Genomic DNA, 72,089 nt, shown 5'->3' with positions numbered 1-72,089 from the left:
CAGAGCTAACGTGAAAAAAAGACAACTAAAAGAACTGACAAACATTACTTTAAAAACCTAAACTCAATAATTGTAATGCGAGGATCCCCTCAGCCTCGACTCGAGCGTCTCTCCCGCTCCCCACGCACTTCCTGCCCGCATCATTTCAAATAGCACGCGCTGCTTACACGGTAAAGGAGACGTTTCTTTTAAAAATTATTTAGAGACATATTTACATGGTCCAAACACTACAACAATACATTTCTATAGAATAAAACAAGTAATGCAACATCTTGTATAGAATAGAAATATTCAATTAGCGCTAACCTTTATAACGTTACTGCAGGCCGCGAAAATTCAAAAATTCGGTTAGTTACGATTTCGTTAGTATTCATGTTCACAAACAACGCTAATTAACTCTAAACCGCTAAAACACATGTTCAACCTTTGCATTTTCGAGTATATTAATTAAAACATTTCCAACCTACCTTATTTCATCCGAGTCCAGGGGAAAGAAAATGGCGGCCGAGCAGAAAACTCCAGAAAGTCTCGTGAGTCATGACGTCAGAAAAAAAAACCGTCTGTCACGGGGTCCTTAAAGAGAAATTATCCTTTGGCTGAAAGTGAGATATTTGAGCAGTTGAGTGTAGCCTACTATAATATTGAGAGCAATTCGCAGAAAGACGAAGTAATCAGACTCAAATAGTTATAGCAATCCAATTTACACCCATATTCACTAACAGTGTAGAGGGGCTTGGGGACAAAAAGGTTGAGAACCAGGTTATGTTTAGAAAATACACTGTAATTTAATGTTGTTTTTAATCCTTTCCCCAACTAAACTAAGAGAATAAGAGAGTTAGAGAACCTTTAAAGAACTATACAGAGGCTTAACAGGTTCTTTGTATGGCAGTGGTGCTATATAGCACCTTAACCACAGCAAGGAACCGCTGAAGAACCACTGAAGAACCGCTGAAGAACCATACAGGTGCTTTACTGGTTCTTTATAAGGTAGCGGTGCTATATAGCACCTTAACCACCCCAAAGAACCGCTGAAGAACCGCTGAAGAACCATTTTTTTTTAGAGTGCAGTAGTGTAGAGTCGGGGCCATACGCACGTAGGCCGTATACTTACTTTTTGCTCAGGGCTGTTTACGTATTGATTACGACTTCTAAAGGCTGATTTATACTTCTGCGTAGAGTGTACGCCGTAGCCTGATGTGCACTTCTTCAAAAATGTAACAACGCGTCAATAGCGGGTATGCATGTGACGTCACCGTCGACCGTTACAACTGCGGTCCAGTGTTGCCAGATTGGGCGGGTTCCCGCCCAATTGGGCTCCTTTTGGTCACGTCCGACCGGAAAAAAATGCATTGGGCGGGTCTTTAAAATTTGGGCTGGTTTTTGATGCAACAGGCGGGTTTTTATTTTTGACTATAAACAGTATTCTTTATTATTTTTTTTAATGAAAACTAACTATAAAATAAATTATATAATTTAGGATGACATTTAAATTAGGTATGGTTCAGGTTAGCCAATAAGGTTCAGGGGAATCCTGTCCAATCAGACTTCAAGCTTGATTGGCGGGTTGTTGTAGGCTAATTCGTTATATCGTCAAAACTGCATTATCATCATCAGTGATCATCATTCATCATCATCATCATGCCAAAGTGGGGTAAATATAAAAAGTCCTACAGAAAGGAATGGGAGAGCGGATGAGTCAACAATGCTGACTCATCTCTCATCTCCGCAGTAGTGGACGCGCCTATATACAAGTTTCATATGGATTACATAATCTGAGAATATTTATTTTCCATTTGAATTGGCTCGTTTAAAAGTAGACATTCCAAGCTATAGATATATTTCTTGTGTCTGTGAGGAAAGCAGCTTATACGATGAGTTTCGGTTCATGCTTGTTACAAGCTCAAGTTCACCGAGACCGAGATCAGAAAACGCATCCTGATTGCTTTCATTGTTTTACAAAAGCACAACGTTTTGCTGTTATTGTGAGTTTACAGAAATAAAAGTAGACCCTTTACATTTTGCATTACTCTTATCTATGACCAAAAATGACGGAGTATTTTAAGTTAAGTGCAGTGATCACACCGACGCCTCCATGTAATGCAGTAAACACGCTCTCCACACAAACACTTGGATATGCCAAATAATAGCGCACATTTATCTATAGGCAAACATTAAAGAGAATGGACTAAAGTTGCGACTTACATGTTTCAAGTGATAAGGCATATTTGAGGTCGATAAATGATAGGTGAATGTTTGGATTTCCTGCAGTTAATGATCTGTGCCTCTAGGACTGCGTGACCTCGCCACTTCCTGTGGAGATTTTTTTTTCTGCGACTAACCGATTAATAAAATCTTGGTCGACCAAGCCTCTTCAAGTTGACTAATGGTCGACTATTAGGGGGCAGCCCTACTAGTGACGATTCAGTGTATCATTCAGTCGTTATTTTATTTAAAATTAAAAGAAGGGAAAAAAACGAGAATTCATGTTGAATCGCCCAGTGGTCTATAAGTTAAATAATAATAATAATTTTAATAATGATAATATAAAAAAATTAATTAGTTGGTAATTAAGCACAAATTTGTAAGTAGCCTACTAATACAAAAAGAAAAGTATAATGAAATGATTTGAGAATAGGCCTATTAGAAAAGAACTGTAGTTCTGACAATAGTAGCACAAGAACAATAAAAAATGTTGTCCCCGAGGTTTCCGATGTAGACCTTGTGTTTTAATAAAATTATCATTTATATTAAAAAAAAAAAAAAAAGATGCACTGACTGGATATACTTGAGGCGAGCCTGGTGCTCTCCAATGTGCGATGTGTTAGTCTGGTTGTTTAATAATAATAAAAAAAAATTGTGTGTTTTATTCTATAACAGTTTTAATAACAGTATGTATTTTGGGCTGGTATTTTTTGAAATGGGCGGGTTTTAAGCTGTAGTTGGGCTGGAAATCTTTAGTCCAATCTGGCAACACTGCTGCGGTCACGGCCACCGAGTGGCAAAAGACTGAAGGGGCTCGCACACCGGACGCGAAGCTCAGCGCCTCGCCACGTCTTTAAAATTTGGACGCATTGTTTTAGAACTATGAGTGTACGCACACCGGCAGCGACATTCGGCGTCTGTCCACGGCGCCCAGCTACGACTCAGAAAAAAAAAACATAAAATAATGCGTTCGAATTTGAAAGATGTGCTGCGGCGCTGAGCTTCGCGTCCGGTGTGCGAGCCCCTTGATTGGCAGTATTGGTTTTCAGCGTGAATGTCGCGAAAAACACACAAAACACATCCAAAGCGGGAAAAAGCTTTGTGATTGACTGTACAAATAGCTTTGATACAAACCCTGAGGTATATATTTAAAAACTGCAGAAAGCACAGGGGAAAAAGCAAATGGATCACTGCAATTCACAGAAACAGCTGGACTCCAGGCAGAGAAACAAGGATTTGCAGTTATCGTTTTGTGTGAAATTGTTGGATTTTGAGGTAATAACCATACCGTACAGTGTTATATATTAGTTTGACAGCTCAACAATTAAATATTTTCCATTCTGCATAATTGGGTGTTTTTCAATAAACAACACTGACAAAAACTACACTATAAAGGGACCCCCGGCAATCCGGACGCGAAGCTTGACAACTCACAGGTATCGCACACCGGCCACGCACATATAGACCCCTTAATCGCATACGTCACTGTGACGTCACCGCTCTAGCTGGAGGCAAAACATAAATAAGAACTAATAGCGGGCGCGCTAAAAGTTTGAGTTTTTGACTTTAAAATGTCATCTTGTTGTGTTTTTGGCTGCCAGAATAGAAGGAACAGGACTTTTGGTTCAAAACTAAAGTTTCACCAGATCCCGGCAGACATTCCTTCACAGAAATCAAAAAGATAATTGTGGTTGAATGCAATACGGCGTACAGACTGGACGGAGACGATCATAAATAATACTCGTTTGCAGTGCACACTTCATATCAGGTAAAATAATCGATGCATACTGTATGTATTGGTGTGTTGAATTATATGCTTTATGTATTCAGAGCTTTTAAGCGCTATAGGTTCCCGTACGAACTGAAAAGACCAATTATCAGCGCAACTGAAGCAGCCCGATTTATTTAATGCATCAGTGGCGCGCGAATCGGCCTACTCTGAATCGGATCCGGTTGTTAAGTCTGACGTCACGCGGCATCTCATACCACACGAAAACAACAAATGGTGCTAATATACATACATGATGTGGTGTAATACTACAAAAAATATATAATTACAACCTTTATCTCCATATCAAAATTCCAGATGGCCAGACAATGATTCATCTTTTATAAATCATTAAAATAATATCTGTGACGCTGTGAGCACGGAGACTGTTGTGTAGACTGTAAGTATTTAAAATTTTAACTTTTTTAAATGATTGATATTTAATATGAATAAATAGCGCTCATAAACGGCCGTCGATGGCATTCACGTCACCTCGTATTTACCGGATTGTTGAAATGACAATACGTGACGTTATATTCGGAGCTGTTCACGTCCTCGGACTGGGAATTATGCGTTTCCTGACACCACTATCAACGCCTAAATGAATCTACAGCGGCCACGTGGTACATCTGGGAGCTTTCAGAAAACTCCCAGCTTACAAGCTGTAATTACGAGCTCTACGAGGACGTGAACGCTTTTTACAAGCTAGAATCTTGTAACTACAGGAATTACGAGGCCACGTGAACGCACCTTTAGACCCGGAAACGGCGTTCTTTACGTCACAACTTAACAACCTCCAAAAGTGTGATAAGATTTCCACAAGCCATTCCTATCGTGACACTAATGATAAAATGTGCAATCCATTTGAATTCTTTTAAGAGTTAAACACTATTTGAAACGCTATAGAGAAAGTCAAACATGATCTAGACTGATGAACAAAATGAACAAACGACTGATGAAAAGAGGAAAAAACATCTTGCATCAACTTTTATTAGAAAGCTTTTTAAAATATATTCATGACCCACCCATACTAGAATTTATCACGATTTATTTTGTGCTCATCTTGTAGAATTTATTATCTATTGAGGGAATATATTTTTTACTATAGATGTATATTAGCTATGTAGCTATTGTTTCTGTGTATACTACTGCTATTTTTCTTAACAAATGCTATGATAAAAAAGAAAAATGTTTGACTTCTTATGGCACAATTTCTGACAGTCACAGTTTAATATTTTTATCACCATTAAAATTAAGAAAGTCAGCAACAGTCTCAGGCAGACAGGCATTCAGCTTAGGTTAGTTAAAAAAATGAGGAAAGAATCACTTTTTTTTTTTAGGACTACACATATACACAAAATAAAAATACTTACATAATAGCTTCAATATCACAGCCGCCAGTTAAGCCCTGGATATCATAGCCTTTCAGAACTGTACAGCGTCTGGGGTGTTTAGTATAACTAAGGCAGCAGGTCGCTGTGAAACAAAAGGGAACGAGTTATTCATGCATTCACACATCTACAGGCTGTCGAATAACGGCATGCTGGCGGATTATTAACACATTCAGGAACAGCGTTTTAAAAGATCTGCATATTCTTTAAAAGCAGTCACTCACCTGCGACTGTCTCCACCTGAAAAAGGATGAGTGTAACCAATGCCAAAATACACATTTTTATTAACATCTTTGAACTTTGGAAGTTGTCCAGTATCTCATACGGTTTAAAGTATTGTTAAGAGAGCGGTAATCCACACAGAAAAAGAATAAGTTTATGTTGGACTTGACTGAGATCACTCTTTATAAACCCTTGATTTGGGTTTTCCCCCACCTTTGGAATTGGTTTACTCCTATTTGAAATTCCTCAGATTTGAGCCGTTTCTCAATATACGTTCTTGTCTGTAGGCTACTTGTGTTCTTGTGGATTTGTGAAACGTCATCAGTCTCTGCCCAAGTACTGTTCCAAGGCTGCGTTCCCGTTCGGTTTTAGACACGCACTCGCGAACTTCCCTAAACGCTTCCCCTCGCAGGAATTCCTGCCGCCATTTTGAGTGCGCTCCACTTCGTGAAGTGGACGAGGGAAGTTTTTATGGACAGACCCTCGCTCCCTCGATTTTGACCGATCTGAAAAATGGAAAATGCTGCCTTCTGAGGACACATTTCAAGGCGCGTCCGAATCCAATGTTAGCTTCACTTCCTGTCTCATGAGATACATTCCTCAGATCGATTTTTGAAGGAAGCATAGATGTATCCTTAGCTGCCTTTAATATCCCACAATCCTGTTTTTCCATTAGTGACACTTCCCTGCCAACACACCCATGTGGGGCCCATAAGGGTTGGATATGGGCTGGTGAGTGGGCCCCATCTGGGCTGCCCAGATGGGGCCCAGTTAGTTTTGTCCGGGGGTTCCATGGTGGCCCCATGTGGGCAAGCCCAGATGGGCTGAAGTTGGGCTTCACATGGGCCCTAGCTAAAACCCACACGGGCAACCCAGGTTTCTCCCATCTGGGGCCCACACTTACCTGGGCCCCATGTGGGCTGCACATGGGCCCCTGCTATTCTACCCATAAGGGTAATAACCATTATTATGGGCTAACAAATTCATCTTATTTTACAGTCAGCCCATACAGTTTTGTAACCCATGTTCATATTTTTTTTACACAGCTAATTTTACTGGGTCTGGTGGACCCACCATATTATTAGGCTTTTAAATCAATACAGCCATAACAATTCATGTAAAAAATACTTGACAGATGTTTACTTTAGCCATTTACCCCTGTGAGATCGCATTTATGATTGTTTGTTTTTTGTGAGAAACCAAGGAAATTCAATAAAAAAATAAAAAAAACATAGAAAAGATTATATCATTATTAGAGATTATTTCTTAGAACTTAATCAGAATAGGTGAAAATGCTTGAAATATAACAATTTTGTAACTTTGTGTGGGAATAGCAGGTGCAGAAAGACAACACTCCTGCACACAGACGGCCAATGAGTTTGTGTTAGAAAAAAATAATAAATAGCATATTTTTTCTTTTAGCAACCTTTAAAACGGGTCCTTAAGACCCAAACATCTTGGGTTAAATGAGCTACAATAATAACAAGACCAGTAATACAATTAATTACCTTTTTATTTAAGTAAAATTAACAAAAACATTAAGAAAACTCTCATTAAGAAAACTTTTGCTCAGTGTTCCCTCACTGTTAGAGACAGGATTAGCTACTTTCCACCTCAAATGAACCCGAAGCCTGAAGTCCTTGAGGGGTTGCCTGTCGGGCCTGTCTATTACCCCCCCCAGTCCCTAGCACCAATGAGCCACTTGGAGACTGCCTTCTCTACATCTTTACAGATGATTTGGCTGGTCATGGTGCTTTTCTTTAAGCCTCCTGCAAGAAACAAATATAACAGTCACTTACTTTATATGTGCCACCACAACTCTCAGCCAGGACTGTAAAGACAACTATGGCTACGTTCACACTGAAGGGCTTAATGCTCAATTCCGATTTTTTGAAAAAATTTGATTTTTTTGCAAGGCCGTTCACATTTTCAATTAAATGCGACTTTTTGTTATCTCCTGTGTGAACGTGAAATGACCCAAAAGTGACCCGCATGCGCAGAAGAGTACGCAACGGTCAACGACGTCACTCGTTGTTTGTGGAAGTAGACGGCCACCTTGTTTGTTCCAGGCTTTAACCCTCCTTTATTTGGCTCGGAGGCTTTTTATTTGTCGCTGGCATTGGAGCCAGGATCGTCTGTAACCACGCTCGGCCATTTTGCTGGAAATGTTTTCGTAAACCGCCCGGTTCCGATAAGAGCCCTCGAGTTTGGCCTGAATAGAGCTGTCACCCCAAATATTAATTAAATCTGTGACCTCGCTTCCTTCCATTGACTGGTCTCAGCAGCATCGTCCGCCATGGTTGTTGTTTATCTTCTCGTTCCCGCCTACTTCAACGCACAATTATGACATTTGTAGCATATCAATGACGTACGGGTCGGATACATGTGGTCTGGCCGTTCAGACGGAGGTCGCATTTCAAAAGATTGGATACGTATCGGATTCAGGACCACATACCCAAGTGGCCTGGGTCACATTTGAAAAGATCGGATCTGTGTCGTTCAGACTGTCATGAAAAGATCAGATACAGGTCGCATAGGGGCAAAAAAAAAAATCGGAATTGGGTCGTTTCAGCCTGCAGTGTGAACGTAGCCTATGTAAAGAAAAGTGCTATATAAATCAATAAGATTATTATTAGAACTACACACATACTCTTAAACACACAAGTTAGGCAACTTACTTGCAACTCCATACACAGTGGCTACGTTTACATGCACCAATTTTCACCAATCCGAATGAATTGAATCTGATTGCAGATCTGTTTACATGTACTCTAAACATTGTAATCTGATTCAACTATCCATTTATATGTGTTTTATATACATTATGATTAAAACGTTTGCGCACGCACTGTGCGTGCGTGACGTCATATCAGTCACACATGCGGTAACCCAGGTTGCGTCAACAGACGATTATCATGTATCGACGATAGCGGGAGATATTGTCAACAGCTTCAAATCTTGGCAATATTAAGAGGATTTAGTATTTCCAATTAATGTAGGCGTGTTACATTCTTCTAGTCTTATTAGAACTATTAGGTTCAGCTTCTTTTATTATTAAATTAATATTATATGTGCTGTGAGGATAATAAAAGATTAGGCTTTTAGCTATCTTTAAAAAATGATTTAATTTTTTTTTTTTAGGTCTATTATTACAATGAATTATAGCCTATAATTAAAATTATTTAGAGTGTAGGCTATAATACTATTTCCTAACACTGCAGTCATCAATGAAAATTAAGTGCAGCGTTACTTCAAGCACCGACTAAAAAAAAAAAACTGTTTAACACAAAATAATAATAGACAAATAAACTGGCGAATAAACAAAGAAGTTACCCAGAACTCAATGTGGCGTGACGTCAGATTCGTATTCTCTATTATTCTCACTTGTTCCACTTGCCTATATGTACAGCCACCAGATAAATAATGGAATAAATTATTTTTTTATATACCGTTACCAGCATATTATATTGAAATTCATCTCTGAGAGAATATGCTCCGTTAATGCAGCGTCAGACAGCTCCGTCACTTTTTACTTTCACTTTCTGTGACTTTTTCACCAGCAATAACTCTTGCGCAAAGTTTGCACGTTACTTCTTTTATGATATCCATTGGCTCCCCTTCTTGTTTTTAAACGGAAATATTTCCAATATTATGATGAAGGGATACAACTACGTCACTGCCTGTTGGCATCTTTTCAACTCAAAACGTGAACGTGACTTTGTGCACTGCGTAATGTGTGTCAACATTGCACTGCGCATGTGCCCCAGATCTTCTGAGAACGAATGAGATAGTAGTCGGATTCAAGCGTTTACATGGTCATTTTTTGCTGTTGGATTGGATTAGAAAAGGAATAAACCACCCCTTTCAATCCGATCTAAATTTCATTCGGATCAAGCTCAGTCGGATCGATTAAGGTGTTTACATGAACGTCTTTCAATTTGATTGAGCCGTCAATCCGATTACAAATGTATTATTTGGGTGCAAGTAAACATAGGCAGTAAATAATGTTTATAACTTTGGGGTCTTGTGACAGCTTTCTAGTATCAGTACAACTTAAAACATTATCTACATGCACACCTACCATTACTTCATACAGTTTTAAGGCCTTGAACTCTCTCTTCCCGTTTCGGCCCACAAAGTTGTACTGCCAGTTGGATGGAGGCCGTGGAGGTGTCAGCAGAGATCTGAGGGTGGATGGAGCCGGTGGATGGAGCCGGCACAGATCAGAGGGTGGATGCAGCCGGTGCGCTGTAAAAAAAAAAAAAAAAAAAAAGAATAATTTTGTTGTGTTGGTTCAGCAAAAATCCACACTGTAAAAATCTTGTACAACAAAAAAATCTTATATTATATATATATATATATATATATATTATATATATATATATATATAATTTAAATTCTTAAGTACTTCTGTATCCAATAGACATTAAATGTTGAATTGGCTCAACTACAAAAGATTTGGTACAGAATAGTTTTCTCCAGAAAACAAATAATGTCAAGTTGACTTACATTTTCTTTTTTTTATAGTGGAGGTGATGACCTGAGGGTGGATGGAGGTGTAGGCCTGATGGGGCTCATCCTCACTGGACAAAATCACTCGCCTAGAAATCTATAATATACAAGCACAATCAATGAGTTTAAGTGTTTTAAAAACAGTTGGTTAAAAAATATATACATCTCTGGTATCTACACTCTAGATACCAGAGAGACCCTCACATTGATCCTTAACATCTGTTCCAACACCCTATGCTCCCTTCAGGCATGCACACATCCATTTGTATACATCTCTTATCCCCCCAAAACATGTGATCGTTATTTTTATTAACTGACATTACATTACATTTAATATTATTTATTTCTTAATCATATATCTGTTGTCTACCTCCCTCGTTTTGACAGCTTTGAGCCAAATACACTTAACAAAACTCCCACAAAACATGTCCTTCCTGTATCATTGGGAAATTTTTCACCATCCATTTAGTAGTAGTAATTCAAATAGCCTCACCTCTTTCTGCGCTTCCCCTTCCCATATTCTCTGTAGAATCGGACTCGGTTCGTACATCTGTGTTCATATTCGACTAATTTTGTGCAGGCAATTTCATACGTTGCTGTGGGAGACATAGTGGCAATTAGTTTCATTCAGAGCAAATTTTACATTTCTAATGACACCCACAACCTACAAACAAAATATATTAAATTAATTATTATCAGTAAGTGTATAATATTTAAAACACATTGAAATAAATGAATAAACTTTTAATAGCAATAGAAGATAACTACTTCTCTTGTTAGAGAAGAGTCAACATTTTTTGAGTGCACACCCACAAAAGTGTCCGAATGCGCCATGTGCAAAATGGATTGGGTCTTCTGACCTTTTGATTTTGATTAATATGTGAAATATGAGAGAGTTAAGACAGTGCTTATTTTGAAGACAGAGAGAGGGGCGGGGGGAGGGGCTCTCTGCTCGTTCTCTCTGTCACTCAGTTAACATGCGCTCTATCACAAGCGCAGCAGTCATCTACATCAGTCATAGATCACAATAACTGATCAAAACCAGGCTTTGGCGGGACAAAAATTTGTTTTGTCGGCCGCTAAAAAAATAAACGCAGGAAAACCCTGTTAACGTTTGGTGATTTACGGTAGAAATCTAAAGGCACAAGTTGACAAAATATAATGAAATAACCACCTTATTATGTAATGTTGACATTTTTTTTTATTTTTGACATTAAAGCTTAAATGTTAAGGGAGCAAACTGGCCCAAAATCTAAAAATTGATCACTGCATGAAAAAACCGATGTTTTCACCTGCCGTGTCTCGAAGTGCAGCAGAGTGCTCGCGCGCTCCCGCGGCCAGGGGATGCAAATCATGGCGGGATATAGTGCCTTAATTGGCACGACACCCTGGCCGATAAAACTTTGCTGACATTCACATGGACTTTCATCAGTGTTTTTGCTTTAACTGTAAATGCAACAAGTACAAATATTAAAATTCCACGAGCTGGTAAAAGCGGCTGAAATTTACAGACTTTTTAACAGCTTGCCAATACTTGTTCGACTGCCTTGCTAAGAAGTTTACTGTAACCAAATAGTTCTAAACAATATATTTAAGTCAACCACTCAAAACACAACGTTACTGACAACTTAAAGTCGTCTGTTCAACGCTTTAACCAAGTTTAAGCTACATCTGCTAATGCACAAACATTTGCTAAAAGCTTTCCTCGAAACTAATACTTTACAAAAAGCTTTAGGTTAACATCATGTGGTAAAATCATCCCCAAGTTTATTATACTCTTACCTGCCTTTTGTCCACACGACGACACCGGTGAACTCGAGGATCCTTAACGGACAGCAGACTACTGAAAGGCGGCAAAGTTGTTGCTGGGCAGATTCTTTCGCTCGGCGATGGGGGTGGAGCTTTCCAGATGTGCGCTGCACAGAGTGCGCACTGCTTACGGTTTGAACATTTTGTGGGGAAACCGTACAAACTTGTCTTTTGAAACTCGTACAACGTTCTTAAGACAACTGTTTAGCTGCAGTCTCCAATTTGGCGCTCTAGCGATTAATAAACAGAATTATTCTTGCGGAAGAACACTGCAGCCGGAGATACGTCTATGACGAGTCACGCAGGGACTTTGCTCCTCCGCAGCGATTCCTACTTGACCGGCCTGAAATAGTCCCAATATAAACACTTATTATAAATGTATAATGATTCGGGGTAAGACAAAAACACGGTTAGGAAAATTGATTGTTAGATGGATGGTTTGAAAATGAATGTTGTACATTTTCATTATAAAATTTTTGTAAATCTTAAAACACACAAAAATGTTACAGACAGCAGCTAATCTAATAAAATTTGTATAAAAAGTGGACCTAGCCCAGAGTCTATATTGTTAAAAATAGCATCCATGTCTGACAGTCAATTTTGAATGGAGCCCTTTAGCCTATCTACTGCCCATGTGGGGCCCAACAACAACAGCCCACCCTGAGCCCATGCCCAGCCGAAGCCCAACTAGCCCAAGCGAGGCCCATGTGGGCCCCAACTGGACGTGTTTGCAGGGTTGAGCTAGAAAAATAAAGATGGCGTCCGAAAGTTGCGTTTGCTGCTCAGTTTGTGTGTAAATGTACGATTTTGACCAACATATTTCAATCTTGATATCATTTCTATCGAGAAATTACTACTGTAGTAATTAATTATTTGTTTAGTTCTCACCAAAGCCCGCGCTATATTGCGGTTAGCTGTAAAAACTGTCGCCTCTTGGGTTGTATACCCAAGAATATACACTAACAAGAAGCAACACTCAATAGAACGTTCTATTGCAACAATGGTTTTGCATTACCAACCCTGTTAAACTAAAGTGCTGCAGCAAACAGATATATTGAGTAATTTTTAAAACCATGTGTTTTAAGAAATATTTGAACTACTTAGACACACACAGACATCAAGAATCAGCATGTGAATCGCAACGGTGATAAAAAATGCTTCACACTGCAATGCATGCTGGGTATCACCATAGGACAAAACTCCCATCATGCACTGCAGTATGAATAATTATTGTCACCACTGTTGAGGATTGTATGCTATATTTTCATGTATAAGCCTGAGTGGTAATAGTTGATCATTTTTAATACTGAAGCATTACGGTGGCATTTGTTTAATGGAATTATTTTGTTGCAGATTTGTAGTATCTGAATCTCAGTGAAGAAACCAAAGAGAAAGAGACCTCTTTATGATCCTAATTTGAAATGGCTTTCAAGCCACAAATTCAAGCTGAGCTGCTCCTTTAGTCTTTTGATTCAACAATGTACAAGTGTTTGCTGTGAAACACTATTACAATTGTTCAAACACAAATTAATTTAAAAACATAAAAGGGTCAAGAGCCCAACTAAAACAAACCCTGACCTCCATTATGGTGGCATACTTAAAACACCAACATCTAAACATCCTGTTAATTCTCAATAAGAAATTCTTTAGACGTGTGACAATCTGGTTATAATAAGTAAATCAGATCTAGATTTAATGTCTTTTACCTTTAGTTGATTTCAATTAAATGGTTTTGGCTGAAGTCAGTTGTAGCTCTCTTTTCTTCAGTGATTCTTGTTAACAACAGGTGTTCATCATTAATGATCAAACATCACTTAAAGGATTAGTCCACTTTTAAATAAATTTTTCCTGATAATTTACTCACCCCATGTCATCCAAGATGTTCATGTCTTTGTTTTTTCAGTCGAAAAGAAATTAAAGTTTTTGATGAAAACATTCCAGGATTTTTCTCCATATAGTGGACTTCAATGGGCACCAAACAGTTGAAGGTCATAATTAGTTTCACTGCAGCTTCAAATTGTTCTACACGATCCCCCAAAAATTTTGCTAAGTGTATAACTGCCCTCCACAGGTCAAAGTATGTACTAATTTTTATATGCAATATGCTAGTTCAATAACAATTAGTTAAAACTAATTAGTCCCCCCTTACAGAAATGCAGAGTGAAATGAAGGACCTTTATTTAAAAAATACAGTACAAAAATAAAGGAATATATGAGTGAAATATACAATTGCATACAATGTTTATTTAATTTTATAGAGTTTATATAGTGGAAAAAAATTCCTACTTTGCATACTGGCATGACTTGAACAGAAGAGGGCAGCACTGAGTAACCATAGGCACCATTACACAAAATAAAGAATAAAATACAGGCTCAAGACCATTTGTGAATGGTTTACAGGTATCAAATACATCATTCTTTTAAATATATAATTTCTTTATAGAAAACATTTAAATGGTATTAGAATTAGTTAAAAAAACAAAACAATGAACTGAATTAGTGAGTTAGTTATCAGTACAAAAAGTATTTTGCAAAAAAAAGTTCTAAAATACATAGCAAATCTATTAAGTAGCTTGTAATTTGCCCTCTATAAATAATCTGTTGAAGAAAGTGCAATTAAGTAATGCCAATAAAGAATATAATTATATGTATATATAGAAAGATTTTCAGAAGTAATTTTTTTGCATTCTTAAGAGTAATTCGTAGAGCTGATTTTCTTCACATGTGCTGCTTTCATCCTACAGGGGAAAGAACATTTCCGTTAATTTTTAGCACACAGTATGTGGTAAGACAGCATTCTTTCATGTTAGTGATTGATAAGTCACTTTGTCATACTTTAAGCACTCGACTCTTTTTTGTGTCCAAGGTTGTGTGGGGTCAGCACAGATTAATCTTCCTTTTTCAGTGTGGAAGCTGCAATGACATAAAATACCATGAACCCTAGCATCAGAGACAATATTATCATTTGGCGTATCAAATCAAGGTCAACACAGTGTATTCATGTGGCACTGCAAATTCAACCCACAAAAATATACAAAGAAAGAATGGTTGATAAGTTTAAAAATCAATTAACAAAACTCACAATGCTTTATATGAAAACTATAATAATATTAAAGCTTGGGAATGTACAGTGAAATAATATATATATATATATATATATATATATATATATATATATATATATATATATATATATATATATATATAGTTACACTCTAAAAAATGCTGGGTTAAAAACAACCCAAGTTGGGTTGAAAATGGACAAACCCAGCGATTGGGTTGTTTTAACCCAGCGGTTGGGTTAAATGTTTGCCCAACCTGCTGGGTAGTTTTATTTAAACCAACTATTGTTTAAAAATTGCTATATGGCCATCTTAAAATGAACCCAAAATAGTTGGGAAATTAAAAACCAGATGCAATTAGAGACAACAATAATAGACAAAAGTTGAATGTTTATTAATAAGCTTTAATATTGTATTAATATAAATTTAATAGTTTAATAGTTTTTTAATATACATTTATTAATAAGCAATTTAATAAACAATTAATTGAATAGCATGAATTCAGGGTGATTGAGACACTTTTTAAGTGTCTTCATCGCCCTGAATTCATATATAAATAAAAGTTGTTGCCACATTTTTATAATTCCTAACTTAACATGCATCAAACATACACAAAATAAAAATACTTACATAATAGCTGCAAGATCACAGCCGCCAGTTATGCCCTGGATATCATAGCCTTTCAGAACTGCACAGCGTCTGGGGTGTTTAGTATAACTAAGGCAGCAGGTCGCTGTGAAACAAAAAGGGAAAGAGTTATTCATGTATTCACACATCTACAGTCTGTGTCAAACTTTCCACTAATGTCCAAAATGACAAAAACAATAGTAAACGGTATTGTATCTAGTGTCGCATTAAGGATTTTTACATGTGTTAGTTTAACAGACTGCTAATACAAGGGTTCCTAATATAAATTCAGCTAGGAGAGGCTGTACAGATAATGAGATCCATCTTTTTTTTTGTACTACAAATGTGCTCTTAATCAAGAAACAACTTTATTTTTAAACTGATAATAGTCCAGGCAATAAATGGGTTCTATAATAATAAAAAAATGTTTAAAGCAATTACTCAACATTTCAGCAGCATATTTTTGCATGCTGGCGGATTATCAACGTATTCGGTAGAACAGTGTTTTAAAAGATCTAATGCATATTCTTTAAAAGCAGTCACTCACCTGCGTCTGTCTCCACCTGAAAAAGGAGGAGTGTAACCAACGTCAAAATACACATTTTTATTACCATCTTTGAACTTTGGAAGTTGTCCAGTATCTCATAAGGGTTAAAGTATTGTTAAGAGAGCGGTAATCCACACAGAGAAAGAAGAGCTTATGTTAGACTGGACTGAGATCACTCTTTATAAGACCTTGATTTGGGAGTTCCCCCACCTTTGGAATTTGTTTACTCCCCATTGAAATTCCTCAGATGTGGAGTGGATGGGTTGTATGCCACTGAGCAGGTGTGAGACAGTTGAACAGTAATCTACTTCCTGCTTTCATAACCACATTCCTCTGATCAATGGAATGGTGAACTGTGCTCCAAATGTGCTTGAAAGTACACATTCTGCTCATTTAAAAGATAGTTTACAAATAAAGTGATTCATTTAACTTCTGTAAAAGAGTTCAGAATTTGTTTGTCCCAAGCCTTTTTAAATATGTCTAATATTTGGGATGCCTGTGATCATAAATAGCCTACAATCGAATCAACTGACTGATTCCATGAACAAAATAAATATTCACAGATTAAATAAAGATTCATTTTAAAATTCAAAGATTCATAAATAAAGAGAATTTTTATACCTGTAAAGTTCATGTGTATATGATTTAAGTTTTAGATGCCGTCTATGCAAATGTAAGTAAGTGTGCATGTGACATAACCATTTAATGACATGTTGCACCATTGCATGCAGAGAAAAACGCAGTGTTGGGGGTAACGCATTACAAGTAATGCGAGATTCATATTGCTTTCCCCAAATAACTGGTAAAGTAACATATTTCTTTTAAATTTACGACAAAATATGTGAGTTTACTTTTTCATTTACTTAAGATTAATTAAAACTTAAGATAAAAATTACATTTGTGTCCTATTCTTGGGTTGCGCCCTCTACTGTACCGGCACGATTTTGCATTTCCTTCAGCCTGAGGCTTATTCATGTCACTTTTGTTGTAAAAGGGCCTTTACATTTGCCAAAAACAGAATTTTTGTTATTAAAAAAAACAAACAAGCCCAGGCCAGATGAGAAAAAAGTAACACAAAAGTAACATAACACATTACTTTCCATAAAAAAGTAACTAACGCAATTATTTACTTTTTTAGGGAGTAACTCAATATTGTAATGCATTAATTTTAAAAGTAACACTGCAGAAATGTATTAAGAGCAGTCATTTTTGTAAACAATGTATAATGAATGCATCTGATTTATGTATGTATCAAAGAGTAGCTGTTATGACTCATCTTATTGGCCTACAGTTACTCAACCTTTTGGACTTATCAACTAAAATAACAAGCATTTACAGTTGGTCACACCTTATTACACATATTCTTCAGTTCATGTTTTATCTTGGCAATGACACTTCCGCTGAGAGTGTCAGTACTGACGTGATGCAGATATGATCAAATGTGCCGACTCAATCACACATAAAGAAAAGATTCACTTGTATGTTTATCTGGTCTAGAGCAATAAAGGGATAGTTTATGTCTTCTCTGGAACACTCAAGAAGATATTTTCAAGTGTTTTTTGGTCCATTCAATGAAAGTGTTAGCTTGGACTCCACTGACTTTCACATAGGTAATAAAGCGAGTGAATGATGACAGAATATTCATTTTTGGGTGAACTGTCTCTTTAAGGAACAGACCTATTCTTAATTTTCTGGACAAAAAAAACTTCACAATAAGGCTCAGATTTCAAGGGTTGCATGTGGTTTTAATCCTTTTCGTCCTTTTTGATCAATTCACATTATGCCGATCTTAAAGTGCTTCTAGTATTACACTGAGACATTTTCCTTGATTTATGTGGTTTGTTTTCTTCATGTTCCTGCTGCTTTGTGCAAGAAATCAGTTGTCATGAATGAATTCTAGAAACAGAAAGGAGAGGACAGAAGTGATGGTGTTAATGAAGTAGACAGGATAGCTGATATATTTTATATTTTAAAGCTGAATTGATATTATTTTACTCCAGTGTCACCAATTCCAATTAAATCTGCAGAAATGAATAACTCACTGTATGAAGAAAATAGCACTGGCTACTTTTAGATGTGACCTTTTATCATTTTTAATTTATGGAAAATGATAAAATCAAAATGTGTACAATTTTGGATCTGGACTTAAAATAGATTTGACCTTTTGTTTTTGAACTTTTCCAGCTATGTCTATATGCTTTGTCTACGTAAAAGTCTAAAATTAGCAAGGTGCTAAATATAGAAGTCCTTCAGAGCTATAAATAGCATCCAGGAAATGATGTGAATGTTGTTCTGTGTATGAGGACAGCAATATTTACATGGAAAGAACTTTCAAAATAGCTGATGATGAAATACATTTAGTGAGGCTTATGCTTAAAAACATGCAAATATAGAACAAGGCAAACTTAAACTAGAAACGATTTTTTAAAACAAGTACTTAGATCTAAACATTTAAAAACATTAAAAATTTTTTGACAATTTTTGTACGTTAAGCATTTTTTATTATGTATGCATGCATATTAATGTACAGTAGTCAACATTTGAAGGGGTCATCAAAGTTGTCCTAAAACCTTCTTCTTTGGACAACTTTGAACCTTTTTGATCCAAATGTTGACTACAGTATTAAGCAAATATAGTTCTCATATATATATATATATATATATATATATATATATATATATATATATATATATATATATATATATATATATATATATTTATAGCCTATTTATGGTAAAATGTATTATGGTACATATTTAGTGCAATTAAATGAATTTTAGCCATTTAAAAGTCAAGTCGAGGCATCTTCATTTATATAGCACTACATATTGTTTCAAAGCAGTTTCACCGTGACAATAGGAAAATTCTTAACGAGCTAAAGTTGGTTTTTGATCGAATCACTTCCGTTGTAAAAATGGTTAATCATTACATAGGGGCCTCTTAAATGACACATTTCCTACTGAAAACCGAATACCTTGTATCCGAATACCTAATGCATTCTTGCCATTATTACGTGTTTAGGTTGCGTGTTTGAGTGTGTATGTATGTGGGTAAAAGCTCTTTTTAAAAAAGTGATATTGTCTGGTTTACTTGCTGGTTTACTTTAAAAGAAGTATAAACTGCATGAATCATGCAATCAGTTGAACACTTAAAATGAATAAATGTGATTATAGTATATAATGCCCTCTGTAAGTACTGGGACAGTAAAGACAGTTAGCTGTGTCAAGACATCTATAAATATAATTAAAAGATTAATATGAGGAAGAAATACAGAATGTCACATTTTATAATTGGCTGTTTCAACACAAAATGTTTTACCAACTAAGAACAACAGCACTTTTAGAGTTTCAATCCTCTGCCTAATATTTAATTGAAAATCCCTTGCAAGCAACAGGAGCGAGTCTGTGACATCACCAGACTCTTGGTTTCACACTTTGAAACATTTTCCAGGCCTTTAATGCAACCATTTTCAACGGTTGCTTGTTTTGAGGAGTTTCTGGCTTTTTATAGGCCATGTGTCAACCAAAGTATTTTTTTCCAGTGGCTAGCGTACTTTTGCAATTGTGCGCCAATGGGAGCGCCACATTTTTTAAACGGCAGGAGCATAACTTTTTCACGCTCAAGTGCTGAGAACATTTTTAACCAGTCGCCTTGAGTTGAATGTTGAACTTAGAGTAAAACGGTACACTCATCACCGTCACTTTTTAGCCAGCCGTCCAATCAGAGTGGAGGAGGGGCGGGACAAATACAACACCGACCAACTGTCGCAACATTCTTGCAGTACAATGAATCAAGAAGCAGAGATTGGAACAACATGGATGAGAAATTAATATTGCTGGTCTCTGAACATACATAGCAAGTAGGCTACTCTACACTGTGTCGACATTTTTAGTCTGAAATAAATTATCTGCGGAATAAGTTACAAGTAACAGTGCCACGGATATTCCGTATCATATCAACAGAGCGTCTCAACTGAAAATCGCTCTCAAGCGTGCACAGATAGGCGTTTTCAGCTAGTTAAAAACGCTTTGGTGGACACACGGCCTAGTCTCCTCTTTAGCTGGTGAAATGCTTGTACAATAGGATTTAAATCTGGAGATTGACTTGGAATGTCGTGAAAAATGAGATACCACTGGCAAGCTTCAGCACCCGACAACGACCAGGGCTGCGTTTCCCAAAAGCATTGTAAGCTTAAGTTGATCGTAGCGCCATTGAAACCAATGATCAACTTAGGCTTTCGATGCTTTTGGGAAACGCTACCCAGGTCAGCTGAGAAGATCAACAGCAGTTGATGGTAGACAAATGACAAGGGCAATGAAAAAATCTCTAAATTAACTGTTAGTAAAATCACAAGCAACCTCCAGAAAGCTGGGGTGATGGTCTCAAAATCTTCACCAACAGAATTACAGAGGATACCAGCAAGATCAAACATCTGATCGGTACCAAAAATAGGAAAGCCAATTAGAATTTGCAAAAACACAGAGTTTTAGAACAGAGTTTTATGGACAGATGAGACAAAGATTAACCTTTTCAAAGTGGGAAAGCAAAAGTGTGGAGAAAACAATAAACTGCAAATGATCCAAGGCATACAGCTTCATCTGAAGAGCGTGGTTGAGGTTGTGGCATGTCATGGGCATGCATGTCTGCCTCTGGAACAGACTCACTCATCTTTATTAATGACTTATTCAATGATGGCAGAAGAAGAATGAATTCAGAATTGTGCAAAAGAATCTTACCTACCAGTGTATCATCACTGGGAAGTGCTTCATATGGTAACTTCTGTGTTTCTGCCTCATATTAATCTTTTAATCATATTTATAGATTGACGCCACAGCTAACAGAGCAATTTTGTCTTTACTGTCCCAATAATCTTAGGCCACCATTGTTTTAATGACCATCCATATTTATTTTTCGGTCTCTTTATTAACACAAAATACAAACAGGAAATAAAGGAAATATGTACACAAAATGTAAAAAAAAAAAAAAAGAAAAGAAAAGAGTTTTCTTGGCACTCTAGTCCCTTAAGAGAGCCAGGTTCCTGCTTCCTATTGCTCAAGGGGTAGTCACAAAATACTTGTCACTTAGAAGCCGTTTTTCTGATTTTTTTTTTTCTTGTAAAAATATCCTGTATTTCTGGTTATATTCTAATAAAGAGACTGAGCAATAATTATATGGCCATTATAGCAAAAAATATCATCTAATGATATAATTGTACAATGGTATAATCTAATGTGATCATTGCTGTACAAAGTCTGGTGTCTTCTGAGGCTGACCAGGCATGTTGTTAAACATTTATTAAAAGCACACATTCCTCACAATACAGGTTCTATATTGGCATCTACAATTCCATGAAGAAACATAACACTACTGGAACTTTCCATTGCACAAAGATTCTTTAGAATATTAAAATGTTTTTTCACACACACACACACACACACACACACACACACACACACACACACACACACACACACACACACACACACACACACACACACACACACACACAAAACGCAGTTCAGTGAATCGTTTTTCTGTGCAGACAAGAAGCAGCAACACTATGAAGAAGGCCCTTTGCAGCACACTTCTTGGACATTGTTGTCTGTTGCATTGTCTTTACACGTTTATCTTTTATCTGCATACCAAGTTCATTTCCATGACCACTGTTTGGATGCCAGACATTTTTGTATCTTGGCTAACTCTTAAATTGGTAACTCATAAAATGCATGTGTCACAAGCAGATCACCTGCTCGGGCGTCCTTGCTTCCCTCTAACTTGAACTTTAAGGTAAATGACGTTTACCAGAGTTTCGGGTAAGAGTACGGTCAATATTTTTCTTGGTGTTACCTTCAGGGGCATGTTGAAGGCCAACAATGCATTCAGTTCTGCATTCACATTTTGCTGTCATAAGTAGACACAAAATAAGAAAGCTAAACGCCTCATTCTGAATGCAACAGCACATATTTGTGTATAACACCTGAATGACTCAGGAATGTTTGATAAGCATTCTGATGTTTTTATAGATATAATTTTTCAGTGCACGAATGCTGCCACTATCTGTGCATACATCAAGTGTTTGTTATCTCCTTATGTTGTGTTGCAGTTTCTTTCTTTCCTTGAGTCTCTCTGCTTTTTACTTACATTTTTTTAGTGAAATTAAAGGGATAGTTCACACAAAAATGTAAATTCTGTCATTTATTACTTACCCTCATGCCGTTCCACAACCGTAAGACCTTCGTTAATCTTCGGAACACAAATTAAGTTATTTTAGTTGAAAACCGATAGCTCCGTGAGGCCTCCATAGGGAGCAATGGACACTTCCTCTCTCAAGATCCATAAAGGAACTAAAAACATATTTAAATCCGTTCATGTGAGTACAGTGGTTCAATATTAATATTATAAAGCGACGAGAATATTTTTGGAGCGCCAAAAAACAAAATAACCACTTATATAGTGATGGCCGATTTCAAAACACTGCTTCATGAAGCAACGGAGCATTATGAATCAGTGTGTCGAATCATGATTCAGATCGCGTGTCAAACTGCCAACGGCTGAAATCACTTGACTTTGGCGCTCCGAACAGCAGATTCGACACACTGATTCATCTGTGCTTCGAATCTTCCTGAAGCAGTGTTTTGAAATCGGCCATCACTAAATAAGTCGTTATTTAGTTTTTTTTGGCACTCCAAAAATATTCTTGTCGCTTCATAATATTAATATTGAACTCACATGAACCGATTTAAATATGTTTTTAGTACCTTTATGGATCTTGACAGAGGAAGTGTCCATTGCTCCCTATGGAGGCCTCACGGAGCTATCGGATTTCAACTGAAATATCTTAATTTGTGTTCCGTAGATTAACAAAGGTCTTACGGGTGTGGAACGGCATGAGGGTAAGTAATAAATGACATATTTTTTATTTTTGGGTCAATTAACCCTTTAATAATTCTCTCTCTCTTCCTACTTATTACTTTCCATTTTCTTACACCGTCTCCTAACCAGACACGATGCGATAAGTTTCCAGCAACGAGCAATTTGACTGTCCACACTAGGGGACACAATGAAATGGGCAAGTAGGCTACATAGTAAAATTCATAAATATTACACGATTTAAACATTATTTAAAGTACATACAGAATGACTGAACCAATCTTTGTCATAGAATACACTAAGTTTATTCGCATTGAGTTGACAGTTTGAACGTTCTTGTGCCCATTTATTTATTTTCTAGATCCGAGGTGAATTAGCCAACTGTTGTTTTCATTACAGCTAAAAAGCTGGGAACACAGAATGATATTCAAAATCACATTAGACGCTTTTAACATTAAATAAAGCACATAAACAGTAGGCCTACCTGATATTATCATTACCATACTTTGTGTTCCTGTTCCAGCCGCGCTGTCGCGGAGAAATAAACCGTTTCTAAAATTGAATCATCGTGTGTCGCCGTCGAGGCTGGTTAGGACAAAAAACAAACTCTGATGAACATGGAAAAGATATTTCGCGGCGTCGCATAGCGTCAGGTTAGGTTAGGACACGGTGTTAGAATATATGCATCATTCTCTCACTATGGATATTATGCTACACAATTTTTTAACGCAAGCGACCATTTGTAACTGCAATGTGTAAAGTGCAAGATGATACATAAAAGCAAATTTTGCTCACTATTAGGAGAAAAACTGCCATACAGATATTTTCAATATTATCTCATAATTTGGCAGCAGGTAGGCTATATTAGGCTGCTGTCACTTTAAGAGTTGACAAAGAAAAACGCATGTCTAAATGTGTCAACTATTTACTTTAACTTAAAGGAACACTCCACTTTTTTTGAAAATAGGCTCATTTTCCAACTCCCCTAGAGTTAAACAGTTGAGTTTTACCGTTTTCGAATCCATTCAGCCGATCTCCGGTTCTGGCGGTACCACTTTTAGCATAGCTTAGCATAGTTCATTGAATCTGATTAGACCGTTAGCATCTCGCTCAAAAATGACCAAAGAGTTTCGATATTTTTCCTATTTAAAACTTGACTCTTCTGTAGTTAAATCGTGTACTAAGACCGACGGAAAATAAAAAGTTGTGATTTTCTAGGCTGATATGGCTAGGAACTATACTCTCACTCAGGCATAATAATCAAGGAACTTTGCTGCCGTTCCATGGCTGCAGCAGTGCAATGATATTACGCAGCGCCTGTGAGCCCCTGCACAAGGAATGTTTGTGAGAGACGCTGCGTAATATCATTGCGCCTGCTGCAGCCATGATACGGCAGCAAAGTTCCCTGATTATTACGCCGGAATGAGAGTATAGTTCCTAGCCATTTCAGCCTAGAAAATCGCAACTTTTCATTTTCCGTCAGTCTTAGTACACGATTTAACTACAGAAGAGTCAAGTTTTAAATAGGAAAAATATCGAAACTCTTTGGTCATTTTTAAGCGCGATGCTAACGGTCTAATCAGATTCAATGAACTATGCTAAGCTATGCTAAAAGTGGTACCGCCAGAACCGGAGATCGGCTGAATGGATTCGAAAACGGTAAAACTCAACTGTTTAACTCTAGGGGAGTTGGAAAATGAGCCTATTTTCAAAAAAAGTGGAGTGTTCCTTTAAAACATAATTTGCATTTATGTGAATACTCACGGACGTTTTGATAGATTTGATTATACTCACATCTCACGTCTTTATTTGATGACACCATGGCAGAGGAGGCACTCATTTTCTTTTTTCCCATGTCAAAACTGGTATCTATCAATTCTGCTGTTTGCCTATTTCTATTATTTCCATTATTGTCGTTATTGCATCACGTCTCAAAAGCGCAAAGACGCGTTCTGTGTGAATGGCCCCTAATGGATCCATGTGTCAGGTCTTAAAAGGGACACCAGCCTAATATACCTGCTGCCAAATTATGAGATAATATTAAAAATATCTATATGGCAGTTTTTCCTCACGGTATGTTTTATTAGTGAGCAAAATTTCCTCCTACAGTAGTTCCCTAAAAACTGTCCGCACTAACCACTTCATTTGGATAGCTGAGGATCAAATATTCTATGAGCTCATACACAAAAACAAGATGATTTAATTTCCAAATTTGATTCACTGAAAATAAATTAAGCATTTATCGCTCTCATTTACACGTTAATTTTAATGTGTGCACAGTTTTAGTGAGAATGTCACAACAGAACCAGGCTTTCTGCATTTCTGACTCATTTTACATTTGATTTGAATTGGAATGACAACAGTAATCATGCATTCCATCATATTTACATCTTAGAAATATGACAAATTTTTATCAGTCAATGTCCTTCCGGTTTTAAAGGAATAGTTCACCTTAAAAAAAAAAAATTACCCTCAGGTTCAAAAACATCACATTCCAAACACATATGGCTTTTAATCCACCATGGTACAAATACGTTTCTGAAAAGTTACATGCCAATAATCTGCACATACATAGTGTCACTGTATGGAAAATAGACCTATCTCTTAAAATCAAAGCCAAAGCCAGAACAACATATAATCATAAGAATAGCCTACATGACGTGTGTACGAAGGCTTCCAAGTCATATGATAGCATTGTGAGGCCTAGGAGGAAATTTAAGTCTTTTTTTTTTTTTACTGAAAATATTCCTCTGTACAGTCAGCAAATCAGTTTGATTCATTTAAAAAAACAACAACAAAAAAACCATTTAGAATATTCTTATAGTACTTTGTTTTTACAGTTTTGCAGACAAGAAATTGGGACTGAATTAAGTTGAACTTGACTTTTTTGTTGTTGTCTAATGCCAATGAATGGTTGTAATTCCAACGATTAGCTTTATCTTTAGCATCTGACATTTTGATTGAGAACTGAAAAACAGATCATCTGAAGATGTTCAAATTTGATTCGTTTTCCAAAACATGACATGTTTCCAGAGAGCAGTTGAGGATGAATATATGCAAAATTATGCAAAAAGTGTATTTGTGTCACTGACATGAAAAAACACCACCACCACAGGGATACCTGATACTTTCCTTAAATTTACACAATGCGGAACAGGAAATCTTACAATAACGTTTTCTTTCCTCATAAAATCAGATTTTTCAATTAATCTTATAGTCTTTTAAAAGAACTCTTAAATTTATTGATGTTACATGCATGTATTTCTATTTTTAGAATGTTCCCAGCGATTGCAACATTTTCCATAGCTCAGTTTCCAAACTATGCTAAATTTCTGGAGGCAGTCAAATGACTTGTTTTGTCTAATAACTGTCATATTACATTTAATGGAAAAACAATTTGCAGTGTTCAGACATTACAGTTGCTCAGCTGCACATCTGAATTTTATTCACCTGAAGAGTTTTGCAGTTGGCATTTTATCTCAGACACAGCCTGAATATCCAGTTTACAAATCATTTTGAAAAGTCAGAGAAAGGCATCTTTCATCATCACATCACTTTCAGAGCAAACAGTAAAGAAATAATTTAAATAGTTTAGATGGAAAGTTGGTGCTCAAGCGCTACCGTTCACACACAACAGATCAACATACAAACACGACATCTGAAATATAAAACAAAACAAAAGCTGAACAAATAAATCAAACATAAGAATGTGTCAATCCGTGACAAACAAGTTTGCTGTTTTGATTCATTGCATCTTCAGGTCATGGTGTTCAGCGCTGTAACAGACTACATGAAGGCTGAATGAACCTGAATATGAACAACTACTGACACGATAGGTCTCATCATTCTTAAGAAATAGGATACATGTTTGTGGAACGCAGATTGTAGTTTAAGTAAGCCACAGGGTTTGCCTTCTGCAAGACTGGTCTTGCACACATTTTTATAAAAAATGAAAGTCGAGTGACGGTTGAAGTACAGGTAAGTATCAAATTCAATGAGATAATGTTTAAGTATTTATCTACGTACTGGGGTAACTGCATCCAAATGTATTAAAATACATCTAAAAGAGGCTCTTTAGCCCTGGTCCGAGAGGTCTGGGGTCATTTTGTCCATACAGTCCCTCAAAAAAAAAGGTCACGTAATACAGTATTTTAGAATGAACTCAACACATTTTCCAGACGCTTTTAACGCTAAAACAAATAAAAACCTAAATCTTTAAAATGGCATGATCTGAAGTCCTACACAAGTAGGTAACATCCTCTCCTCTGCCGTTCTAGGCCCATTCCCAAGTCAATTGAAGAGAGGCTTTCTGTTACAGGAAACACAGCTCTGTAAAAAGCGGAAAGTACAGTCTTTCCTAGATTGAGCCGTTTCATCCGCATGGGTTTTCCTATTGAAATTCAATGGAAATTAGATGTAAATCTTGGAGACGCTAAAAACATGTACAAAAAATACCACAAAAACATTAGGTCATAGCTGAAAGACAAGCAAACATGTCCAACCATGAGAGAGCATAACATAATTACAAGTCTCTCATTATAGGGATGTGCATTTTGCTGGCCCAGGTGTCCATTTTCATCAACTTCCTGCTGACTTCATCCTTCTGAATTTCCCTCATCATTATTGACCTTTCTAAGCCCTTTGTTTCGGTGTCTTTGAATGGCTTTCCAGATACGACACAGCACTCCTCCCCTGAAGTGTGCACAAACACATAAAATTAAAATTAATTCTGCAATAATCTACTGCAAAAAAACAATTGCAAAACTAACTTAACGTACTTGTACCTTCATGTAGATTATAAATGAATTAATGAACGAGCAAGTATTTTTTATTTTGAACTTTATATCAAAGAATCCTGCAAAAAATATAAATATTTCCACAAAAATATTAAGCAGCACAATTTTTTTCAACATGGATAATAATAAGAAATATTTCTTGAGCATCAAATCAGCATATTAGAATGATTTCTGAAGGATCATGTGACACTGAAGACTGGAGGAATGATGCTGAAAATTCAACTTTGCATCACATGAATAAATTACCTTTGACAATATATACAAAATAGAAAGCAACTTTTTTTAAAATTGTAATAATTTTTCACATTACTGTATTTTTTAATCAAATTAAATACAGCCTTGGTGAGCATAAGAGACTTTTAAATATGGCAGTGTATATAAATATTATATACGGTATATATAGAATATTGCATTATTTAACATGCAGCCTTAATGTATGTATATATATATATATATATATATTCAGATAATAATTGGGGTCACTTTATGCAAATGAACAGTGTGCACAATCAATCAATCACTCAATTACACATTTACAGAGTACACCCTCACCTAAGCCTGAGGCAGCGAAGGTCTTCTTTAGTCACATCGCAGAGAATGTCATTGAGTGTGTAATCTTCTACAACAAACTGTCACAGACAGAAACCACAATCACTTGGCATGAATTTGTTCGTTTTTATCATCGGAAACATAAACAGTGAGTCATTTTCATATCGTGGGAAAAACACTATGCACGCAGTGTGATTTAGCATGCTTTCACCTTTTCTACGGTCTCGGAGTCAGCACCCTGCTCTTTCAGCCAATCGGTGAGCTTCTTGTCAGGCTCGGGCTGTGGGGCAATGTGAAATATAGAGGGGGTGGATGGTGTCTCTGGTGAGGACAAAGGAAAGATGAAGAAATATTTAAGCACAGATGCTAAGATCCTTCTGGAAAGCATTTGAAGACTCACAGAGTAGCAAGACAATGTAGAGCATTCAAAATCTGTCACTTGGGGTACAGGGCATGCAGTAGACTTTACAGAGTGCTCGACTCTTGCATTGTCAATACAAGATGCACCGAATATTCGGCCACCGAAAATTTTCGGCCGAAAATTAAATACACTAAAGTGTCTCCTAAGCGAAGTGGTTGAGACTGACCACGGAGTGAAAACAATGAAAAGTACACTCTTAGAGTCGGTCAGCACACGTTTCACTGAGATCTATTCGGATCCTCTGTACTTCATCGCGACTGTACTTGATCCGCGTTATAAAGACCATTACTTTGATGCGGAAATAAAGCAGCGCACACGAGAAATGATCCAGGCTGCGATGGATGCGGAGAACCCGTGTGGAGACAGAGACGGAGCAGCGCCCAGCACAGGAGAAGGAGATCAGAGCGCAGGAAAAAAAAAAACTTGTCTCTCTGCACTAGATGAGGGGCATGCACCCTTGTTGTCTGATATGTTCAGTGAAATCCTGCAAGAAATATTTACTACAATGTTTAACTTGACCCCACTCATGTGTACATTAATAATGTACAGGTTATTATTATGTAATGTACACATGAGTGGGGTCAAGTTAAACATTTTAATAAACTGTGCATTGTTGCAATGTGCTAAATAAATATTTGCATAATGTGTAATTGATTTATTCTTTGAAACTTTAATATTAATTTATGCAATTGCAATGCCTTGATTTTAGTAAAGTTAGTACACAGTCATTAACATAAATGCAGTGGTATTAATAATTGGCATAATTTCATTTTCGGCCTTGGTTTCCTCTTTTTCGGTTTTCGGTTTCGGCCAAGAATTTTCATTTCGGTGCATCCCTAGTTGCGATGTTAGAGTCAAGCACTCTGTAAAATCTACTCTAGCACATCCCAAAGACTTTCAATGAATTTAAAGGGATAGTTCACCCAAAAAGGGAAATTACCCCAGAATTTATTCACCCTCAAGCCATCCTATATGACTTTCTTCTTTCAACTAAACACAATCAGAGTTATATTAAAAATATCCTTGCTCTACCAAGTTTTATAATGGGAGTGATTGGAGAATGAGATTTTGAAGCCCAAAAAAAGTGCATATATTGATCATAAAACATATTCCATGTGGCTCCAGGGGATTAATAAAGGCCTTCTGAAGTGAATCGAACTTATTCACTTCCGTACTATGCTATGTCCTACATTATAACACATAGCATGTTGTCATTGTGTATGATGTGACGGAAGTTAATGCTTTTTAGATGCAAGTCGAATGCGTATGGCTGACGCTCTGGCTATTTTACTTTATAAAGTTGTAAATAAGTATATTTGTCTTACAAAATGCATCGATTTTTTGGACTTCTAAATCTCATCCTCCAATCACTCCCATTATAAAGCTTGGTAGAGCCAGGATATATTTAATTTAACTGTGTTTGGCTTTTTTTTTTTTTTTTTGCTTAGTATTTTTATTGAACATCTTTTCAAACATGAGATACACTTTACAATAATACATTTTCTTTTTATGTTAAACAACCCACCCAGGAACAATCCCCACCTGTTGCACCAATACACATAATAATTTGGAAAAAAACAATCATTAATATGTTTTAGAGAAGAAAGCACAAGTATGTATAGTACATTACTCCTCTGAAATTGAGATTAGAGAGGGATCCACCTTCCGAATTTGGTCCAGAACCGGTTGCCAGATATCAAAAAATGTATAGGCGCAGCCTGTTGTAGCATACCTTATTTTTTTCCATGGTCAGATTGTATAAGCCACATTTTAAAAGTTGGAGGAGACCTGTCTTTCCATTTAAACAGTATCTGCTGTCGAGCTAAAAGAGTAGTAAATGCTATGAGGCTTTTGTTTTGTTTTGTTTTGTTTTGATTTAAGTGATAATGCTGCAGTACAATGCCGAATACAGAGATCATGGCATCAGGCTCTATCTGTCCCCAATGTGTCGGAAATAAATTTAAATATAGACTTCCAAAAGTCTTCAAGTTTTGGACATAACCAAAACATGTGAGACAGAGTGCCTGGTTCGGCTTCACATCTATCACAGTGTGGATCGATGTCTGACTTAATTTTTGCCAACTTTACTTTAGACCAATGCAATCTATGAACAACTTTAAATTGAATCACTCAATGTCTTTGACATATTGAAGATGAATGAACGTTTTTCAATATAAATTCCCATACATCCTCAGAGATTCCTATAGCCAGTTCCTCTTCCCACATTCTTTTCACGTTAGCCAGAGGTCCCAAATTATGAGTATTCATTGCATTATAGATTTTACCAATGGCCCCCTTAGAGTATGGACTCACTTTTAAAACAGTCTCAAGAAGTGTCTCAGGTGGAAATGAGGGAAAGTGACTAACAGATGCTGCAACAAAACTGCGAAGTTGAAGATATTTAAAAAAGTGGGTGTTAGGAATTTGGAATTTAATTTTCACTTGCTGAAAGGTTGCAAAAGTGCCTTCAATATATATCCTTCAGTACCCGGAGGCCATTTACAGACCAGGTACCAAAAGAATCATCTATAACAGAAGGAGTAAACATGTAATTTCTTACTATGGGAGCATAGACTAATACATCATTAAGTGAAAAATGTTTTCTAAACTGTCCCCATATTTTGAAGGAGTGTTTAACTGGATTCATAGAGTATTTATATATTGGATGAGGTGATGGCAATGTTGAGCAGAGTAATGCATGTAGAATAACTGTGTTTGGCTGAAAGAAGAAAGTCATATACACCTAGGATGGCTTGGTAATTTTCATTTTTGGGTGAACTATCCCTTTAAGGTCTGGAATCAGAGGTGCCAATTCATGTGTGAAAATGATTCCCTCACAACAGTTTGGGCCTGATGAATCTTGGCTTTGTTATCCTGGAATTTGGCCATGATATGTCTTGCTAAATGGTTGTTATTAAATGCTAAATGCATTAAATGCTATGCTACACACTCTAACAACTAGGGTTAGAAGAACCGTTGACAAACATATAACATGCTACACTGGTGAACAGCACATTCCAGGCCACAAAAAGTTTGCTACACTTTGATTGGATCTAGGTGGACTAACACAAATAAATTGTCCAACACCATCAGATAAAGATGCTAAGACAACAGCCAGACACCTCTTAGAGGGAAAAAAGAAGACCTCTGGTATAAAGCCCGGGAAGGACACTGATCTATATAAATATTCTCAGTGACAGCTATTTGTATTGCAACATCTTATGCAAATTCAGCCGTTGACGTACAAATGAAAGAATACATGACAGTTCAATCTTTTTCCGCCTTTTTGGACTCCATTTCTTTAGAATATTGCCAAAGTTATTCTGGTGATAGTTTGGACAGTGAGAAATGCGTCAATTGTACTCATAACCACACCTTAAGTGACGTACAGTATAACCCAAAAATCATAATGTCAGCAGCACTACATAGTTGGCATCCCTGGGTGAGTGAAAGTAAAAATCAATACAGTAGCAGTAGCCAGAATGGCGACGCGCTAGGTATTTTTTAACAGAACTTGTATTTGCTTTGTTCTGTAAACTGGTTGTAAACAACTCCAGAGGTCAAAAAAGTGCACGGGAAATCGGATAGTCATGAGTTAACACTTTCTCTATTACCATAGCATACAGACCTACGTATGATTTCAGTGTAAATAAAAGACAGAGAGTGATCGGCACAATGAGCGAGTGTAAATCAATAAGTGTGAGTGATTTGGTTACACAACTAACCTGCAGCAGACTGCTGTCTGATCCTGATAAGCTCGATGTCGTGTACCCGCTGTTGGAGAGTTTGTCTCAGTACCTGCTGATACTCCCTCTCTTTCTGTACCAGTTCTTCAAGCAGCCTGCAGGGGGAGAAATAACATTGAAACACTTTCTCTCAAACTATTCAAGCATTATGAACAAATTACAGTCTTCAAAGATCACATTTCACCTACTAAATCCAACAAGAAATGTATGACAGCACACAGGACTATGGAATCTTGTTTCTGCCATAGATAAAAATAAGTTAATTGTGACTTTTCATCTCACAATTCTGATATTTTTTCCTCAGAACTGTGAGATTTAAACTCACAATTGCGTTATAAAGTCAGAATTCCAGAATATAAACTCACAATTGCATCTTATAAAGTTTTTTGAAACTTTTTAAGCTACTTAAAGGGTTAGTTCACCCAAAAATGAAAATAATGTAATTTATTACTCACCCTCATGCCGTTCTACACACGTAAGACCTTCGTTCATCTTCAGAACACAAATTAAGATATTTTGATGAAATCCAATGGCTCAGTGAGGCCCCTATAGACAGCAATGCCACTGAACTTCTCAAGATCCAGAAAGGTTCGGATCATGTATCAAAATGCCAAACTTCTGAAATCATGTGACTTTGGTGCTCTGAATCACTGATTCAAAACAAAAGATTTGAAGCAGTGTTTTGAAATCGGCCATCACTAGATATAGTTGAAAAGTTATTTTATTTTATTTTTTTTCACAAAAAGTATTCTTGTCACTTTAATAATATTAAGATTGAACCACTGAACTCACAAGAACTGTTTTAAATATGTTTTGAGTACCTTTCTGAATCAGTGACATTGCTGTCTATAGGGGCCTCACTGAGCCATCGGATTTCATCATAAATATCTTAATTTGTGTTTCGAAGATGAACGAAGGCCTTATGGGTGTAGAACGACATAAGGGTGAGTAATAAATGACCTTATTTTCATTTTTGGGTGAACTAACCCATTAAACAATTTAAACTTTTTTTCTCAGAATCCTGTCTTTATATCATGCAATTCTGACTTTATAACTCACAATTCGACTTTCATATTTCATGCAATTCTGACTATATCTCACAATTCTGACTTCATATCTCACGCAATTCTGACTACATAACTCACAATTCTGACTTTATAACTGGCAGTTCTGACTTTATGTCATGCAATTCTGACTTCGTATCTCACACAATTCTGACTTTCTTAGAATCTTCAGAATTGTGACATAAAAAGTCGCAATTACCTTTTTTATTTTTTATTTCATGGCAGAAACAAGCTTCCATACAGAAAAACAAACAAACAAACAAAAAAAATGTGCATAAAACCATCAAGCTCTACACTCTAAAGTAAAACTGGAGGCTCTTATATTGTATAAAATGCAATGAACACAATGATCTGGACTGTTTTTCACAAATATGAAAGGAAAAACAAGCAAATAAAAATTAATTTGTCTATAATAATGGAATTTATTGCAAATATACTCGAAAATATATTTTGGAATATATAAAATACACTACCATTCAAAAAAATTTTTTTAAGAAATTAATACTTTTATTCAGCAAGGATGCATTAGCTTGACCAAAAGTGACAGTAAATATATAATTTTACAAAAGATTTCTATTTCAAATAAATGGTGTTCTTTTGATCTTTCTTATCAAAGAATCCAGATTTCCTTTATTTTAAAAAAAAAAATCTTACTGACCCCAAACTTTTAAATGGCAGTGTATATGTGGTATTAAAATAATGTTCCATAGCCAAGAAGATATATTTATGGAGTATTATATTTTTTTTTATTTTAGTTATATTTTGAGTATTTTTTTCCCCAATCCACTCATATTGGAACAGATGGCAAAAATCTATTTTTACATTTAACTGCTTTCATCAGAATGATATTGAGTGTTTTATAAAGGAACTGTGATGTGTACCTGCTAGTTTCCTGTTTGAGGCGTCCGAGCTGGGCTCCCAGCGGGTGCTGTGGCCGCTGAGTCTCATGGGATATGACTGAACTCAGGGTGCTGACTCCAGACGTGAGGGCTTGATCTTCCTGCGTCGTACGTGCCACTGATCCAAACTCTCCATCATCCTCTTCATCTACTTCATCTGCATCTTTATCTGCACCCTCACTTTCCGATGCAGGCCCGAAATGTGTCTGCAGCTCTACAAGAGAGAAAGACTGTTGAAATAGGTCTTAATCCTTTGGGGCCAGTTGTTCACAAAGTTTAATCTGGATCAGAATGATTTGGGTTTGGAAATCACACATTTGGAAGTCCCATATCCAAGATCAGGTAATCCATCTTACTATTGTGCTGGTTTTTCAAAGCAAATTTGGATTAGATCACCCTGATCCAGATACACACCTTTTCAGATTACCAAATCTGGATTACTATCCCTTATGATTGTGCCAATGTAGTTTACAAACTGATAAAAAAAAAAAAAAAAATTAAATATAAATATTTTTGTTTGATATTAACACCTGTTTGGGGATTATTTTATGGCACCAAAATCTCTTTTTTTACTTTACAGTAGGTTAATGAAAGACTAAATATCGAGGGCTTGGAACCAGAGGGGTGTAAGTGGCATTTGACAAACTTTACAGGAGAGCCAAAACAAAATTTTGACCACACTTCAATCAACTGTATTTATTAACCTTCAACCACAACATTGCAACCACATACATACTTATACGAGTAAGTTCTTAAGTGAACATATTATGGCATATTAACACAATGAACATATTATAAAACCTTAAAAAATCTTGAAAATATGGCAAGAACATCAAATACGCCTTTTTGGCACCAAACATTTCCAATTCTTCTAAAGAAAAAAAGGGCGTATCTGCTGATCAATGCAGAAATTATTGGTAAAAACATTGGTTAAAAACACTCTAACTTCATAACTTTTCATTTTATTTAAAATACTGTATACATAGTCATTTAATTTCATCATTTCAAACTGTTTAACATTTCATTTCTAACGTTTAATTTCAGTTCTCATTTATGAGTTCACATTCATGTCAAACAGTTTAACATTTAATTTCAAACAGTTTTATTTCTCCTGTTTATTACAGATTTCACTTTTAGTTCACTTTAGTTGAACTAAAAAGTTAACTCACTGCCCACTGTCAGAGTGTTATAGAACGTCTAGGTTACTAGTTCCCAGAAGGAGGGAACGGAGACGTTACATCAATACTGACGTAATGGGGTCTCGCTAGGGACCTCCAGGGATACAAAACAAGCCAATGGGAATTGGCTTGTGAGATTTATATGCCGGGCCCCTCCCCCGACATCCGGGTATAAATAGGGCCGGCATACTCACCTTCATTCATAGTTTTGCTGAGGAGCCGAGATAGATATCTGGCCGCTCAGCGGTGACTCAAAGCTATGGCAGGGGAACATAACGTCTCCGTTCCCTCCTTCTGGGAATGGGGGTTACACTAGTAACCTAGACGTTCCCATTCAGTCAGTCACGTTCGACGTTACGTCGATTCTGACGTAATGGGTTCCTGTGGAAAGCGCCATAGCAACTGAACCACATTACGAGTGTTAGGGAGGCAGATGCTGCCTCCTCCGGGGGCAGTGCTTGCAGGTTCACCACCTGGTCCCGGAAGGGAGTGGTGGGAACCTTGGGCACGTATCCAGGCCGGGGTCTCAAGATCACGTGAGAGTAGTCCGGCCCGAATTCCAGGCACGAATCGTTGACCGAAAATGCTTGCCGGTCCCCAACCTTCTTGAAGGAGGCGAGCGCGGTCAGGAGCACTGTCTTGAGAGACAGATGTTTCAGCTCGGCTGACTCAAGGGGCTCGGAGGGAGCTCTCCGGAGGCCCGAGAGGGCAACAGAGAGGTCCCAGGAGGGGATGAGGCGGGGCCTAGGGGGATTTAACCTCCTGGCGCCTCTGAGGAACCTGATGACCAGGTCGTGCTTTCCTAGAGACTTGCCATCAAGCACATCGTGATGCGCTGCGATGGCGGCCACATAAACCTTCAGGGTGGAAGGGGACAGCCTCCGTTCCAAACCCTCTTGAAGGAAGGAAAGCACAACACTGACCGGGCATTTCCGGGGGTCCTCCCGGCGGGAGGAACACACTCAACGAACAGACTCCACTTCATGGCATAGGCGCGCCTCGTAGAGGGGGCTCTAGCCGAAGTGATGGTGTCAACTACCGCGGACGGTAGGCCACTCAAGTCTGCCGCGTCCCGTCCAGGAACCACACGTGGAGGTTCCACAGATCGGGACGCGGGTGCCCTATGGTGCCCTGCCCCTGAGAAAGGAGGTCCTTCCTCAGGGGGATGCGCCAGGGATGGGCTGTTGCGAGGAGCATGAGTTCCGGGAACCAGGTCCGGCTGGGCCAGTATGGGGGAAACGCATATTTGCATAGGCCCCAGGGCCAGCTGTGTGCCAGTGCATCCGTGCCGAGGGTCCCCTCGGTCAGCGAATAAAACAACTGGCAATGGGCGGATTCCCGAGAAGCGAACAGGTCCACCTGTGCTTCCCCGAACGTGAGCGGCACGATGCAAGGTGTCAAAAGACAATAGTGCCCATTATAATCAGCAATCGTTATTGCAGTGCATTATGGGATTGAATAACATCCACTATGGTTTCAGACACCACTACAAATGACTGTCCCCTCCAATAGTGCTGTCCTTATTTGGAGGGCGATTTCGGACACTGCCAACGTGTTTTTGCAGCGTTGGGCAATGTAGCCAATCACAGACATGTTAGTTGATCTTTTGAACGCATTGGCCAATCGGGTATTTTTTTGTCGGAATCCATTTACCTTATTTATATATAGGCCTACTGAGCCTGGGCCTGCAACAGATTCTTGGGCCTGCAACAGATTCTTGATAACAGATAACATACATCTGTCCCTTTATAATTTACATACAGTATGTGTTAATATCATCCACTTATGCCCTTCTGGCTCTGAAAAATACTGTAGGCTCTTGTATTGTTCAGAGCTAGAAGGGCGTAAGTGGACTTGCGCCCTTCTGGCTCCAAACAATGCTCAAACTTTTGTGTTAGGTCTTTGTTGATTTGTTGCTTTATTCAATACAGGTTGATTTCTGATGCGTCTTTTTGGCAAAACTAGATAGAGCTCATCAAGACCTTTAATTTGATATATAGAACTCATTTTCGCCCAAAATGCCACTTACGCCCCTCTGGTTCCAAGCCCTCGATATGTAGCCTAATGTCTACTTCAAATGTATTACTTTAACAGTTAAACTAATCAAGAGCAAAATAAAAAAAATAAAAAAAAATGTGTGTGAGTATGTATATTACATGATACAAAAGTTGTATTTTAGACCAATTTTAAAGTTATTAAATTTTTGTTCCTGAAGTCCACCTTTCTCATGAGATCAGTATAATCCAGATCAAAGGTATCCCAATCTTACTAAAAAGTTTTGAACAACACAAACTGATTTCATCCAGATCAAAACCAAGATTGGATTTTGTGATCGTATCTGATTTCAGAATCCTTTTTTTCCTTGAACAACCCATTTTTAAGATTTGATCCGATCCCATAGTCGAAATGATATTACTTTTGAACAACTGGCCCCTGGTTTCTGTTTTTCCTTCTTTGTCTCTTAATCACACACCTGGAATTAAAATGGTAACAGCTGCCTGCACAGCCCGTCTGATGATGTTGTCCATGGCAAACATCCAGTGGGGTTTAATGTGGTGGTTCCTCAAAACTTTATTCACCTGAGAGGAATACACAATGAGGAAAGATGGATATTAATGTCATCCTACTCAAAGCAAACACAGGGGGGAGACACTGAGGCTACACAAACATGAGGCATGAAAAAGATTGACACTCTTATCTACCCTTTGAAGCAAAATATGATCCAAGATGTAAAATGAGAATGTAGAGAAACTACTGTGGAGAAAACAAGAATGTCTTTGGTCCCCCAAAAAGGTGGATTAAAATCATATGTCATTTATGGAACAGGACATAACTAGACATTCTTGCTTTATAGAAGCTTTCCCCAAGATTTGACAATAAAATAAACTAAAAGACACAATATAATATAATAAACAAAGTAAAATACAACAGGTATATCTTAATAATGGGTAATTACACATATGGGTGTAAAAAAAAAAAACTGAAGACACCTCAGTAAAATGAAATAAATTTGAATAAAATCAACTAAACAAAAATATTGAGCTTAAAAAAATATTATAAAAGTTATTCAAATTATTTAAATAATAATAATAATAATAATTCACTAAAATTAAAAATAATTAATTTTAAAAGGTTTTGGGTTGGTCAGATTTTTTAATGTTTTCAAAATCTCTTGCTTACCAAGGCTGCATTTACTACAGTAAAATGTTGTATAATATTGTGAAATATTATTACAATTTTAAATGAATGTTTTGTATATTAATATATTTTAAAATATTATTTATTTCTGTGATGGCAAAGCTGAATTTCAACATCATTACTCCAGTCTTCAGTGTCACATGATCCTTCAGAAATCATTCTAATATGCTGATTTGGTGCTCAAGAAACATTTCTGATTATTATCAATGTTAAAAACTTTTGCTGCTTAATATTTTTGTGGAAACTTTGATGAATAGAGAGTTCAAACATCGAACATTTTAACATTACTAATGTCTTTACTGTCACTTGATCAATTTAGTGTGCCCTTCTGAAATAAAGGTATTAATTTCTTTCACAATAACATCTTACTCAATCCAAACTTTGAACAGTAGTGAATATCTGTCTTAAAGTTTTTTCTTCAATAATTTGCTTTAAATTCAGCTAAATCCTTTTTTTTTTTTTTTTTTTAAATAAAAAATTCATAGTACAAAGCCTAATATAGTACAAAGCCTAATACTGTTCTATACTAAGTAAGATTACAGTAAAATAAAATACTGAGCAAATACTCTGCTAAATACTGAGCAAAGTTAGAAAGTAGCAGTGAATCACAACATACTTGATGTTTGATGTATTTTGATGCTATTATGGAACACTGAAATTTCACCATTGGTGAAACAAAACAAGAGCATCAAAATATTGCTTGAGTATTAAATAGGATTTTACCAATTATGTATCATCCCTAGGAAGGACACTGAGATTGTATATATACTCTAGCAGCATTACAAAATGATACTATTAATACTGCAGTCACTCACAGAATCCTGGAATCCAAACAGAACAAGTTGGATCTGGTTGATTGACGTGCTGTCGAAGTCCAGGTCCAATTTGAGTTTGGATATGGTGGTTGCCATGACACGTCGCTCAGGGCAACGTATAAAGTCCCGTAAGATGCAGATGATCTGTTTGATGTGGTCCACTGACAACTTCAGCTCTTCCTGACCCTAAATGACAAGGACACAATAATCACTGCATGATTCACACTAACACACACACAGACACAAATACACGGATACACACCTGAATGTGGTTCTCCATGAGGTTGGATGTCACTTTATCCTGGTCCTCATTGAGGACCTTGTAGAGTATGGCGCGTCTTTCACTGTCTTTCTTCAGCAGGAAGAGGCCGGAGTCGCTGTTCTCAGAGGAGGCTGGAGAGCTGCGGTCTTCTGCTGTCGGACTCTCATCTGGAACACTGAATTACACACATTTAACACTGATTCAGTGACAACATATGGATCCAGGTAGTCTTCTATTTCAAAATATTTTAAACATTATATAAAAATATTTGTATTATTTTAATTATATAAAAATATCCATTAGGGCGGATCTAAATAGATCTTCCTCATGCTCTAGGGATAACTGTGCTCAATTCTGTTGTCCGTCAGGCACGTCCTGATTTTGCTGAGTTAGATACATTCCTGGGTCAACATATCTTGTTGAACCTGGAACAACATTCCAGTCTGAAAATTTTGTCTTTCCTAACCCTAAACCTAACTCTACCCTTAAGTTATCCCAAAAATCACAGAGAAATGATAGATGAATAACACTGATGTAGAAGCACCAATTCATGATTTTAAGCCTAAACCTGACATAATCTGTAAACGTGTCCCTCAAATCTGATTGGTTGATTTGAATGTTGTTCCAGGATCAACAAAAATGTTGACCCAGGAACATGCTGAACTCAGCAATATCAGGTTATGCGTCCGTCAGAGCAGATCTAAACGGATCTATCCATCAGGGCAGATCTAAATAGATCTTACTCATGCTGGATGGATAACTGTACTCAACTTTGCTGTCCGTCAGAGCGGATCTAAACGGATCTATCCATCAGGGCGGATCTAAGTGAATCTTCCTCATGCTTGAGGGATAACTGTACTCAACTCGGTTGTCCGTCAGAGCGGATCTAAACGGATCTATCCATCAGGGTGGATCTAAATAGATCTTCCTCATACTGGAGGGATAACTGTACTCAACTCGGTTGTCCGTCAGAGCGGATCTAAACGGATCTATCCATCAGGGTGGATCTAAATAGATCTTCCTCATACTGGAGGGATAACTGTACTCAACTCGGTTGTCCGTCAGAGCGGATCTAAATGGATCTTCCTCATGCTGTAGGGATAACTCAACTTCGTGGTCCGTCAAAGCAGATCTTAACGGATCTATCCATCAGAGAGGATAGATATTTTTCTTACAAAAACACATTGCTTCACTTCAGAAGGCTTTTATTAACCTCCTAGAGCCATATGGATTACTTTTATGATGGATGGATGTGCTTTTTTAGGCTTCAAAATCTAGGGTAAGCCAGGATATTTTTTTAATAAAACTACAATTGTGTGTGGTTGAAAGAAGATAGTCATATACACCTAGGATGGATTGAGGGTGAGTAAATTATGGGGTAATTTTCATTTTTGGGTGAACTATCCCTTTAAGGCAGGGCTATCAATAAATTAAAATAATTTAATCTCATGATTTTTACCATTAAAAAATGAATCTCAAATCTTGGATTTTAAAATGTTTTATAAATGTTATCAAAAATAAAATAAATAAATAAATAAATAGATAAATAAATATTTAAATGTAATTAATTAAATTAAGGACAGAAAACATTTATTTCCTTTTTATAAACAGTGTTTTGCTCATAGGTGATCTCTCATACTTTTTGAGCTTTAAAATGAATTAACTGTGAATTTAATGGTGTAAAACAGTTAATTTATCTGAAAAGTAAATGTTATCTTTTCATGTCATCTGAAGTGGTGATTAACAACGTGTTCTTGTTAGAGAAAAGAGGAAATGTGGTTAATGTGTGATAGTACTGTGATTTATTGTGTGAGTTGAAACCGAGGTGAAGTAGTAGTCAGTAAAGTGTTCATGGGATTATTTTATGAGCAACCAGAGAGCACCTGTTGTAAAAGGCATTATCTCATTAGACAAACATACATACACCTGCCCAGAAACCGCAGCCCAGCACACCTGTCTCCTCATTCCTCCGTGTTAATTAAACAGTGTTTCCAAGGAGTCGACTATCTGTCAGGACAGGCCTCAGCGCTTCATGCACAGGAAGTTGATTTACTGTTGGGCTGAGAGCTGAAGCGGTCGCGGATACTCAAGCTCCGTAAACACAGTCACGTCATTAACATTCCAGACGCTAATCCAGCGCTCACATAATCTCATACATATACACACTTGAGCAACTACAGCTATTGCTGATCAATGCATGACCTAAACTCGTCTAGACCGGTTTTCGGACCCTTATTAGCTCTACATTCACCTCAGCGCTCTGGCGAGGAATATTCTGAGCTCACCTGAGGAAGTTTGAGCTGGGCGGTTTGATGAGGTTCTCGGAGCTAGAGCGTTTTTTCTTCTCGAAAAACACATCTTGTTTGGAGTCGCAGTCTGGAGACACAGAGCCAGGTTCACTGCTGCTGCTCCCTGTGGCCTCCGTCTGCAGCTGTACTGGTAACGAAACACTGCGGATGTAGTCTAAACGGAGTAAAACACAAACACACATGGTTACACATGTATATAAAAACACACACATATATGAACTAATTCAGTCAGACCAGAGTTTATCACCACTGATTTTTTTCCCCCACCCTAAAGTTTAAACCTTTTCATAAATATGAAAAATAAATAATTAAGTCGTGTTATATTTTTAATAAATTTTAAAACTAAAATTTATTAAAAATATAACACTGTCAACGGCTGTCAATTTAACATGTTTATTATACTGTTATTAATTTTAAAACAATAACGCAAAAATTAACAAATAATCATGCCTCCTAAAGGCCAATAATAGAATATAAATACCTAATGAACATAATTTATTCATGTCTAAAGTCACGTTTTGTAATGCCTGTTCAATAATTAACACATTTCCAAATTTTTTCATTAGGGTTTTTAAATCAGCAAATATGTGAGATTAACTGCAATTAGCTGGATTAAAAAAAAACGTTATCAAAAATAATTAAATACTGTAACATAATGTAATGCCCACTGTTAGTTAACCCATTTGCTAACATTAACTAAAGGGACCTTATTGTAAAGTGTTACTCACAATATTACAATAATACTCAAAACTTTTCAAAAAAGCGTTAGCACTTTGTTTTACAGTCCTGTTCCTCATGTACATACTATATACTTGCTATAGTAATTGCAATAACTGGGTAATAATAACTAGGTACTGAACCTAAACCTAACCTTAACCCATGCAGTTACCTTATATTACCCAGTACTTTCATAGGTAAGTACACTGTAAGTACACACACTGTAAAATAAAGTGCAACCCAAAAAGCTTCAATATTAAGTTAAAACCTTGGAACCAAATCAACATTAAACCACTGAGAACAGAAAGCAAAAGAAAAAATGAAGAGAATGAGGAAAAAGATATGTCACAAAGAACCAGAGCACACAAAGAGCATGCACTCAATACAATCACGAGAAACCATCTAAACATAAATGATTATGATTTCATGGTCCTAAGGAACCCACAAGGACACATAGATGGAGACACAAACCTTGCCACACTGTTACACAGAGAATCCAAGCAGCCGATTGGATGGCATGAAGGAAGAAGCAAATATTGAGTTGTTATCATCTGCATGATCCAGATGCAAAGGCTGTTCCAAAATATACCTCCTCCTAAGAGGAAACTTTTTTTGACCAAATTTTAAAGGTAACAGTGCATGTATTTGTCAAAGAAATAGCATTTTCTAGAAAGAAAAAAAAAAATAACCTGAAAAATCAATTCAAGATAAATGCACAAAGTTCATGGTAAATGTGTGGGGCAATAAGATATTTTATTTTTTTATTTTAAGAAATTACTTTTATTCAGCAGGGATGCTTTAAATTGATCACAAGTGACAGTAAAGACATTTATAATGTTACAAAAGATTCCTATTTCAAATAAACACTGTTCTCTTGAACTTTCTATTCATTAAAGTGTCATGAAACCTGAAAAAAAAAAAAAAAAAAGTATCATGGTTTACAGATAAATATTAAGCAGCTGTTTTTAAATATTGATAATAATAATAATAATAATAATAATAATAATAGTAATGTTTGTTTATTACTGAAAAAAAAAATCAGCATAGAGTGATCTCTGAAGGATCATGTGACACTGAAGACTAAAGTAATGATGCTGAAAATTCAGTTTTGAGGTCAGTAATAAATTACATTTTAAAATATATACAAATAGAAAACTGATTTTTTAAAATTGTAATAAGTTTTCACATTATTACTGTTTTTACTGTATTTTTGATCAAATAAATTCAGCCATGGTGAGACATTTTTACTGACCCCAAACTTTTGAACCGTAATATACACAAAATTATATTTAATTAAATACCTAGAAGTATTAACAAAAATTAGTACCAAATAGTACCAAATATAAAACAGCCACCAAATATTTATGTAGATTATATTTTTATGCTTACTAGAGTATCAAGCCATTAGCTTAGCAACATGCTAACATCATACTATTAAAATCAACCAAGGCTTCTGTGCAAAAAGGTATTTGTTATTCACTACATGAGCTTAAATGGCAGACAGCAGTAGGCAGCTCACTAGTATTTGGATCAGAGCTCATCACTTACTAACATTGTTGTCTTCTGTCAATGACAAAAAGAAATATGAGCAGTTTGTAAGAAAGCAGTGTGCATGGTTGTGTGAAACACCACACCCTGAGAATGCTTTTCATGGACTGTGGGGTAGCTGACATGTGCGGCAGGATGGAAACAATTTGTGAAGGTAATGTGAGGCCGTACTGTTTGTTTTCCTCTGTCCCCTCCCCTTTTCCAGGTCCTGTTCTACCCATCTCTTGTGTAAGTTCAATCTGGACTGCAATCGGCCGGCTGAGAGCAGTTCGGACCTGTTGCGAGTATCCCAGACAGCGGCGAGAAGCAGGAATGCTGGGCTATGGAGGGGGTTTGGCAGCTCTGTGTGTTTGCCTGCGAGAAATGTTCTATGTGCGCTCTCTCACAGACCCAAAATGCCTCACACACCATGGATATGACCAGAAGGGTCAACCCAGGTCGCATTATTATCACAGCTGTGGAAAGCATGTTAGACGTTACCTGAGGGTTTGAAAGCGATCTTGTTCTTTTTGCCTTTGATGTTTTGACGCAGGAACAGATCCTTGAGCAGGTCCCCGGCCGTCGCTCGTTTATTTGGGTCAGGCTCAAAGCAGGAAAGGATGAAGGATTTGGCCTCTGACGAAAGAGACTCTGGGATCTCCGGATGGATCTTAAACATGCCCACCTGGTACAAAGAAGACAGAGATGAATGGTGGAGATGCTCTTAGATTTATAGCCTATTGAAAAATATGAACAATATACAATATTACAATATATAAAAAAAAAAAAAAACAAACAATGGATCTCTACAAGCAAAAAACATATTGCGATTATCCATAATTTTTTATTTAGAGGATAGGATTATTTTATTTGTTTTATTCATAATTTTAACAATAAATAAATAAATAAATAAATAAAAATTATTGTTATATTTATATGTGCATAAAAATTTATCCTTTCTTGATTGGTTACCTTCCATATTTATACCATAATCCAAATTTTCTGTAAAGTACTAAATTATTAATCAAAATGATTTCTATATAAAAAAAAAAAGATTTCTAAAAAAATCTCCATAAAATACTGTAGTAATTGTACAGTACTTTAAAAGATCCAATAAATAAATCCATTTTAAAAATTACATTACACACACACACAATATTATTTTATATAGCACCTTATATATTATATAAGGTGCTATATAATATATATATATATATATATATATATATATATATATATATATATATATATATATATATATATATATATATAAAAATAAGGTCTTTAAGGTGCTGTATAAAATAATATATATATATATATATATATATATATATATATATATATATAAATATATCTCATCATAACTCCAGTCGGAGTCACATGATCCTTTAGAAATCATTCTAATAAAAGTAGTAATTTCTTTCATTTCTTTTCCAAAAACAAAACAAAAAAAAAAATCTTACTGATCCCAAACTTTTGAATGGTATTGTATAATTTGCACTAAATATATTTTTAAATCATCAAAGTTGATGTTAACATGCTATAATATCTATCTATCTATCTATCTATCTATCTATCTATCTATCTATCTATCTATCTATCTATCTATCTATCTATCTATCTATCTATCTATCTATCTATCTATCTATCTATCTATCTATTATGGGGAATATACATACAAGTGTGAAATATGCAAATGCACTAGAAGTATCAGCACAATCGTTTTTCATTTCTATATTTTTAAAGGAAATATATTTATACCTTGAACATGGCAGCCTGTGGCTCTCCCAGCTCATGGAAAGGAGGTTTGCCTGTCGCCATCTCTATGATGGTGCAGCCCAGGGACCAGATATCAGCAGGTGCCCCGTAACCTCTAGGGCCTTTATCGATGATCTCTGGGGCCATGTACTGCAACGTGCCTGGTCAGAGATTTACCAGAGAAGAGCAGAACTTCATTAGATAAGAATGTGCTGCGACAGGATGTTATACCTAATAAAATAAATCAAGGAGAGAATTTCAGAAGTGATGACGATGACAGTGGAAGGGAAGAGGGAGGACGGATGAGCGCACCTGCTCTGATGCTTCAGCAGTCACTAATGAAACACAAACACACTCCTGTCTCAGACGCTATGCTAATCTAATTACTCTCCCACAGGAGACATTCTCATGTTACCAGTGACCAGGACTCATAATCACTATTTTGTGTCATGAGACAAGAGTTATCTAAGTCCTGGAGAGGCGACCCCGTCCACACCAGTGGTTTGGATAGTAAAACAACCAACAGCCATTTTGGTCATTTTGCAAGGGCTTTAAAAATGAGGACACCCCTATAGCTATATACACTATTATTCAAAATGTGGGCATCAATAATACTTTTATTCAGCAGGGATGCATTACATTGAAATTGTGACAGTAAGGTATAGTTATAATCTTTAAATACAACAGTTATAATCTTACAAAAGATTTGTATTTTACAAAAAAGATTTTGTATTTTTTTTTACTTTCCATTTATCAAAATTCACAGAAAATATTAAGCAGCACAACTGTTTCCAACACTGATAATAATAGAAAAGTTTCTTGAAAATTCAACGTTGTCACCACAAGAATGAATCAAATTTTGAAATAAATTCAAATAGTTATTTAAATTGTAATAATATTTAATAATATTACAGCTTTTATTCTGTTTTTGATCAAATAAATGCAGCCTGGATGAGCAAAACAGATTTGTCAAATTATGTCTGTCAAATTATTATAGTTAAATTAAATAGCAGTTATTATTATTTTTCACTTTTTTATTGAGCTTTCCATCAGCATAAACAGATGAGAATAAGTGGAGCATTAACAATATGCAATGTAAAAAAAAACAAAAAAACAAATAATAATAATAATATAATAATAATAAATATAGCTGCAAGCAGCAATTACGGGGCCAAGCACAAAAATGGCACAAGAAGCAAGCCAACATGGCTGGGAGCATCAGACCAACAGCAGTAGTGAGCAATTAGAAAAAAAGTTATTAGCATTTTTGTCAATTTTGTTATATCTTTTGACCACAAGGTGGCGCTGGTCCGAAACTTCTCAGGCTCCTTCAGTGCATTGTCCTGATGACCCATACCAAATTTATGAATTTTGGTCAAACCCATCAGAAGTTATAAGCAAAAATGGCATTTTTAATATCTCCACTCCAGTAGGTGGCGCTGCGCCGAAACAGAGTATGCTGCCTCAGGTCATGCTTGTGAAGACACATACCAAGTTTGGTCTGAATATGTCAAAGCACTGAAGAGATACAGCTTCAAGAGTCGTTTTTGCATCATGCCTCAAATTCTTTGCTCTGGTATACGAAAACGGTTTGACATATCGACTTGAAATCCATAACTTTTTGTCGGCATGGTCTGACGATGACACGGTTCAATTTTGGTGAAAATCGGAGCAACGGTCTAGGAGGAGTTCGAAAAAGTAGGTTTTTAAAGAAAAACAATATGGCGGACAGGAAGTTTAGCTGACTATGGCAAATTTGATATCTTTGTTCTCAGCATGACCCAAGGAATCTACTGAGACCAGTTTCATTACAATTGGTGAATACAGTCAAAAGTTATTAGCATTTTTGTAAATTTTGTTATAACTTTTGACCACAAGGCGAAACTTCTCAGGCTCCTTCAGGGCATTGTGCTGATGACCCATACCAAGTTTTGTAAAGATACGTTAATGCGTTCGTAAAATACAGCATTTTAGCACAAAATTCAAAATGGCCGACGGTCAAAATGGCCGAATTGGGAAAATTGGATATCATTCGACTCGGCATGATTCCGAAATTTATGATTTTTGGACAAACCCATCAGAAGTTATAAGCAAAAATACCCATTTTTCATATCTCCGCACCAGTAGGTGGCGCTGCGCCGAAACACTGCATGGTACCTCAGGTCATGCTTGTGATGACATGTACCAAGTTTGGTCTGAATACGATAAAGCGTTGCGGAGATACAGCCTTACTTCTGTTTTCGCAAGCACTACGTACAATTCGTTCGTTAGTTTTTCGAAAACGGTTTGAGGAATCAACTTGAATTCCATAACTTTTTGTCAGCATGGTCTGAAGATGATCTGATTCAATTTTCATGAAAATCGGAGTAACGGCCTAGGAGGAGTTCGAAAAAGTAAGTTTTTCAGAAAATTCAAAATGGCGGAAAAATTTTCATGACGGAAAATGACGTCATATGGTGCGTTCGATTCGTCTTGAGCCAAGGAATAAGAGGAAAAACGAATTGTGTTTCTAGCCCGTATGGTTCAAAAGTTATTAACATAAACATAAGTGCAACTTTGGACAGCTGGTGGCGCTAGAGGGATTGAGTTAGAGACTCCAAATTTGCTATGGACAAAGGTCAGACTGTCCTCTGACTGTGTGCCAAATTTAGACTTCAAGAGCGGAAGAAGAAGAAGAAGAAGAAGAAGAATAAAAAAAATAAATAAAAAAAGAACGCCAACAATAACAATAGGTGCCTCCGCACCTTCGGTGCTTGGCCCCTAATAATAAAGATTAATAATAAATATAATAAAAAAAACAGCAGTGTGGTCAAATTCAGAATTAATATCATCGTGTGAGCATTAAAGGATACTTAGCAGAAAAATAGTCAATGCCAAGACAGTTCAAAGGAATTGTCCACAACTTGATTTAGATTTACCTTTTAACATATTCCCTTTCTAGTTTCTTTGATCACGATTATTCTTATATCCAGACTGAGATATTCAAGGGTAGTCTGATAAATTCTCCCCAGACATTTTATAAATGTCACATTTTAAGTTCTTACTCCATACCTTCTGCAACAAAATCAGATTGTATGCATTGTGATGGCTTATCATAGAGTAAATGGATGTTTGGAAGCGTTTAACTTCAGTATTCCAAAGAAAGAATATATACAAAAAGAAATCAGAACTATTTAGATTAAGAATAGCATGTTTAGTCTGGACTAGATGTCTTATCTGCAAGTTTTTGTAAAAAAAATCCTTTTGGGGGGATTTTATATTTTAAGTTGTAACTCATCAAACGTCATAAAAACTCCATTGTGGAATATCCCCTATATTCCCACATGAATCTAGCTACTAAACTGAGAGCCCATATTAGTATGGTGAAAATGTGTGTTACCAGTCAGTGTGGATAGAATGGGCAAGTTCTGACTATACTTGAGAAACCTTCTGATCTGTGACAAATGTTTTGACAACTCTAATAATGAGTGGATTTCCTTTTACCTTGTCAGGGTTTTGGGTTGCCATTTGAATGGCTTCACAAAATTAGGCTCGGATATGTGTAGTGCTCCTAATGGCATTATCTCTGGCTTGTGAAAATTAACAGGAATTACTCCAAAATGTTTAATACAGTCCATAACTGATACTAACACAATTTTTAGATTATTTCAAATGTAAATTGCCAAGGGTTCTATTGCTATGGCAAATAATAAAGGAGACAGGGGCAGCCCTGACGAGTTCATGGTCATATCATCAAACATATAACTCCACTCCACCCTGTCAAATGATTTTTACACTCACACCTTTTTCCATAGACCCCAGTCTGAAAAATGAAGCTTGTTTCTGCCACTAAATGAAAAAATAAAAAAGGTAATTGCGAGTTTGCATCTCACAATTCTGACTTTTTTTCTCAAAATTGAGAGATTTTGGGTGCGTTCACACTTGTAGTTCGGTTCGTTTGGTTCATTTGGTCCGGGCCAAAGAAAAAAAAACATTTATTCCTGGTCCGGTTAGCGTTCAGATTGGCAATTTTATCACCGAACCAAAAGATACCGAACCAGGGATACATTCACAACGTGATTGGTCGGATTTTATGACGTAATGGCTATTTTGAGACAGAACTTACCGAACATCCAAAACAGTGCTGTTTTCTGAGGTAAATGCGCTCGTTGTGTGTGCGTAGCGGGGCGTAGCCTGCATGTGATGGTATTTTGGCCAGTTGGGAACTCTTGAAGAGCTTATAAAATGTGTAAAGTAGTCAAAACACCGACGGGAATCCATCCGTCACACACACAAACGATCTGCGAGTTTGATGCCTGTGATGAGCAAACTCGACGAGAAAAACCGACATGTGTGAGGATTCTGTCCTTTTTAGGGTCTCATCTTCCTGTTTTTGGTTCGGTTACATGTCTTTGGTCCATGTTGCGTTCATATATCATTCGAACCGCACCAGAGTTCATTTGGAAGCGGACCGAGACCCATCTTTTCAGCGGTCTCGGTCCGCTTGTTTGGTGCGCACCAGGCTTCGGATGGCAGCGTTCACATAATGTTCAAATGAACCGCACTAACTGAGCAATCGCACCAGGGTTCGTTTTAATCGAACCAAACATGACAAGTGTGAACGCACCCTTAAACTCACAATTGCTCAAAAGTTATAAAGTTAGAATTGCATGCTATAAACTCGCAATTGTGTCTTTTAAAGTCAGAATTGTGAGATATAAACTTGCACATCTGAGAAAAAAGTATTTTTTCCGTCACAACTGGACATTATAACAAACAATTGTGAGTTTATATCTCACAATTCGATATATTCTGTATATACTTTATACTGTGCAATTCTGACTTTATATTGTGCAATTGTGGGTTTATATCTCATAATTATGAAGAGGAAAAAAATCTGAATTATAAAAAAGTATATTATAAAAAAAAAAAAAAAAAAAATCACAGTTACCTTTTTTATTTTTTATTTCATTGCAGAAACAAGCTTCCATAGAAAACTTATGTAGAGCTTTTTTACTGATAAAATTGATAAAACATTGGAAAACAATGTATTGATGTATCCTGACAGTGTTGGAGTGGAGGAGGAGCCCTGACACTGAAAGGGGAGGAATGAAGCTCCCTTGGATCCTGTTTGGTGGGGCTAATGAGGGACTGAACTTTAAGCCCAAATCCCTGACCTGGCAAGAGCATCAGGATGTATGATACATGACACGCAGCACAGGTCAAATGGAACAGACGAGAAGGTCACATGGAGAGCACATTCTGTAACTAACAAAAGATGTTGAAAGAGAAACAAATACCAGTAAACGTCTCTGTGCAGGGATTGACTCCAGCCAGCCTCTTGGACGTGCCGAAGTCTGAGATTTTCAACACGCCACTGTAGGTGTTGACTAAGACATTGTCTCCCTGTGGACAGATGAACGGGCATTGAACTTCCAATTTTGACTGCACAAATAGCCTATAGACCCAAAAGAGTTGTCACAGTTGTTACCTTGATGTCCCGATGAACGATTTGGTTCTCATGCAAATAACGAAGTCCTTCCAAGATCTGCCGAGTGTAGAAGATTATGGTGGCTTCTTTAAGAGGACCCCACTTTGAACGTAACAACGCTGACAGACTTCCTGTGGAGGAAGGTTGAGGATTCATTTTTAAAGTAGTAAAAAGTCATCCTTAATATTCTTCTTTCAGAAACGACACATGTACCTCCAGGGACCTGTTCCATGAAGATCTTGATATAGCCATCCTCTGACACAGAGCCCAGGTACTGAACAATGTTCCTGTGTTTCAGGTACTTGTGGAGGGCTATTTCCTCATGCAGTGGTTGGGAATACCTGTATGTATCAGTGTTATTTCAGTATTATTTAAATACTATTATAGTATTCATTAATATTTCAAATTATCTTTTATTTTTATATTTTCAGTTTTCATTTTAGTTTAAGTTTTAGTCATTTTGTTAAGTCTTTTTGTCTTTTATTTATTAGCTTTAATTTCATTTTTTCCCCCTGGTTACAGTAATTTAAGTACTTCGGTTTTACACTTATTTTAATTTCAGTTAATTGCTAAGGCAACATTTATAATTTTTCTAATATTCATTTTTTATTTTATTTCAATTAACAAAATTGAATTATTATTATATGCTTTATTTCAATTAACAAACTATTTTTAATAGTTTTAAATATTTTTTTTCTGGTCAAATATAATTTCAGATCATATTGCATATTGCTTTTTTGTATAATTTAGTATAATTTCAATAATTATTTAGAAAAAGGTTAATTAATTGTACATTTTAAATTAATTCAAAAATTTTCACCCTATCACTTCACTGGATTAATATTATGTTTGGCACAGAATTACATTACCAAAGTGAAAGGGTTTTGCTGCTTTAAAAGGATAGTTCACCCAAAAGCGAAAATTCTCACTCTCACGCACTCTTATGTCACTCAAATCCTGTAAGACTTTCTTCTGAACATTAGGAACAAACAACATTGTTTTTTTTTGGTCTATAGTGAAAGTCAAACAAACAAACAAAACACTGATACACCGTCCAAAATATATTTTTTAATGTTCCATGAAAGAAAGAAAGTCATACAGGTTTAAAAACAACATGTTGGTGAGTAAATGATAACAGAATTATCTTTTTAGGAAGCCTGACTGAAACACCAGCACTTAAAACATAACATATGCAATTGAACATTCATGCTGGCCTTTTCAGACATGCTTTCATAAATATCTCACCTGCTATCTCTCTCTGGGATCTCTTTGATGGCAATGCGCACCTGGTTACTCAGGTCTCTCCCTGCGTAGACAACTCCGTAAGTTCCCCTACCTAGAACCACTCTGTCGCCATTTTCATTGTAGTCGTACTCGTACTGCAAAACAACTCAGGAAATAAGAACACCAATCCACACAAATCCACCAAGAACAAACTACAGTTGAGTCTTTGAAGTTTTCACCTCCAGGGTGTCCCCGTCTCCCTCCCCCTCCAGCTCGACCGCATTTCCTGATCCGTCTGTGATCAACTCCTTCACCATGGAGCAGAATCTTCAAACAGGAGATCAGTGATCAATGTTGGGGGTAACTCATTACAAGTAACGTGTTATGTAATCAGACTACTTTTTTCAAGTAACCATTTTTTAAATTTACAACAAAATATCCTGATACTTTTTCAAATAATACAAGTTATTTGTTTTTCCATTTATTGACTGACAGCTCTCCTGTCCCCATGTTGAGAGAAATTGGGAGTAAATGCATTTACTCATCTCACTTGCACAAAAACAGTATTCAGTATTCCTCAAAATAAAATAAAAAAAGCAGTGAAAAGCAAATTCAGAATATTCCACAAACCTGCAATAATTAAATGTTAAATTACACAAATATACTTTATGTATTTAATCTCACTTTATTAACCAATGCCTTTGCTGCTGACCTTCGATAATGCAATTAAACTATACTATTAAGCAAAAATGACACATTTGCATTTCATTTTTTATGTATTTTATATAAATTTCAGGAACACCAACCTGCCACACTGGTCCTCTGTGGAGAAGTAGATCTGGAAGTCATCCGAGTTATCGTGGACATACAAAAAGCAGCAGCGCTCATCAAATTTTGAGATGCTAGAGAGTGGAAAGATGCAAGATTTGTTTCATATTTCTGAGATCATGAATAAACCACATTTAAATGGAAGAACTGCTGCTGAAACAACATATTTGGGCCGATAACTAATTAATGGCTGATGTTAAAATTGTATACTGTATTACCTATAAATAAAATGAATAGTTTTTAAAAATACTATTGTTAGTTTAAACTAAAAGGTAGAGACAGAGAGAAAGAATCTCACCTTATGCCTTTGATGGATAATGCTGTGAAGTTCCACTCATGTATTCCCTTCTTTAACCACAACAGTTAAAATCAAACAATGATATGCACACAAAATAACAATATTCAGCAAATATGACGTCACCATTAACCACTAACCGTCTCAGAAGGGGACACGTGCCATATTGAAACATTCTTCTCTTCAGCTTCACTGTTAATGGACACGTACGAGGGCTGGTACACTTTAGTCGGCTCCAGAATCAACACCTGCGTAATGGAAGAAGGGACCAGTCTGTTAAATGTTGTTCGGTCAATACGATTGTGGTTCTGGATGAGACACTCATGTGAGGTGGTTTAGTACCGGAAAACGGAGGCCATTTGTGGTTCCCTGTGTGGCCTCCACGATAATGTCCATCCAGAAGTTGAGTCTCTCTCTTTGAGGAGAATGCTCAGTGTTCTGCTTCTTAAAATGCTGAATCAACTGAAGGTTTTGGACGACTGATCGCAGGTACCTGAAAGATTAAAAGAATGCGAGATGCATTAAAGCCCAATTTTGCCATTTTCGCAATGAAAGTTGACCTATGACAAGAAATTACGAGTAGAAGAAGAAGGATGTGGCCAGATTGAAATTCATATTTTCAGTATTTTGGCGAAATACATCTGGACAGAACTGTTTGGCCATCTGACCCAGCTATTTCTTAAAGTTAACATATTGAATAAATATTCTACAGGTATATTGTATATGTACCATATGGGTGGTTTGAGTTTGAAGAGTTTCTCTGCAGCCTGGACAGCTTTGGGGATGTCATTGGCAAGCATACCGACAGTAAAGAACTGCCCCACATCCCAGTAGTTATTCATCTTCTCCAGACTGCCTTTACGGCCAAGCAGACTGTTCAACCTCACACCTGAGAGAGAGAGAGACAGAGAGAGAATGTGACAAGGTGGGAGCTGTGCATTTAATGAAGTAAATGGACTGGGAGAAACAGGATACAGGAAGTGTGCTCCTCCTCACCGATCTTCCTGAGTTCTATGGAAGTCTCAAACTGCTGTCCGGATACTATAAGCAGCACTGCCAGATTAATGCCTGAATAGAGAGTGGGCTGCAGCTCAAAGCCTTTTCTATACCTACAACACACACACACACATATATATATATAAATAAACGTGACATGACTTTACTGAAATCCAAATTGCAGAGATCGTGCAAACATATCCACATCGCTATGATCAGATGCTTTTCTTATGATTTCTTAAAAAAAAAAAAAAAAAAAGTTTCTGTTTTCTCATTTTTATTGTGTGTAAGTGTGCAACACATACATACCTTGGATAAGAACTGCTGTATATACTGTCATATAGATATTTTTAATATTATCTCATTTTTTTGTCCAAACATTGAAAATCTAGGAAATCAATAATTTCTTCTGAAAAGATCACTTTACATGATGACAGATTTTAAATTTAGGCTTTTTATTCATGTATAAACATTGCTCAATTAACATTACAACTATCTGTTGTGTTGTGTTTTTAGTATGCTTCAATTGGGTGCTAGGATGTTCCAGGGTTTTGTTTGTTTGTTTTTTGATGTATTTAATGCAGATATTCTTCCTAACCTAATGATTTCCTTCATAAAAAAAAAAAATGAATAAATAAAAATATAATAAACAAATCACCTTTGAACAGTGAGTTTTGAGCAGCGCATTTAACACACTCACCACTGGATGGCGTTGTCTCTGTTCTTGGTGTCCTTGCAGTCAGAGTCGAGGAAGATGTCCTTATAAATACGGCCACACAAGCAGAACATATCAGGTGCTGGGTGCTCACATGACTGAAGAACCTGCAACATCACACGCAAAGCCTGCTCTCGATCTCCAGGGCTGTTTCGTCTGTGTTCGCACACATACACAAATATAAATGCATGTGTTCCTGAGATTAAGGCTGTATAAGTTAAATATCTGTTTGCCAAGCATTTGAATAGGAGAATATACCACACAATGCAGATTTGTGGTCACCTATTGAGAGCAAAAGCATAGTGGAACTGAATCATGGGCTGGATGGCCAAATCACAGGTGGGCAACATCTCAATGGTCTGTACCAATTTAACCATGGCATCATAGTCCTGTAAACACAGACCAAAGACCATTAAAACTAGCTGTAAAGTTTTTTTAATGTTTAGATGTTTTTGGTTTACAGTATATACCTGTATATCTCTGTAGGAGAAAAGCAGGTTCATCACAATGTCCTGAGTCAAAACCTCAGTGTTGTCGATGCGGAGTTTGATCCGGGTAAGCTCCTTGGCCAGCTCCTCACCCTGGTATTTATCTCTAGCTTTTCGGATATCATTCAGGAGCGTGTCTTTGTATGAAGCACTGCCAAGAAGGAAGATACAACAGGATTTAGTGTACATTGATACATTTGCAGGTACTATAAGCCTCAGAAAAAGGTTCTTTATTAGCATCTGTGGTTCCATTAAGAACCATTAACATCCATGGGACCTTTTCATTTCACAAAAGATTCTTATGGTGGAATAAGGCTTTTTATATTATTAAAATGTTCTTAAAGTTAAGAAAACTGTTCTTTTAAGAACTGTTCATTGAAAGGTTCTTTGGGGAACTAAAAAAGGTTGTCCTATGTCAGCGCTGCGAAAACTACGGTGGCAGAGAGCTCAACTTGCTGCCACTGAATAGCAAATAAAAAAAAACATCTTTATCAGTTTGACAAAACATGAGCTGCAACCACACAATGCAAACAAATACAGAAACGTACAGCAAATACTCACAGCGCAACCAAATACAGAAACACGCTGCAAATACTCACAGCGCAACCAAATACAGAAACACGCTGCAAATACTCACAGCGCAACCAAATACAGAAACACGCTGCAAATACTCACAGCGCAACCAAATACAGAAACACGCTGCAAATACTCACAGCGCAACCAAATACAGAAACACGCTGCAAATACTCACAGCGCAACCAAATACAGAAACACGCTGCAAATACTCACAGCGCAACCAAATACAGAAACACGCTGCAAATACTCACAGCGCAACCAAATACAGAAACACGCTGCAAATACTCACAGCGCAACCAAATACAGAAACGCACTGCAAATACTCACAACACACATAAGAGCAGGATGTTAAAACAAACAACAACAAACAAGATTCACCTTTCAGGTCATCAACAACACCACTGACAAACAGACATTGCACAATAAGCATGTCCCAGCCAGGTTTGACACTTGTTGGGGTCCCCTTGAAACGATTCTGTTGTGGGCTGTACTATTTGCAGTACATTTCTGTATTTGGTTCCATTGTGAGTATTTGAAGCGCTGTGAGTATTTGAAGCGCTGTGAGTATTTGAAGCGCTGTGAGTATTTGAAGCGCTGTGAGTATTTGCTATATGTTTCTGTATTTGGTTGCACTGTGAGTATTTGCAGCATGTTTCTGTGTTTGGTTGCGCTGTGAGTATTTGCAGCACGTTTCTGTATTTGGTTGCACTGAGTATTTGCAGCACGTTTCTGTATTTGGTTGCGCTGTGAGTATTTGCAGCACGTTTCTGTATTTGGTTGCACTGTGAGTATTTGCAGAGTGTTTCTGTATTTGGTTGCACTGTGAGTATTTGCAGCACGTTTCTGTATTTGGTTGCACTGTGAGTATTTGCAGCGTGTTTCTGTATTTGGTTGCCCTGTGAGTATTTGCAGCGTGTTTCTGTATTTGGTTGCACTGTGAGTATTTGCAGCATGTTTCTCTATTTGGTTGCACTGTGAGTATTTGCTGTACGTTTCTCTATTTGGTTGCATTGAGTATTTGCAGCGTGTTTCTGTATTTGGTTGCGCTGTGAGTATTTGCAGCGTGTTTCTGTATTTGGTTGCGCTGTGAGTATTTGCAGCGTGTTTCTGTATTTGGTTGCGCTGTGAGTATTTGCAGCGTGTTTCTGTATTTGGTTGCGCTGTGAGTATTTGCTGTACGTTTCTGTATTTGGTTGCACTGAGTATTTGCAGCGTGTTTCTCTATTTGGTTGCGTTGTGAGTATTTGCAGCGCGTTTCTGTATTTGGTTGCATTGTGAGTATATTTGCAGCGTGTTTCTGTATTTGGTTGCATTGTGAGTATATTTGCAGCGTGTTTCTGTATTTGGTTGCGCTGTGAGTATTTGCAGCGTGTTTCTGTATTTGGTTGCGCTGTGAGTATTTGCAGCGTGTTTCTGTATTTGGTTGCGCTGTGAGTATTTGCAGAGTGTTTCTGTATTTGGTTGCGCTGTGAGTATTTGCTGTACGTTTCTGTATTTGGTTGCACTGAGTATTTGCAGCGTGTTTCTCTATTTGGTTGCGCTGTGAGTATTTGCAGCACGTTTCTGTATTTGGTTGCGTTGTGAGTATTTGCAGCGCGTTTCTGTATTTGGTTGCATTGTGAGTATATTTGCAGCGTGTTTCTGTATTTGGTTTCATTGAGTATTTGCAGCGTGTTTCTGTATTTGGTTTCATTGAGTATTTGCAGCCTGTTTCTGTATTTGGTTGCGCTGTGAGTATTTGCAGCGTGTTTCTGTATTTGGTTGCGCTGTGAGTATTTGCAGCGTGTTTCTGTATTTGGTTGCGCTGTGAGTATTTGCTGTACGTTTCTGTATTTGGTTGCACTGAGTATTTGCAGCGTGTTTCTCTATTTAGTTGCACTGTGAGTATTTGCAGCGTGTTTCTGTATTTGGTTGCACTATGAGTATTTGCTGTACGTTTCTGTACGTTTCTGTATTTGGTTGCGCTGAGTATTTGCAGCGTGTTTCTCTATTTGGTTGCGCTGTGAGTATTTGCAGCGTGTTTCTGTTTTTGGTTGCGCTGTGAGTATTTGCAGCGTGTTTCTGAATTTGTTTGCATTGTGAGTATTTGAAGCACATGTGTTGTCCACCTAATGAAGATGTTTTTTTTAATTTGTTGGTGTTTTTTCTATTTGCATGTGTTCTCTTCAGTTGCAGCACATTGAGCTCTCTTGGCCACCGTAGAAAACACCTTTTTGGAACAATCTGATGCCTCGAAACATCATGCAGCATCATTACTTTACGTGTTCTTGGCCAGCTAAAAAGTGAGTTAGACTTCTGAACAATAGTCAAATCTAGCTACACGAGACTACTCTGTACTATATGTAACAGGGTGCACTACAATCTGTGAGAGTTCTAAACTTTTGATATCCGAGCTCCAGGTGAAAGGACACCCTGACACTTGTTAGAAGCTACTAGAGTTCTTAATAAATCTTGCATGCACTTGTGCATGTCTGTCTTGATGATATGACTGCTACATCCCAGTTGGGTTGAGTCCCATTTCTTCACTCCAGGGACAACGAGACGTGTGCTAAAAATTGTTTATCAGTCACAGAATTAGAAGATGTTTGCTTGATTTATGTTCAGCAAAACATGGCATGACATCGTTACGTAACTCTGTAAAGGATCATCTGAAAGCAAGACCACAGAGTGGGCATCCTGCCAAGAGTGATCATAATTTGAGCAGTCATACCAAGACGTGACGTGAATGTCTTTGAGTAGGTTGACAAAGCGGTCCACCAATGGGACGCACAAAGGTCCTAGAAGGTTGTCCCAGTTGGGTTGCATGTACTCTGATGCTCTACGCTGGGCCACATTCTCACAGCACAAGTACTCGTTGTTGGGTGTCATCAAGTATGGGATGAAATAGTAGTTCCCACTGGAGGCCTAAGAAAGAGAAACAAAATCTAAAGCTGTGAAAAATGCAAGAATGAAATATTCTTTGCTGGTAGGAGCACTTTAGAGATCACTGGAATATAAAGTCTTGTGATATAATAATATAAAGTCTGTAATATTGTGTAAAAGTACAAACTGTCAGAAATGTCTGTGTTAATGGTCATGTACTCAGCAACTGGCAGCCAAGAAATGTGAAGTGCTAAGGAAATCTTGTTTACACCTTTGTGATCATGTACTGTCCCAGAATTCCAGAGTGAAATGGAGGAGGTGGCCAAAGCACATCTTAGCACTCTGCCGCATCAACACCTCAAATGTAAGGGGTCACCTAAAGCCTCTTTCAAGCCAAATGGTCACGATACACTTCTAGACTATTTAAACGGTTAGGTTAGGGTTCTAATCATAGATACTGAGCACATTTTAAATTCTTCGGCTCCCCCGCTAAAGCATTGTGGTTTTTAAAATGGGGTCCAAGGGTGCACAAGGGGATGCTAGGGGATCCAAAAAAATAGAAAAATACTGAAAAATACTACAAAGCCTTTGGATCCACTTAACGGTGATGATTAATCATTTAAAAGTAACCAAGCTTCTCAGCAAAAAATAACTTGCTGACTTTGACTCATGTCAGCCAGACAGAGAGGTTGTGAGTCAGACAGACATCAGTGGTTACTCGCATACCAATACATGAATATGGGATTTTTCCAGCATGTACTTGCACACACGCAGTACCTACTTTGTTCCTTAGGCCGGAGCCCCTGTACTCAGGAGGCAACTGGACCCATGGGAAGCCCATTTTAACTGGCCTTGCAGCCTACTCCAGGTAACACACAAGATAGAGAAAAAGAAAGAAAAGGAGAGCAGACAGTGAAGGGAACTAAAAGTAACAGAGAAAAAGAGGGACAGATAAAGAATATACACTACACAGTATTAATTGAAGACAGGAAAACAGCGGCGATTGTGTAGGACAAAAGCAAAGTTCATCCAAAACATTCTGTCATCATTTACTCACCCTCATGTTGGTCCAATTCTGCAAGACCTTCTTTCTTAAGGAAAAATTTACAAAAAATACACTAGTCTCTCTTTTCCATGCAGTTTTCAAGCTTCAAAAGGATGCAAAAACTTTAAAAGTATCAAAGATGTAGTTCATACAACTCATGCTCTGTATTACAAGACCTAAAATTAAACAGTTGGCCGGCAATACTTTTTATGAATTTTAATAATGCAATGTTGTGAGAACGTGAACTTGAACAAATGTGAACAATGTTCAGGACAGTTTACAGGGAAGTACTGCATCGTCATAAAAGTTTAAGCCTTGACAATTTAAGTGTAAGACGTTTTCTGTGTGCAAACATATGAAGTGTGCGCCCAGAAAGCTGCGTCTCAGACCGTGCAGGAATATTGAATTGAGCTCTCTTTCATGTCTTCTTTCTATTGACAAATTCAAACAAAATTATGTCAAATGATATTTATCCTAGTAAATATTGTCAGTTATTTCTTAAGGAAATGCACGTGTACAGTATCGGTATATTGGATCCGTGCAGGTCTTAAAGTGACAGAAGCCTAATAAACCTGCTGCTGTCTGTTATTAATGTTAATCAAACAACAAAGGACAAAGAGAAAATCATTCACTGCTCTTGTCTGAACAACTTTTGTACCTTTTAATCTAAGCTTTATTTAGATGAAAGTGAAGACTATGCAGTGATTGTTTTACATTGGATTACTTTATTAAATTTCTGTACCTGAAAACCTACCTGTTTATTTTAAATGTATGTTTGTTCTGTTGCATTTATTTGTGCTATTGCTTAGAATTTGATTATTTGTTCTTATTTTATTACTCACTGTTTACTTGTCTTTAATCATGTTTTACATTTTCATAGTTAGTAGTTTTAGCTGTGGTATCAAAATTGGAATAGAGAGTGATTTTTCTCTAATATCTAACTTTTTGATGTCATTACTGCCTGTTTTTGCAAAAACAGTTTTATGGCCGGTAAAAAATATTTATGAAAATATAAATTTTTTTAAGTCACTGGCAGGTGTGGCGGATAGTTAGTTTTAGGCTCTCATTGCAAGCCTTCTGAAGCCACACAATAGCTTTGTGTGAGGCAGTGGAGTTACTGTTCCTAAAACTAATTTTCCTAATTGAAATAAATCTAAAATAATTATTATATGGAAAACTTTAACTTTAAAAACATTAAAAAAATTATTTATTTATTTATAAAGTCAAAGTACTAAAATTACCAATAAATAAATAAAAATATTTTAAAACAGAAACTAATAAAACTGACAAGCACACAACAAAAACGTAAATTAAAATGAAAATGAAAACTGAATATATAAAAATAAGAGATAACACAAAATAATAAATCTATAAAAGTATATAAATAATACTAAAAACAACACTGATGTGAGGAACAAACACATATTTAGGCAAATTCGCTAAAACAACTTGACATTCACCGTAGCTTTCCTTAGTACATTTATGAGAGAAGTAGTGATATGGAAATCAAATCTTTTCAATGAATTGGCTGATCCAGTTCACTGGTCTTTTAATAATTTACTTATGAATTATTATTCACACAGTGCTCAAGTTACTAGAAGTTAATGTCATCTGAAAATAATACAGATTTAAATTTCACCCTGTTCCTCACACAAAGCTATCACATGACACCAGAAGTAGCCCCTGAGATATATGGACCGCTTTTATGACACTTTTAATATGACAGTGTTTTTGCACTTGAAAGCTTTAATCACTATAGAAAACAGAGTCACAGTCTTGTCCTACAGAACGAATGTCATACGAGTCTGGAACATGAGGTTGAGTAAATAATGACAGAATTCTTGTGTTAACTATTCCTAAGAAAGATGAAAAATGATGACTGGGTGGAAAACCTGAGTGATTCTATAGTCTTTGGAATCACAACACAAGACGTGTCACTCGTATTGTTTTGAATGGGAGAAAGTGTAACGCGCAATATGGCGGAATAAGTCCCGCCTTCTAAATAAGAGCCAATCGCTGACTGGTAAAGTCATCGCGTCACTTCAGCGGCCGTTAGAATTGCCGGTTTCTATAGAAACAGTCAGACGCGCACCTCCGAAGAGACGCGCATTTAGGTCTGCGCATGCGCATTAGCTTGATCCAGCTTGAAAAATAGTTTTTTTTTGTCATGATTCGAGCGTTTAGAAACTAAATTTATGAGGCGGTTGTTGTTAGATTTCATTGGTGATTTCAAATATGAAATTTAATCGTAAGGTTGGCGAACAGTTTTGGAGAATTTGATGTTTCCCCATTCAAAGAGATAGGGCATGATGCCCAGAATGCCCAAGAGGCGTTTCAAAGATGGCCGCCGAGTGAAATGACTTGTCTTAAAGGGACTTTGGTAATTCCTAATGAATGTTGAAGAGAAAACGTTGAATTTCATTTCTGTTCACAAAACTGATGTTGGGAAGTTAGCATGGATCCAACTTTTGCTTGATTTTCCATTTCAATGAACCGCATACCTAAAATGCTGTCAAGATCAGCTTCCTCTCTGTAACCATTCAATATAAGAGGTTTATTTAAAGAAGAACACTCAATGACCCTTTCCTTTATCAAAACCACTAACACCCACTAACTCAAAGTACCATGACATCTCAAGAGCCCTTATGGGTTCATCAGAATCAGCAATACTCTCACAGATGTGACACAGCGACCAACCAGAACCCTGTGTCCACTCACAGATTAGTGTACTGTAAAGAACAGTTCAGGAAATGATCTGCCCACCATGTAAAGTGGAGGATATATTTTAGGGACCTGACACAGAAGAGCACATAAATGTATGTCATAAGAGCTACAAAAATAGTCTCACACACAAAGCTCTTGGCACACAAACAACGGACACCAAACCTCATCAGATTACATCCTTCAGAGTGTATTGATACTTACTGTGTTTTTCTGTGCCACCATGTCCTATGCAAAAAAAAAAAAGAAATAAAATAATTACTCAATTCCCCTAAATACATGCATATTAAAGCAATAAGCAGAGACGCTGCAACACACAGATGCAGTGGGACAGTTATATTGATGTAATGCGGTCACAGCACAGGTGTATGTTTCTAGAGTAATTTACAATAGCTTAGAACGCGGCTCAACCAATCATAATCAAGGACCAGGACTATCACGGACTAAGTCCTAAACCACCGTTCATATCATTTATTATATTTATTCCATGACTGATGGCCATATGGTGCAGTGAATGAAACCGGACTGAATCAGCTGGACACAACAGCGTGACAGAACATTAGCAAATACACAAACAGATCGCGTGACGCTCCTCCTTGTGTGTTACTGTCATCATTTCAGTATGCTAGAACGCATGCCTTCCAATGTCTCTGTGGCAACGTGGCCATGTGCAGCTGTCCTGGGCTGATTGCATGCCTTAGTTCGAATACAGACCGTGTTGTTCTGGCAGCTCTGCTGTCCGGTGCCCAGAAAAGATAAACTCCTTCCTAAGCTGAGAATAGCAGGTCAGGCACTAGTAGTGGGCGGCCTCTTTGTTCAGATGACAAAGATACTAAATGTGAATGTAAGAGCCTGTAGGCTCTAAAGTTTAAACTCCTACCAATCCTTGTTAGTATTTGTTTGGTGGCACTTAGAGAAAAAGTTATGACAGGAATAGTGTTGTCAAAAGTACCGACTGCGATAACAAGTCGGTACTGAAATTTTAAAAATGTGACGCTTTGAGCGTTGTTGAGTGGATTCGTAAACACCTCTGATTGGCAATCGTGTTCATACTCTATCAGATATGTCTGTGATTGGCTACAATGATCAACGCTTCAAAAACATGTTGTAAATGGACATCAGTGACGCTCAGTGACTTACACAGATACACAGAGGAGCATTCAAATGCTTTCAAATTCAAACACTGACGTGCACTTTCAAATCCTCCCGTGCATTGATCATTGTAGCCAATCACAGATATATCTGATGAGCGCGTGAACACAAAGACCAATCATAGATGTTTATGAATCCACTCAACAGCGCTCAAAGCATCACATTTTTAAAATGTCAGTACCAACTTGGTATCGCGGTCATTTCTTTTGACAACACTAGATGGGAATATGTAATTTATAATTAACCTAGCTATATTTGATTAAAAAAAAAAAAAAAAAAAAGTCCCCAGAAAATGGCCAAAAGTGGGGAAAGTCTTTAAGTAAATGTTTTTTTTTTCTTAATGAATAGAAATATATATTGTTCTAGAAATTAGCTAAAAAATACAATGGATGTCTTTAAAGTAGAAAGCAAATGTTTTTTATTAATTAAAGAGGATTTTCTTTAGGGGTAAGATTGTGGTTTAGGATAATTCTTATTCTAAACCATCTGTAGTAATTACAAATAGCTTTATTTAAAGGTACAGCACTTCATTTTTCTGCAATCAGCAGCACTAAACAAATATTCAGTTACCAAGCAGGTTTCCTAGACACCCTCCAAATCTTCCACTCTTTATACAAACAGTTAGTCCTGCCTCAAACTCAATCTATTGATTAAATCAATATTACTTGGTTGGCCATGACAAAGAGCCACAATATTTACTCTTTTAGAGAAAATCAAACCACAAAGCTTTCTTATAATCATCAAGCATCAAAAAACGTGACACAGCACCTCTAAAGAGGACATATTATGATTTTTTGACGTCTTTACTGTGTAATGTTGCTGAAAATGAGCATGAAAAGGGTCTGCAAAATTATAGTCTCGGCCTCAGACGTCACATCCACGGACTGTGTAACACTTCAGGATTTTCAAAGTCAGCATCTGGTTGGTGGAATTCAACAGGATGTCCGGGAGACGTGTGTGTCGTGTTCTTTAACGGTCTGTCTGGAATCTAATGCCGAGATGCCAGAAGTGAAAGAAGATAGCCGTTGTGTTTACAACTGTGACAATGAGTTGCGTTGAAACTTGCGGTTATGGTAAGGGGCGTGACACATGCTCAAAGCGGTTGACCAATCATAACACGCTGCTTCAGCCAACCAATCAGAGCACATTGCTCTTTTTGGAAGGAGGGGTTTCATAAAGACAGGAACTAAACAGAGCGTTAATGACAGACTGGGAAGAGAGGTGTAAAATATGTGAAAAATAAGGTGTTTTTTGAACATTCAAGCATGAAAACCTATTCTAGTTAAATAGACCCTAAAAACCAAATCAAGACTTTGTAAAAGGTCATAATAGGTCCTCTTTAAAAAAACAGAAGTCTAGGTAAACATGTATTGTTTATGAGTGTGTTTAAGACTATAATTCTCACCTTAAGGGACTGTGCCGTGTCAGGGTCTGTGTCATGGTAGAGGATGACATTGTTGGCCATGTCAAAGCTCTCACGCACACCAAGGTGATAAAACAGGGAGGGCTGTCTGAATACATCACTCATGTCCACAACTGCAATGTCTGCAATCAATCAGAGACACAGTAAGCAAACCATAGTACAGAATTCCACTACCTCAGTAACACTGTAGTTTTGCACACTTTAAGCATCAGTCTCAGTGCCTGTTATTTAAGAAACAAGCATGTCATTTTTATGAGCTTCTTTTGTTTATTATGACTTCCCATGACATCACACACAATAAAATCTTTAAATAACCTTTAGTATGTTTAAAGATAGTGCTAGGGGGCATATTTGTTCTACTATATATGGTTATATTTGTTCTTTTCCTGTCAATCAAAACCTGTGCTTATTCTATTGAAACTATACAAATATCTGAAATCACGTGTGAAAGCCATGCAATTGCTTAAACTCCAAAATACAAGACCAGACTTGATGTAACCATGAGCTGATGCATGACTCACAGTCTTAGGAAAGACAAGAAGCGGGAAATACAATAAAAAGAAAACTAGTTCACAGAACCATATATAGAGAGAATATTTTGCTCATTTCTATTTTGCAGAACTAGAATTCAAAGTTTTTGCTCTAAAATGCACTTTAGAGGGATCATCCTCTGGAGTTCCTTCTTTCCCCAGAAAGGTGCTGCAAATGAGCCATGCTGTAGCAAACTCTACATGCACAAAAGTGCACAACATCAAACTTAAAAACATTCCACTTTTCTCACCCTCCTAAAGCTCATATGTAAACACATTTTGATCACCCAGAGAAATGTGTGCAACCACGCCTACGAGAGAGGCTTCATACTAGACCTGGCGAGTAAATTCCAGGAAAGGAATGTGCTGGAGGCAGAAGATCCCAACTGCACTCTTAATATCCCTTGAAAGAGACTGGCATGACCTTACAGTAACAGCCTTCCCATGGGAAAGCCCACTGACCCCTAACCCAAACACCACATTACCCTTGATAATATACATCTTGTATACATTTTGAGAAACTTTATATATATATACTCCCAAAATTGCACATTATGGATGTTTCAGTAATCCAGCAGCACACATGATTCAAATCATCAGCGTTATTAGAGAAATGAACTGGGTGTGCCAGATAACTAAGGGAGGCACCCAAAGGGTTAAGGGTATAATGTTGAGGGTCTCTAGAACTATAGCCTTGTCCTAAATCTGCAAACTCACCTGCGTCATAAAAAGTATCAAGCACCGTTGTCTCCCCAAAGTCTAATCGTCCAAAAGTCACTGTAGTTAATATGGCACTCTCCGCGTCGCAGGCGCGCTGGAGACACTGGAGCGCCCCGGATTCCGGGCTGTTCGCGGCCACTGCCTTCAGTCCATCATTCAGCACATAAACCGCCCGCAGAGACCTCTGTTTGGTCACCGGACTCGGGCTGGTCACATCAGCCCTCTCCACGCCTGCAGACATGGAAACCGCTGCGGTGTGGTCGCCACCAGCTTCTGCTGTGGGTTGATTGGACATGATCTCCATAGTGCGAGTAATTGTTTTGACCCTGTGCGCGTTCCTCCTTTTCTTTGCGCCCTTAATCAATAATGAATAACCAAAGTGTAGTGCGCACCTGTGGCACGGAAACGCGCGTGGCTGTGACGTCCAGCGTCTTGCGATTCATTAAAGCAGCGCGCATCACTACATATTACAATCCGGTCCAGTTTTATCTCGTTTGCGCCAGCGGTTATGCAATTATACAAAACGCAGCACTTGTGAATTAACGCGGAAAGCGCAGGAAGTCAGAGAAACTTAAGGCGCACCGCGCACTCTGTTATGTCTCCAAAGACACGCATTACCATCCTATTTGAGGAAGTCATTCCTCCTGCCCTCTCTGCAAACTGATCCGATCGTTTCCTCAAACGTGTGTCCTTCCGTTCAGGCGTTACGTATATTTCATAAGAGGAGAAAAACTGCGCAAGTTTAGAGCGCGAGAAAAGTCTCACGGCTGTTACTGCATGTGCAGTCTCTATTGAATCATCTGGAGCAGATGTCTAAATATAAAACTTGTCCGTGTTGATTTGCGCATGACAAATAGAGCACAACCACCAGGTCCATATCCAGGACTCCAGCTCGCCAAACTGGTTATTTTCATTTCATTTCAGGAGCGAGAAACTCTAAGTAAACAAAATACCTTGCGGGGCTTCATTGGAACTTTTCTCATGCTCACTAACAGTGTACATACATTCAAAAGAATTGTGTTGTGTTTTCCCTGAAATTCTGTGATTTCCGTTACGTTTGAAATGATGTGGAAATTAGCATTACACATTTTTTTTGTAATAAAGCGAACGACTGCTTTTGTTTTGCTATTTTATACTATTTTCGTTTTGTTTTTTTTTTCTCAAAATGTGACTACATTACCGTCTAACTGAAAATTACGCAAACTAAAGCATTATGTAAAATATTTACAAATGATAGGCCTTACTTTGGTTTTCTTTACACCTCACATTTTACCTCACTCTCTTCAGTGACACTGTTGCCTTCTTAGTAAACAAATAGGCTACACTAACTTTTTTTTAACCTCACTAGGCGCGCAAAATAGCAAACATTTTTGCGGTGGTTACATTGGAAGTGACGCCATAACCGAAGGACGATCGTTATTGGTGTAGCCCAAAATAAAAAAAGATATAATTTCGTTAACCCAAAATAGGCTTGTTCGAGATGCATCGGCGCTGCAGACCGATCGGCGCATGACATCAAAGTACCGCGAGAGCGATTCAAAAGTATAAGAAGTCGTACGCTCTCCAATCGCTCTCGCGGTACTTTGATGTAATTTTGTGACGGTGTCAAATATTCATGTTGCCATATATCGCTGAAGCTTTCATCACGGTATACGGTATTATCACGATATTGAAATAAGTTTTTAATATAGCAGGTTTAATAACTTTCTTGTAACAAAAAGAACTCTGAACATATGAATACAAAAAAAGCAATACACACACACACACACACACACAAAAAAAAAATAAAGCAAACAAATGTTTCAAACAGATTAAAGTGCAAAAGAATGATAAAGAACAATAGGTATCACTTTACAATAAGATCTCATTAGTTAGCATTAGTTATTATTCTGTTAAAATACAACTGTTAGTTCATATCAGCTCAGGTCCATTAAATAATACAGTTAAAAAGGTGTTATTTAATGTTTAAATTAAGATTAATAAGTGCTTTAATATTTTTCATTGTCAGTTTATGTTAACTAATGAATTAACTAGTGTTAAATAATGGAGCCTTACTGTAAATTGTGATTGAACAATAAAGAATCAGAACATGTTAAAGGTACAATATGTAAAATTTTTGCAGTAAAATATCCAAAAACCACTAGGCTAGTGTTTTATATTTTGTCCAGCTGATTACTAACAATATCTCTAATGTTTTCAACTACTTGTAAATCATGAGAAAATTCCCATTCTAAACAGTGACACGGGGAGTGCAGTCGCCTGTCAATGACGTCAGTTACCTTTGTTACCGCCTTTACTGACGTAGAAACCACATGACAACAGTGCCGTGGACAAATGCGGAAGTAGTGTCTAGTGTCCAGCAAACCACTAGCTTGCTTCAAGCAGTTCCTTATTTACTTCTTGCACGTTTTATGGTGTATTGTGTTACTTATTTATGGAACATAATTACTGTTTACCATCTGCTGCTGGTTCTATCGACAAGGACAGGTCCCTGTTTACCACAATTTGTGATAAAAAAATATCACAAATTGTACCTTTAAAGCAATATCTAGGGCATGTTGTAGTCCAGATTAAAATATAAAAATGTTTGAAAATAAATAGCCTTACATCTTTAAGTATCTGGTACTGTGATGAACAGAAGCGAATACAAAAATCTTTATGACTGTTTATAACATTTATACTGTAGTAGCTGTTGCGCAGCTGCTTTGTTTACGGGGGTTACCGCAGCATTTGTGCTGTTCCATCAGCGCCATCTGCTGCAAGAGAGTGGAAGTACACTCGTATACTATATACGCGCTGCTCATGCACATTGGGTTTGTTTAAATCAGTGCGTGTGCCTTTGTGATGAAACATACAGTGGTGTTGTGCATTTTAAACGGTTGATGGTAAAGTATTCTTAAAATGTATTCTAAAAATCTGAATAATTCGTAATAAATAATGATTCACGGTACTTTGAAGTGCCCACGATAACAATATTGTGCATATTCATTATCGTGATATATCGTACAGTATACCGGCACATGTCTAGATGTCATACGCCGTTTGGTCTTCGCAGCACCTTTGCATCTCGAACAAGCCTATTTTCACACAATAAATATGTTTTTTTTTAATTATATTTTTAAACATAATAATTTGTTTTTTATATTGAACATACAATACGAATTGCTGTCAATTAACTTGTTATTATCAGAAGCAATTTTCTACAACACAAACTTGATAACTTTCTTTTATTTCCAAATATTCATTTGTATTGTCATATGTACTACCTACATTGTCTATAAACAAATGAAACAGATGATAAATTTAAAAAAGTTTTATAATATTTTTAATTTAGTCTTTTAATATATTTAATGCATTAAGTATTTTTTTTCTAAGTCATTTTTAAGAGATTTGTTGATCTTGCCACACATAATGAAGGTTTAGAGTGGTTTAGTTTAAAAAAAATATGATTATTATTGCTGTTGTCATGATTATTTTTAGTACAACTAATACTAATAATAAATGTACACATTTATTTTCAAATGTGTCTTTTGTTCTTCAAGAGGATGCCTTTAAAATAACTTATTTTAACTTTTTTTATCGTCTATTGCATTTGTTTACAGACAAGATAACACATGAGATGAAGCAGAAGGGACATACTCAACATAATAAACAGATCTGTTTAATGCACACAAGTTACAAAAAAATCAAAATTAATCGCAATTTGCAACACAGGATTGTTTCTTCAGACATGCTGTCAACATAGGCTACTGGCGTCATTGAGCGAAATAGAAAAAGTGGTTGTGTCGAAATGCTGAACTATACAAGTAGTAGTTCCTCATTCATACAAACTTTACTGTTTATCTTTGTTTATGAAAAAAATCTGCATATTTTCAGTTATCCCGCCTGCAAATGTATTGATATTTTATCTTATATATATATGCATTATCAAAGAAATATTAAAGAAATGTTAAATACAAAATATATAAATGATTCACCCAAACAACATCATTTACATACTGGATTCTAAAACATTTCTGAGGTGGACTCACATCTCCTGGTTTTACCCGATCAGAGCACTGCATGTGCATCATTAGTGATGTGACCGTCCTTAGAGACACAGTCATCTGCAGGCCTCACTGGCCAGCAACCAGGAGACCCGATCCTCAATTACCAAATCAAATACCATAAAGAGCAGCAGATGCCTATGGAGTGATATCAGTGAATGTCTTAAATGTGTTTGAGAGAGGTCCATATAGCTGCAGACTGTGTGTGCTTCTGAGGGCCGAATAAAGGTGTGTGTGATCTTACCCTGTGTAGGAGCTGAACTTAAAATGACCTTCATCTCATAAAACATCTCACATATGACCTTTGAAACGTTACATAACTGTATCCCCTATCCAAAAAAGATTTATAAGAATTTAAAATCTGATTACAGATCAGCTGTTTGATGCTTGGATGGAGGCTTGACTTATTCTGGAATGGGGAATGCACTTCACAGTAATTTTATATATATATATATATATATATATATATATATATATACACACACACACACACACATACACACATGTATACACATTTGCAAACGTTTGTTAGATGTGATTAATCATGATTAATCGATTTTACAGAATATATAGTCAAATCAATTAATCACATCTAACAAAAGTTTGTATATATATATATATATATATATATATATATTTCAGTATATATACACACACATGTATACACATATTTGCAGACATTTATGTTAATGCGATTAAATCGCGATTAATCGATTTGACAGCACTAATCAAGTTTATCTATTTAAAAA

General features: G+C 36.9%; 3 protein-coding genes across 16 annotated transcripts in view; all 3 read right to left on the bottom strand.

Annotated features, from left to right (window-relative positions):
• Positions 1-6,255, bottom strand: part of LOC137013795 (C-C motif chemokine 20-like) — a 12,964-nt gene extending 6,709 nt beyond the window's left edge. For 3 of the 6 annotated variants that reach the window (XR_010893762.1, XR_010893763.1, XR_010893760.1), the window contains exons 1-3: positions 5,586-6,255; positions 5,344-5,446; positions 468-596 (exon numbers count right to left, since the gene is read on the bottom strand). Coding sequence is in view for 2 of the 6 variants with exons in the window: in XM_067377740.1 (XP_067233841.1) it covers positions 5,344-5,446; positions 5,586-5,652 (170 nt within the window). In the remaining 4 variants the exon portion in view is untranslated. The remainder of the gene's footprint in view (positions 1-467; positions 597-5,343; positions 5,447-5,585) is intronic. The other 3 variants (XM_067377740.1, XM_067377741.1, XR_010893761.1) reach the window with 2 other exon arrangements.
• Positions 6,256-14,054: 7,799 nt separating this feature from the next.
• LOC137013796 (C-C motif chemokine 20-like) lies at positions 14,055-16,298 on the bottom strand. Its single transcript, XM_067377742.1, has 4 exons — positions 16,141-16,298; positions 15,597-15,699; positions 14,740-14,817; positions 14,055-14,642 (listed from the first exon to the last, which is right to left on the bottom strand). The coding sequence occupies exons 1-4, from the start codon at positions 16,205-16,207 to the stop codon at positions 14,594-14,596; spliced, it is 297 nt and encodes a 98-aa protein (XP_067233843.1). The 5' UTR covers positions 16,208-16,298; the 3' UTR covers positions 14,055-14,593.
• Positions 16,299-25,238: 8,940 nt separating this feature from the next.
• Positions 25,239-68,085, bottom strand: map3k15 (mitogen-activated protein kinase kinase kinase 15). Of its 9 annotated transcripts, none has more exons than XM_067377711.1 (31): positions 67,292-68,085; positions 66,027-66,166; positions 63,674-63,697; positions 60,485-60,562; positions 59,552-59,745; positions 56,248-56,416; positions 56,060-56,166; positions 55,763-55,933; positions 55,063-55,175; positions 54,796-54,955; positions 54,409-54,559; positions 54,207-54,314; positions 54,070-54,119; positions 53,750-53,845; positions 53,183-53,270; positions 52,965-53,098; positions 51,933-52,060; positions 51,720-51,850; positions 51,529-51,634; positions 46,253-46,410; positions 44,993-45,176; positions 44,513-44,527; positions 42,224-42,401; positions 39,939-40,113; positions 39,677-39,862; positions 38,137-38,242; positions 34,468-34,699; positions 32,502-32,617; positions 28,567-28,676; positions 28,359-28,435; positions 25,239-27,702 (listed from the first exon to the last, which is right to left on the bottom strand). In XM_067377711.1, exons 1-31 carry the CDS (start codon positions 67,596-67,598, stop codon positions 27,606-27,608), a joined length of 4,089 nt encoding a protein of 1,362 aa, XP_067233812.1. In that variant the 5' UTR covers positions 67,599-68,085; the 3' UTR covers positions 25,239-27,605. The 9 variants fall into 9 exon arrangements, with proteins under 9 accessions (XP_067233812.1, XP_067233813.1, XP_067233814.1 ...); XM_067377712.1 differs by having other exon boundaries at positions 54,070-54,116; XM_067377713.1 differs by lacking the exon at positions 44,513-44,527.
• Positions 68,086-72,089: the final 4,004 nt, after the last annotated feature.

The sequence above is a fragment of the Chanodichthys erythropterus genome, chromosome 23 (assembly GCF_024489055.1).
Source record: "Chanodichthys erythropterus isolate Z2021 chromosome 23, ASM2448905v1, whole genome shotgun sequence".
Taxonomy (NCBI): domain Eukaryota; kingdom Metazoa; phylum Chordata; class Actinopteri; order Cypriniformes; family Xenocyprididae; genus Chanodichthys; species Chanodichthys erythropterus.
The sequence above is the reverse complement of the archived record's forward strand: the minus strand, read 5'-3'. Positions and strand labels throughout refer to the sequence as shown.

Bases quoted from the DNA above. Each gene is read 5' to 3' on its own strand.
- LOC137013796 (XM_067377742.1), bottom strand. From the start codon at position 16,207: ATGGTAATAAAAATGTGTATTTTGACGTTGGTTACACTCCTCCTTTTT. The intron at 15,700-16,140 runs GTGAGTGACTGC...TTTGTTTCACAG, and splicing joins TCAGGTGGAGACAGACGCAG to CGACCTGCTGCCTTAGTTAT. The intron at 14,643-14,739 runs GTATGACAAAGT...TTTCCCCTGTAG, and splicing joins AAAAGAGTCGAGTGCTTAAA to GATGAAAGCAGCACATGTGA.
- map3k15 (XM_067377711.1), bottom strand. From the start codon at position 67,598: ATGGAGATCATGTCCAATCAACCCACAGCAGAAGCTGGTGGCGACCAC. The intron at 63,698-66,026 runs GTGAGAATTATA...TTTTTTGCATAG, and splicing joins ACACGGCACAGTCCCTTAAG to GACATGGTGGCACAGAAAAA. The intron at 56,167-56,247 runs GTATATACTGTA...CTGTGTTTACAG, and splicing joins TCTCCTACAGAGATATACAG to GACTATGATGCCATGGTTAA.